Source organism: Miscanthus floridulus, chromosome 2 (assembly GCF_019320115.1).
Source record: "Miscanthus floridulus cultivar M001 chromosome 2, ASM1932011v1, whole genome shotgun sequence".
Lineage (NCBI taxonomy): Eukaryota > Viridiplantae > Streptophyta > Magnoliopsida > Poales > Poaceae > Miscanthus > Miscanthus floridulus.
In genome coordinates, this window is record NC_089581.1 from 11786322 (window position 1) to 11852167 (window position 65846).

The 65846-nt window shown below is 47.1% G+C and overlaps 2 protein-coding genes, 2 non-coding genes and 1 pseudogene across 4 annotated transcripts; 3 read left to right on the forward strand and 2 right to left on the reverse strand.

Annotated features, from left to right (window-relative positions):
• Positions 1 to 308: 308 nt before the first annotated feature.
• On the forward strand, positions 309 to 1090 carry LOC136517090 (protein PELPK2-like). Its single transcript, XM_066510614.1, has one exon. It carries the CDS (start codon positions 382 to 384, stop codon positions 667 to 669), a length of 288 nt encoding a protein of 95 aa, XP_066366711.1. The 5' UTR covers positions 309 to 381; the 3' UTR covers positions 670 to 1090.
• Positions 1091 to 18519: 17429 nt separating this feature from the next.
• Positions 18520 to 18592, reverse strand: TRNAA-AGC (transfer RNA alanine (anticodon AGC)). The gene has a single exon. It is a non-coding gene; the product is annotated as a tRNA-Ala (tRNA).
• Positions 18593 to 19739: 1147 nt separating this feature from the next.
• LOC136517083 (protein PELPK1-like) lies at positions 19740 to 20437 on the forward strand. The gene has a single exon (XM_066510603.1). The coding sequence runs from the start codon at positions 19800 to 19802 to the stop codon at positions 20238 to 20240; it is 441 nt and encodes a 146-aa protein (XP_066366700.1). The 5' UTR covers positions 19740 to 19799; the 3' UTR covers positions 20241 to 20437.
• A 5791-nt stretch (positions 20438 to 26228) lies between these two features.
• On the forward strand, positions 26229 to 29116 carry LOC136516981 (transcription factor PHYTOCHROME INTERACTING FACTOR-LIKE 13-like; annotated as a pseudogene).
• A 1722-nt stretch (positions 29117 to 30838) lies between these two features.
• On the reverse strand, positions 30839 to 30912 carry TRNAV-AAC (transfer RNA valine (anticodon AAC)). Its single transcript has one exon. It is a non-coding gene; the product is annotated as a tRNA-Val (tRNA).
• Positions 30913 to 65846: the final 34934 nt, after the last annotated feature.

Below are 65846 nucleotides of genomic sequence, written 5' to 3' on the forward strand. Positions count from 1 at the left end.
ATCGAAAAGAGACGGCCGGCCGGACAACGAAAACAAAAGGTGAGCGCTGCCTGAGAGTCGAAACTAGAAAGAGCTAGAGAGCACGGCCGAAAAAGACGCATTGTGAGCAGTGGCTGCAAATTGAAGCTCGCCGTACATATGTACATGCGGCTGTCTCTCGTTCACCAATCCATGGATCCCGTAACGACAAACCCGGCCCATGCCGGCGTCGGGTGGCTAGCAACCAACGCTGCTGCTGGGTGGTGCGTGGCGCGTCACACGGCCACGGCGTGCTGCTATAAATTGCCATGCACGGCTCCCTCCTTACAGCAGCGCAGACAAGCTAGCTAGTGGTTGTTCTTACAGCAGCGCAGCAGCCACCAGCAGAGCTCGCTCTCCGGCATGGCCTCCACCTCGAGCCGCTTCCTGGCCGTGGCGCTCGTCATGGCCGCCGTGCTCCTCAGCGGCGCCAACACGTGCCACGCGGCCCGCCGCCTCGACGAGCTGCCGCTGCCTCAAGTGCCAGATGTGCCGAAACTGCCGATGCCTGAAGTGCCGAATCTGCCAGTGCCGGAGCTGCCGATGCCTGAAGTGCCGAAGCTTCCGGTGCCGCCGGTGCCCGAAGCGCCGACGGTGCCCCAACTGCCGGGCGTGCCCGGCGTGCCGCTACCTTCCGCCGCGGTGCCATAGGTGCCGCTTCGGTTGATGCTGTCCCGTTCCGGGCGTGGACGAGCCCGTGCCGTACGTCCTCTCTCTTGCACCGCCGCGCGTCCACCGAGATCGACGTACAAGTACAAATGCATGTACCTGTGTTTATGTTGTTTGTGTGTGTGTGTGTGTCTCTCATTATATTCGTCGACCGAGAGGCCTTAGCATTCCTCCATATCCATACACATATAGTTCCGATCCCGTAAATATCATTATCTAAAAAAATGGGTCCCGTGAATATATATGTAGTACGTAGGATACGTATTTGTACACGGTGTTACACTGCTACGTGTATGTATATATATGTATGTATATGCCACTGTGCCAGTGTGATGATGTTAACGTTGCATGCGTATTATTCACTGATATTAATAATGAATGTGATGAGTATTTGTCTATTGTACTACCGTTGTATTTTGTAAGTTTAATATATATGCCCATGCATTACGGCAGCTTACACACAAATTATCTGATACATATATGTTGTAGTCACTACTACAGAAATCAATTTGCGCAGCGTGGCCAAAATGGGCTCCGTGGCGGGCACCTCTTTTGCCCGCCACGGTTAACCGGTGGCCGGCCACCGAGGCCGGCCACCGAGGCGCCCGCTGCGGGAAAATGGTTTACGGCGGCGGGCCACCTTATTTGCCCGCCGCAGGAAATCGTTATTTACCGCGGCGGGCAGTATGAATCACCCGCCGCGGTTAATACGATGTACCGTAGCGGGCTCTTTAAACTGCCCGCCACGGTAAAGAGTTCATTTCCTGCGGCGGGCGCTTTATATTGCCCGCCGCGGTAAAGCCTGTACAAATAATCACCGCCGCCCCTTCGTCTTCTCCACGGGTCTTCCTCTCTCTCAAACTCATGGGGGAGATTTTGCCCTAAAATTTGAAGAAACTTTTGATTTGAGTTGAAGGGCTTGGATTTGAGGGAGGAGGACATCATAAGAGGTTCATAAAGGCTCCCCCTCTCTCCTTCCATCCTCTCTCTCTATTTCCATCACCTAGAGTTCTCTCTAGATCTATATCTAGATCTAGATCAATTTTAATGGAAAAAATGATGTCATGTATTTCTTTAACCTTAGATTCATCATAGATGCATGCTTCATCTTTCACATCGTTATTTCCTCTCTTTTTCATGATTTTGGACGTAAAAATCATCAATTTCTCTTAATTCTTCTTTATTTGTTGATTGTGACGGATAATGTTCGCAGGTATGATGGATAGGTCGGAATGGATATACCGGATCGATAGAGTGAATGATCCGCGGTACCTTTTTGAATTAAGGAAGTTTATTGCTGCTGGTAAAGCTCACCGTGAGAGACTGAAGCGGATGACAACCATATGTCCATGTTCTCGTTGCAAGAACCTGAAAGCCCACCAAGACAGCGAGGTGCAAACTCATTTGATCATGTATGGTTTCATCGAGGGCTACACCGTCTGGACATTTCACGGCGAAAGAGTTGGTGCGAGTGGCGGTGCATCTGGAGTGAGCTCTTCGACGCCGACGACGACAGCACCATCGGTGAATAAAGATCCTTTAGGAGCACCCGGCTCCTCATCATCTTCAGCAGCAGCTGCGCCAGCCGACAGTGACAACAATTGTCGTGATTACATCATGGTGGATGATCTAATGCAAGACATGGCCGACGAAGCCGGCGACGGTGGAGATGGTCAGGATACTGTGAGCCAACCCGAGGATGTGCAGCTTGTTGAAGATCTAGTCAAACATTTCGATGAAAACGACGTTGTGTTGGGTTGCCCAAAGTGGTTGGAGAATTTCAGAGAGTTGAAGCAGGCGGCAGTTGATCCTCTCTATAAGGACGGCGGCGATTGTCCAAAGGAGTGCACAGCGCTCCGTTTTAACCTCCATATGTTGATGTTGAAAGCTCGTCATGGTTGGTCTGACACTAGCTTCAATGAGTTAAGCTACCTTGCCACCACGTACCCAACGGCTAACAAGGTGCCCGCCAATACTTATCGGGCCAAGAAGCTAATCCGGCCAGTGGCGATGAAGCTTAGAAAGTTTGATGCATGCCCTAACCACTGCATCCTGTATCGGGGCAATGAGTATGAGAATTTGACGAGTTGTCCGCACTGCGGCTTTAGTCGGTACAAGAAAAATGCTGGTTGTCGCGTGGATGTAGAAGACGAGGGAGGCTTGCGGGGTGGTCGGAAGAAGAACAAGAAGGGGGCAAAGAAGAGCAGTATGGCCAAACAGATCTCGGCTCAGCAGGACGATGAAGAAGAGGGTTACACGCACAGGAAAAGTCCAGCACTGTCGGTGTGGTACCTGCCCGTGACCGATCGCCTGTGTGCAATATTCGGGAACCCGGACGATGCCAAGCTCATGTCCTGGCATGCATCAGCTGACCGCCTGAACGACGATGGCAAGCTACGGCACCCATCTGATGGCAAGCAGTGAAAGGATTTCGACGAGGCCTACCCGGAGTTTGGCAAGGAGCCCAGGCATGTTAGGTTCGCGCTAAGTACCGACGGGATGAACCCATTCGGTGAGCTTAGCAGCTCGCACAGCACTTGGCCTGTCGTGCTCACCATGTACAACCTACCTCCCTATCTATGTTAGAAGCATAGGTACCTTATGCTGACCATGCTTATCTCCAGACCGAAGCAGCCCGGCAACGATATAGATGTGTTCCTGGAGCCGTTCATGGAGGAAATGAAGATACTATTTGATGTTGGGGTCCAGATGGTGGATGCATCCCGCAAGGAGAAGTTCACACTAAAAGCAATCATCTTTGTCACCATCACCGATTACCCCGGTCTCTTCTCACTGTCGGGGCAGATCAAAGGGAAGACCGGCTGCGTAATTTGCATCGACGGGACCTGCTACACTTACCTTAAGGGATCCAATAAGATGGTGTACACGAGGCATAGACGGTTCCTCACAAAAAAATCATAGGTATAGAAGAAGTATTATGAACAAATACTTTGACAATCAGGACGAGCCACAGCGTGATCAACCGACGCAGACTAGTTGGGGGACAAAGGTGTATGAGATGGTCAAGGACATGGATCAGGTGGAGTTTGGAAAGAAGAAGAAGCCGCCTGAAGAGGGGAGCAAGCAGACAAGGAAGCGAAAGCGGGACCAGACGGAGGAAGTCCCCGCACCATTCCTTTCAAGAAGAAGTCAATTTTCTTCAAGTACCTATCGTATTGGAAAACACTGAATACACCCCATGCCATCGACTGCATGCACCTAGAGAAAAATGTCTTCGAAAGCACGATCGGTGTCCTGCTGGACATCAAGGGCAAGACAAAGGATGGTATCAAGTCACGGACGGATCTTGTCAATCTGGGCATCAGGCCGGACCTTCGCCCGGGACCGCCTTAGAATGGTAAAGTCGATATCCCGGGTGCGGCCTGCAACCTAACGCAAGACGAGAGGATGACTTTTCTTAAGTTGCTTAGGGGTATCAAGGTGCCGATTGGTTTCTCTTCCAACATCAAGAGCCTGGTCTCCATGAAAGACCTCATAATGACCGGCTACAACTCACACAACTGCCACGTCATGCTGACGGTGTTCCTACCAATTGCGATTAGGGCTATCCGTCCAGAGTACATGAAGATGGTCATCACATGGATGTCATACTTCTTTAATCGCATCACCCAGAAGGTCATTGATAAGGCTGAGCTGCCTGCCCTGAAGGAGTTCATCGCGGAGACCCTTTGCCAGCTCGAGATGTGCTTTCCACCATCTTACTTTGATATTATGCCACACCTAATGATGCATATGGTCAATCAGATCCATCAACTATGCCCCATGTACCTACACCAGATGTGGACGTACGAGCGGTTCATGTCCACCCTCAACAGATACGTCCATAACCGCGCTTACCCGGAGGGCTCTATGATCGAGGCATACACAACGGAGGATGCCGTGAACTGGTGTATGAGGTACATAAGAGATGGGAGGGTGATTGGGCTGCCTGTCCATCACCACGAAGGCAAAACCTCAGGGATGGGGTGCACAGGCTGTAACACCCCGGTGTTATGCCTGTATTTAGGCATTGCTAATTATACATATCGTGCATCATCAAGCATCCTAATCATACATGCGTAATCTTGCATATAACAACTGAAACATTACTTCGAAACATACGAAACATGTTTGTGAAAAGTAAATGATGCATACACTTATTAGAGTTGTTTTGCTTTGATTCTTGCTTGCTAGTTGAGTAGAAACTGTTGGTTATGCTTGTAAATCATCTAGAATTGTTTAGCACAATTTTTGGAGCAAGGTTTGTATTCAAATTAATTCAAAATTTTGCTTCCAAAGTAATTTCCCAAAATTAGGGTTTTGAGTTAAAATTTAACTTTAATTCTATAATTTAAAATCTAGATAGAATTGGACTTTGGTCATAAAAGCAAAGTTGTAGGGAATTAAATTCTAAGCAACTTTCATTTTAGGTACATTTTCAAAAGAGGTCATTTTCTTGCTCAAAATAATGTTTGAAAGTTGGCATTTAAAAATATCTTGAAAATATAAATTGAAAATCTTCATTTCCTTTTTCCTGGGCCGCCGCCTCGTTTCTTGGCCCACGGCCGAAGCCGGCCCAGTGAAGCCCCGCGCTGCGCCAGCTCGCCTCGCCCCGGCCCAGCCCAGCGCGCTGGCCTGCCTCCGCGCACGCTCGCCCGCTGGCGCGCCGCGTCGTGTCCCGACCGCGTCAGGGCGCGCTCGCCGCGTGGCCGCCCTGCGCTGGCAACGCCCGCCGCACGGCAGCCACGGCCTGACTCCACCTCCACGCGCGCGCCTTCTTCTGCCCCGCAGCACTGCCTCCTCCTCATTCCTCCTCCTGCTCTCTCAGCCGCAGAGCAACAGCAGCAGCTCACGCCCGCGCGCACCACGAGCTCGCCACCGCCGCCGCCGCTGCCTCGATAGCAGCATACCCCTCCCACGCCTCCATTCCCCGATTCACGCCGCCAGCAGCTCCGCCTAGCCTCCCTGCTTCGCTTGCGTTTGCTTGCAGCCGCCGTCGTCGAGGTAAGAACCAAGCGCGGCCGCCTCCTTCCTCTCCGGCGAGCGCACTGCCGCGGCCAGGTGGCTCGTCACGCCGCCGGGCCACCTCCACCATCCCAGCCGTTGCGGCTCGGCATGGCGTACACGCTGGCACCACCCGCGCCACCGGGAGGGCTTGCCGCCGGTGAGCACCGGCCGGCGGAGCGCCTCCCCTGCTCTCGGTCGCTGACCAGCAGGGCCCAGCCGCAGTGGCGTGGCCTTTGCCCGGCCGAGCTGGGCCAGGCTGGCTTGGGCCGAGCCCCGAGCCAGGCCGTCGCTCGCCCCTTCGCTCGGACTGAGCAGGCCGATTGTGGCCGTGGGCCAGTTCATTTCCATGGGCCGGCCCAGCATTGTTTAAACGATTTGATTTCCATTTATTATTTGTTAATTGAAATCTGAAATGGTTTGAAAAATGTTTGGGTGATCAAACTTGCTCCAAATTTGTTGAAACAAAATTTGCTAGGTTCCTTATCACCAGATCTACTTGGGAAAATTATTGCATGTCATTTTCGGGATACTTTTCTGTAGGATTTTATTTAATCATGAATATCGCTGATAACTTGAAAAATATGTAGAAAAATCTATAGGCTTCAGAAAAATATGATTCCAAGTTTGTTAATCTTATTATGTAATGTACTTCCTAGGAAAAATATGTTTCATGCATGTGCTGTGGGAAAATTTTGAGGTGTAGTTCAAGTACCTTTAATGGCTGAATTTTGTTATTTTTGCTAGAGAGCAAAATTTGTATAAAACATGCATGTGGTAATTTTTGTACAGTTATTATTGACTGTTTAGAACTTAGGAAAAATACTAAATCTGTTGGTTGACACTTTTCATAGTACAAAGTAATTTCATGCTCATTTTTATGCTATAGCTTGTCATTTTTGTGTAGGATAGTTTACTTATCCAAATGCCATGAAATTTTTATGGTAGTCTGTTTAGGGTAGTATTATGCTACTGTAATTTTCTCAGATTTTTAGGAGCATCAGAAATATATGTTGCTATTCAAACCTATTATTAATTAGGGTTTAAGCAAGTGTTGCTTTAAGTGTGATTAAGAAATTAGTAAAGCTTTGGTGTATCTTTGAAGCATTTCATAAGATATGTTAACTTAACATATTAGTAGTAGAAGAGAATGCAGTAGATGACATGTGCTTGTAGTATAGTTTCTTGGATGATGTTGACTACCTTGCATTAAACATATCCATTGTATTCATCTCATTCGATGCACCGTTTGCATAATCACTTACGCGCATTGCATCATACAGGATCGCAAACCGAAAACCCAGTCGTCATACCCGAGGAGCCCGAGGAGCAGCTCGAGGTGCAGCAGCAGGAAGTGCCAGAAGCCGACGAGGAGGACGTTGAGGAACTTCCGGAGTGCCCCGATCATCGTCCGAGCTCCTTCGAGAGAGGCAAGCCCCGGAGCATTTTTCTCCCGGTTTGCAATGATTTAATTAAATGCTTTACTTTAATTGATGCATTACGTTCAGGAGTTGTTTGCAACCGTTGCTGCATTATACCTTGCTTACCTTTGTTATACTACATCCTTGTTACCCTGGTATCCGTAGTCGAGTCAATGCTTAGCTGGCTTAGACTGGTAGAAGTCGGGTGATTTCCTGTCACCTGCGAGCTATAGGTGGTTACCTGGATCTGCTTGGATGACTATGAAGTCATGGTATAACTAAGTGTTAAATGAAGTGGAGACCGGACGGAGACTTGCAGAGTTTTGGACTGTAGTGTTTCCGTCTGTGTCGATTAAGGACCGACCGTTATTGGGCCTCGAGTCATGTTGAACGTATGTCTTACATTTAGCTGGCCGGATAAAGTACCTTCCGACCGCGAAGCTGGGAGATTTTTCGGGCCGAGTGGATTGCCCGCAACGCACTGTGCCGGAGCAGGTGTGGTAGGACACGGGGGCGGGATGATAAGGCCAAAGTGCAGTCGGTCGGCCCCCGGGTACATGTGGTTCCTGGCAAACTCGAGATTCCTGGAAAGTTGACTCGGTGATCAATATCTCACTTTAGCGGGTGAGTGAGGTTTGTGTAAGGAATAAATCACCAGCTGGTTAGGAATCGATTCGAATCGCCATCGCTCCTGGATAGTGAGCACTTGACTTGAGTTACTTCATCGTAGTAATGATTATGGAACACTTGGACAGTTATAATGAATATGACAGTATGGAAGTTGCTTAATGATCATTGGTTATCATTATCTGCTTAATCACATGTTTACTCTAGTATAGGTGCAAATCTAGTCGACAGGATAATAACAATTAACTTGACAATAATGCTTTTGAAAAGGTTCTTGAAATGCTAAAATGCTTCTTTTTGCAAATGAGTCAGCTACCCTACTATAAAGCCCTTCATAATCCTTGGTGTCACTTTATTTTCATTTATGACGGGTAAGTCTGGCTGAGTACCTTCTCGTACTCAGGGTTTTATTCCCACTTGTTGCAGATGGGCAGATGTATTATGGCTACTGTATCAACTGCCTATATCCTGCGATGGGTGATGCTTAGGACCATGGGCATGGTCATTCCTTACGTCTCGTCTAATGCTTTTGTTGGAAATGATCATCAGCTGGCACTATATTTGAACTCTGTGTGAGTGTGTGTGGTTTTAAACAAACAAATTCCGCTACTTTTATTCGAACTGGTTTGTAATAACTATGTTTAAACTCTGATGTATCTGTGATGCGAACTTTTATGTAATTTGTGATGGTGACCGCTAAACTTATTATGATCATGGCTGGGACACGAGTTGGTTTGAAATCCTTCGTGATTTCACGGACTACCGGGTTATACGGGCTTAAGTTCGTTCAATCGTCTGCTCTGGTGGATGATTTTCTTACTTAATTTCATATAATTGGTCAGTTCTGTTACACAGGCCAAAAAGTGCACACCGATGTGGCAAACCGAATGGTGTAAGAAGCTCATTACAACATCCTTCATCAGTTAATGAGCATGGAGAAATATATTGAAAAGAACCTGGAAGAGATCCGCGCCGCTAATGATGGACAACGCACGGAGGCATGGGTCCAGAACCATCACAAGAGCAATTTCATAGAGTGGCTCAAAGAGCAACACATACCCCTTGAAGGATGCCCTGATGAAGATATGGAGACCGTTAAGAGGCTTGTGTTAGGCCTATCCAGCCAAATCACCACGTGGCAAGGGTATAACGTCCAGGGCTACAGGTTCCACACGAAAGACAAGGACAAGAAGAGCTCGGCACAGAACTGTGGTGTTCGATACGAGGGCGAAGAAGAGTACATGGGCCAAAGGAGGCAATACTATGGGCAAGTCGAAGAAATATGGGAACTTGACTACAGCCAGAACCTACGCATAACCATCTTCCATTGCCAGTGGGTCAAACCAAATGCGGTTGCAGTGGACAGTTATGGGCTAACCACCGTGGACCTCAAAAGTATCGGCTACAAAGATGACCCGTGGGTACTAGCAACCAATGTCGCACAAGTGGCCTACTATATATATGCAGAGGACCCAAAAAGGCATGTGGTTGTGTCCGGAAAGCAGCGGATTGTGGGAGCTGATGGGGTGCAGAGTCCCGAACAATACAACAACTACGCAGAGCTCGAGCTTTTTACCGATCATCCAAAGAAGATCAAGGCCGTCGAGGACCAATTCAACAAGTCCAGGATGATGCCGTGGGCCCGCCCTGATGGTGAGAAGAGGACAGTGAAAGCACCTGCACCAAAATGATTTATGTATCCCAGAGACACATATATATATGTAATAATGTAGTGGACTCTATATGTATCCCAGAGACATATATGTAATAATGTATCCCAGAGACTCTATATGTAACAATCCCAGATACTCTATATGCATGCATCAATCTACTACCACTACTCTACTACTACTAGTAGTACTACTACTTGCTCTACTACTACTACTACTCGCTCTACTACTACTACTACTCGCTCTACTACTCTAATACTACAACAATCTACTACTGAATCTACTACTACTACTCAATCTACTACTCTAACTGATGCTACTGAAATCCTGAAATATTGAACTACTACTCAATGCTACTGAACTGCTGCTACTAAAATCCTGAACTGATGCTACTCAATGTTGCTGACAATCTTTACCGCGGCGGGCATATAACAGAGCCCGCCGCGGTAAACATTTCCTGCGGCAGGCTGTTACGTTGCCCGCCGCGGTTAATCACAACCTATATAAGCCGTCCCCACCCTCAAAATTCTAAGTCTTTCGCGTGGTTCAGTTTGACCCTGAAGGGCTGCCAAAATCTCACGCCGCCGCCGCCATCTCCACCGCTGATTGAGCTCCTCCGCGCACCGACCCCCACCCCCGTTCTCCTCCCCGTGCCCGGTCCGCGCCCCCGTCCTCCTCTCCCTTGCCCGCACCCCGCCCCCATGCTCCTCCGGTGCCCCGTCACCGGAACCCTAGCGCCGGCCACTGAGAAGTCTCGCATCGCCGCCGAGCTCCTCCACGCTGGGCCCCGTCCTCGGAACCCTTGCTCTGGCCGTTGAGCTCCTCCGCGCTGGGCCCCGTCCCCGGAACCCTAGCACCAGCCGCCGACACCGAGGGCCGCCGTCGCCCCCGCTGACCTTGGTCGACCACACCGACGCATTTTGACCAAGGTGATAGTGTATTTTATCACAAGGATGATATTTTTCTTAGTGCAATTTTTGATAATAGATAATCCTGGTATGGAAGAAACGGAAGTATCTTTTCTCAATAGTTCATCAGGTAATTTTGTGCTTTTTTGAGTCCTGTTAAGCCCTGCCTCCAGTATGACCTAAGCAGCAGGCAAAGTTGCTATTACCCAATGGTCAAGACCCATGGAGTCATGGACCATGTTGGATTGGGTGATCTAGTCTCTATTTTGCCTTGGTTTGTGGGGAACCTTGATTTTCTGTGTGAGATCACAGGCACAGGCCATTTGCAGGACTGTCCTCTCCTCTGATAACACATGCATGGTATTGGTATGTATGGTCATGGAGTTGGAGTGGATAGGAGGAGAGTTGTTGAGGGAGGCAAAGCAATCAGTCCTACAGTACAATTTTTAGAGAGAAGGGAAGGGGAAGGAGGGACAAGGGCATGCATGAGCTTGCTGCTTTGCCTGCCTCTCTTGCTTGTCATTGGCAGTTTGGCATTGCCAATTGCCATGATGGCCGGGCTGGGGGCATATGAGCAGTCCTTTTACTCACAGCACAGGCCGTGCCATTTGATGTATGCCCCTCATCTGGGATCTCATCTGGGGTGAACTTTGCCATCCCCATCGACACTGTGGTATAGTCGGTACCGAGCCTAATAGTATATGGGACCTCTATGAGCAACAGGTTTTAACTCTACTGTACATTAATCCACTGCCTACACTCTACTACCTACACTCTACTGTCTACTGCCTACACTCTATAGCTTGATGCAAATTTTTTGATTTGTGAAAGTTTTTTGAGATGGCTAGCTACTACTTATCCCGTTACTAGTACTCTACTGCTTGATGCAAAATGGTACTTGTATTACCTATTTCTCTCTACCACTATTGTCTTACTACTACTGCTGCTACTCTGAATTCAACTGAACTGCTATACTACACTTGGTGAATTTTGAACTGCTATACTACTGATCTATGATGCTTTTGGTGAACCGTAGCATTTGAATTCAATTCTTTTTGCTGCCTATGATGCCAAAGAAATTTATGACAAAATTCTAAGCATATGCCACTGCCTATGATGCACCTTGCCTTTAAACTAATTCTGAGCTAAATTTGTGAGAATTTTGAGATGAATTGGTCACTCTGCTGCAATTTTGCCAAATTTGATATAATTTGTGAGAATTTTGAGATGAATTGGTCACTCCCTCCTATACTACTAGTATACTACTACTGCTGCCTACCTCTACTCCCTCCTATACTACTACTAGTATACTACTACTACTGCCTACTACTTTCTAGTAGTATACTACTACTAGTATACTACTACTACTCCCTCCTCCTCTACTCCTCTACTCCCTCCTATAATACTAGTATACTACTACTACTGCCTACTACTACTCCCTCCTCCTCTACTCCTCTACTCCCTCCTATACTACTAGTATACTACTACTATTGCCTACCTCTACTCCCTCCTATACTACTACTAGTATACTACTACTAGTATACTACTACTACTGTCTACTACTTTCTAGTAGTATACTACTACTAGTATACTACTACTACTCCCTCCTCCTCTACTCCTCTACTCCCTCCTATACTACTAGTATACTACTACTACTGCCTACTACTACTCCCTCCTCCTCTACTTCTCTACTCCCTCCTATACTACTATTCTACTACTGTTGCTCCTGTTTTTGATTTGTGAAAGGTTTTTGTTTAATGGGGCTGGTTCCTTTTTTGGCATATGCAATGATGAACTTTTAAACTTATTGCTGAGGCAGTGGCATATGCAATGATGTGAACCCTTTTATGCTGAGGCAGCGGCGATGATGATCGAGTGCCCCCGCTAAACTAGGATGGCTTGTATACCAGATACAAGCAACCAGTTTAAAAGCGATGTGATGACAATGGGGAAAATCTGAGCCAACTACTACTACTTTACTACTCTAGTACTACTCTACTTTACTACTCTAGTACTACTCTACTTTACTACTCTATAACTATGTCTATACAACAGAAATATGTATTCATTGTAGCTTTCCAATGGCGGAGGAACCGATAAGCGAATGGCGCGACCCTACCCCTAGTGCATCATCATCAACTAGCCTCGAGAGCCAAGTGTCCGTGACCCCGAGGCCAACAAAGAAACGTCGTACAAAGGACGAAGATGATCCGACCTACCAACCGAGGGACGACGAAGTTGAAAGTGCGCGGTCTTCAAACCCTGAACAGATGCCGGTGGTGCCTCGAGAATTGAATTTCGAGGAGGAACAAGTCAGTGACAAAGAACCCCCCGCTCCATCTCCAACCACTTCAGGCAAGTCTAGTGGTTAGAGGACAAAGCTAAGAAGGGGGAACACGGGAGGCACCGGAGGGAAATCCACGGCGAAGTCCATGTGATCCATGAGGTGGGACCAGAGGGAAACCCGTTGTCGCCACCCACGGTCCTTGCCAAGTTCAGCAACTAGGTGGCATGTATAGTTAAGGACAAGGTGGAGATCACTTGGGAGGAGTGGAACAATGTCCCGGTCGACTACAAGACACATATCTGGGGTGAGGTGACGAGGAGCTTCCATTATCCCGAGGACGCCGATCTGAACAAGTGCAGGGAGTGGGTCATGCACGTGGCAGGAAGAGCCTTTAGAAACTTCAAGTCCATGCTGACCAGGTACTACCTGAAGCTAGGCAAGTCACCCCGTGTCAAATACACTATGGTGAAGGAACATCAATGGGAAGAGTTCTGCAAACAAAGAACAACAGAAGAAGCAAAGGCAAAGAGCGCCAAGTTCAGCGCACTCACGAAGAAGAACCTGCACCCCCACCACTTGGGCATGACTGGGTTTGCTGGTAAGAGGCCCCAGTGGCAGGAGGAAGAAAGGGCTAGAGCTGCCACCGGGCTTCCCGATCCGTACGACGGTGTAGACTTGAGGGCTAAGGACTTCATCTATGCCCGCAAGCCGAAGAAGCTCAAGGAGGGCACAAGCAAGTTCAATGAGCCCAAGTTCGAGGAGGTGGAGAGGGCTCTTATCGAGGCCGCTAAATCCAAGGACAGCTTCGAGGTTTGCAGGGGCCAGGACTTGCTGACCCTGGCACTGGGAACCCCCGAGCATCGTGGCCGCATCCGTGGCATGTCGTCGAAGATGAGCTGGAACTCAGTGGAGTCATGGCAATCCGACGCTGCCACATACCGGTCAAGGCAGAGATACAAGGAGGGCATCTTTCAGAAGGGCTATGATCAAGGCGTGGCCGAAATGATCAGTCGGTCCATAAAAGAAGCCTTCACGAGCAATGACCCAGATATGGTGTCGATGAGGTCACAGATGCTTCGCCAGGCTGGCGTGGCCGTGCCTCAAGTTCCACAAGGGCAGACACAAGGGCAGCCACTGCCGATGATCGAGGATCGCCCAAGGCACCCCATCGACGACATCCGACAACCCATGCACATCCACCTCAACATCCCGTTCGTCAGGGCGAAAAAGTTGACCGTGGGTGAGGGTTACATGCACCCCAAAGAAGATATCAAAGATTTCAACCAAGACCAGATCCCTACCAACTATGCTGCCGTGATACTTACATGGTATGTGACCCAATACGAAGATTTGAAATGGAATATCCAACTGCACAAGGGGTAACGATCCTTGGAGCTGCCATTGGTTCCGAAGTCCTGTGGAACAAGGATGACATAGAGATCATTCTCTCGACGCCGACTTCTACGCTGATGGCGACACCAGCATCACAACCATCCGTTGCCGGATCTTGTCCCCCCGATGATCCGAATCACGGCGACGGCGATGACGAAGGCAATGGCGGGGATGACAAGGGAAGGAAGTCACCCCGAGGCACAAGCCCTCACCCTCGTTCTCCTCCTCCAACAACAAGTCCACCTCCACCTCCCGATAGTCCGTCTAAGGGCACAAGCAAAGGACCGGGAGGCATGGAGGAACCAGGGGCAAAGACACCGCCTGCTGCCATTGCGAGCACAAGCCACTGTCCTCCATCACCGGCGAAGACTAAAGGCGACCAAGGGCATCTCACATACTCACTTGAGTTCGAAAGGTATGGTAGCGGCGAGCATAATTTGCTAATAACTTTTCTTTGCCATAATATGGTACTAACATTTCTATCCTAGGCCGAGATCACCTCTATTTCCTGAATCGGATGACTGCCCCGGCCATTACGAGCATGGGAAGTTCATGATAACCAAGGCCTAGCTCATCGACGAGGAAAGGTGGGAGACAAGGAGGTTTCATCTCTGGTACATGGAAGCGGCAAAAGCTGGCCTACATGGTTTTCTAGTCAAGGTTGTGGCGGAGTACTTCCACTTGCCTGGCAACGATGTAGAACTCCCCGTGGACTTCCACGACATGTACAGACTACTACGGGAACAAGACCTTGACATCGCCCAAGTCACCTTGTTCTCTATGTAAGTGATGAATTGCGAGTTTCACATATCACCTACCTTTGAATCGGTCAAGACTACTTATATATGCCACGATGGCTTGTCCTTGCAGGTTGATGGCCTATATATCCAAGGAACTAAAACTTGATGTTATCTATCTATCTCCAATGCATATTGCTCAAAGAGTCATCATTGGTTACCACCTAGATGACAATCATCCAACCATGAAAGACTTGACCAAGCGACAGAGAGAGGCACACAGGAAGAAACTGATGGACAATGAGAAGTTGAACATTTCAAGGTACATACTAGGAGCAATGAAGAAGATCAGGAGAAATGGGTGTATCGTAGCTGCCTACCACTTTGGGTAAGTCGAAGACATGCCTGTAGAGATAAGTGGGTAGCTAGCTAGTATTATTATTTCTCATCGTAACCTGTATTTTGTTTCAATGGCGCAGCTAAGGCCTCGAGGGTCACTGGGTTGTATTTATCATCTACCCTCAGGATGGCAGGGCCTGCGTATTTGATTCGTTGAGAATGCCAAACTTAAAAGGGTACAAGGCCTTTGAAGATTGCCTCAGAGTGTAAGTGACTGAACTGTCTTCTCATATGCGTTCTAATGCCCTGCCTAATACTAGTACATTTCGTATAGCGCTTATAAGGAGTACGTGAAGGATCCTGAATACTATGATCAAAGAACAGAGAATTTTAAGGCTAAGCATAAGAACCACATCAAAATCAGACGCAACTTTCCGATAAGTATTTGAAAGGTTTAATTGTGCTTTCTGTTCATAAGCGTTCTAATGCCTGTATTCTAATGCTTGTGTATCGATCATGCAGTGTGCCAAACAACCGGTAGGATCACAAACCTGTGGCTTCTACGTCTGTGAGTACCTGAGGGAGTGCAAGCAGTACAGCAGCAGTTGGAGGGTGCTCAAGAATGGATTGAACTGGTGGAGAGACGTGCAGAGCACCCAACACTCCTTCAAGCAGACAAAGGCGGACATATGTAAGTTTGTCTTAGATAAATGCGTGCTCGAAGGGAGCACGTTCTTCAATGAGAACAGCCAGCTAGCGATTTTACCGGAGTACGAGAGGCCGAGGAAATGAGCCACGATGATGCGTCCGCAGGATTACTCCTTAGGGCATGTATAACGACTTTAATATGTAAATGTAATGAATTAACGATGACAAGAACGACTAAGTGAATGTATATATATATATATATATATGTATATTATCTCATGTGTAATGCCTGCATACTTTTTAAGTTTAATCTGTGAAATCTGGATGTGATTTGAATTTGAATTTGAATTTATATGCCTGCTGTATTTTTTTTTAATTCAGGAAATAATTTACCGAGGCGGGCAAATAATAATGCCCGCCACGGCTAATGAACATAACCGCGGTGGGCCACGAAAGGTGTCCGCCGCGGTAAAATAATTTACCGCGGCGGGCGGTGCAACGTGACCGCCGTGGTAAAAGTATATTTACCGCGGCGGGCACGTTACACCGTTCACCGCGGTAAATCGGTTAACCGCGGCGGGCAAAGCCGCCCGCCGCGGTTAAGCCACGATTTACCGTGGCCTCTAGGCCGCGGCGGACGGCTTTGCCCGCCGCAGAAAATAAAAAACGTCCGCCTCCAGTAAAGTTTGGGTAGCAGTGAGTAACGTACAATCAGGCTCGGCAGACTAACCACCAACCTAAGCTAAGCATACTGGTGGTCTACAGTTGGGCACACACGATATCTTTTATCTTCCATCCTATTTGTGCTCTCCTCTAAGTTAGTTACTGTTTGTTTCGGTGATTTTATCCGTGTAACCGTTTGTGGCACGATCAACTTCCATTACTGCGTATTTGTTTTAACTGGACCGAAGCCGTTCACAGAGGGATCCGATACAGACAGTCGAAAGGTCGTTACTCGCGGGTTGTCGCATGCGGCAAATCGTGTTTTTCAGTGCAGCAGCCAGCAGGTAGCAGTGACAGCTCTTTCCATTTATGTTACCACTCTCTGCATGGAACCAAACAACACCATGGCCTTGTTTAGATTGAGAAAAATTTCAACCCGATGAATAGTAGCACTTTCGTCTTATTTGGTAAATATTGTCCAATCGTGGACCAACTAAGTTCAAAAGATTCATCTCGTGATTTCCAACTAAACTGTGCAATTAGTTTTTTTTTTTACCTACATTTAATGCTCCATGCAAGTGGCTAAAAATTGATGTGATGGAGAGAGAGTGAAAAAACTTGGAATTTTGGGGTAATCTAAATAAGGCCCATAGCTGTGTACTGTATGGCCTGCATGCCGATGTATGGCCTCATAGGCAACTTCCACGGTTCCATCCCAGGCATATATCGTATCCCTAGGTGTCCAGAATCAAACACTTGGGATCCTTGCTACATGTGCAGACAAGGTTGCCTGGTGAAAAAAAAAATAGGCCATAGGTGCTACGGATTTTGAAATTTGGAATTCCTAGGCCCAGTTTAGTTGCCGAAAATTTTGGCAAAATGACACTGTAGCATTTTCGTTGTTATTTAGCAATTAGTGTCCAATCATAGTCTAATTAGGCTTAAAAGATTCGTCTCGTGAATTTTGTCTAAACTGTGTAATTAGTTTTATTTTTTATTTATATTTAATGCTTCATGCATGTGTCCAAAGATTCGATGTGACGGAGAATCTTGAAAAATTTGGCGTTTTGGAGGGTTGCATATGCCAAACAAGCTTGCTTGGAGAGACTAGATTGAGAAACTAATAAACAACCTCTATGTGCTATGGATCTTCTTGATCTTGAAATTTGAAGCACTAAAGCATTGCAACATAAGAAAACAAAATGGAGATGGAGTGCCCATGGACGGGTTGGGGTTGGCGGGGGGGGGGGGGGGGCCTTAAATCCCCTAGCACCGCTAATCCTTGAGCCCCCTAGAGCCCCTCTAAGAATTTTTGTCATGGTTGCTTTAAGGAGGGATAGGTTAAAGATGAGCTTTTAGCCCTCTGAACTTTCATCCTAGATCTATCACTGAGAGTGCCCTAATTGTTTCAACCACACCATTGGACTTCTATTCAGGAGTGTTTGGTTTGGCTCACCTTGTAGGTCTTTATTGTTAGGTCGTGCCTTCAGACCTCTATCCACGAGCCTGACAAAAGAGGAGAATTAAAGTGATACTTCGGCTATCTTCGGGATCAAAGACTAGTTCAATGGGTGAGCACTTCATCACATTTATAAGTTGGGCTACTCCACGCTCTCTACTACCTAGCTAGTAAGGTGAGACATTCTCAACAAATAGTTTGCACACGACAAATGACACCGTCTTTACCTATAAAATAGAGTAGCATGTTTGTAGTTTGTATTAAGACACTCTAATGTTTCCAAGTAATTTAACCATTAGTTCTGTCCAACCATCAAATGAAGATGAAAGAACCACATCTATCCCCACACATCTTCAAACTCTCGATGATTGTTCCCCTCCAAATGTAACCATCCAGCTTTGTTGTCGTGGTCTTGGTGTGGCTATAATAAGAAATTATAAGTTGGATCATCAACAAAAGGTATTCAATCATCATGATTTTGAGTCAGTTTGGCAGATTTTTATATTAAAAAAGTAACAAAATTGTCTTACGTCAAGCAGAGCACATGCACATGTGCCTAGTTAGCAACAAATGAGTCAGTTTGGCAGATATTAAAAAAAGTAACAAAAAGCTAAGCAACAAATGAGTCAGTTTGGCAGATTTTTATTAAAAAAAAAGTAACAAAAAGCTTTAAAACTTGGAGATGCGGGGTATCGATCCCCGTACCTCTCGCATGCTAAGCGAGCGCTCTACCATCTGAGCTACATCCCCCACGCATGAAAATTTCGTTATCTGTTTCTTATGTAAGAAATACACTGAAGGCAAATAATTTGAGGCGTGTAGCCACCGAGTGGACGCGCGGCAGGACGCGTAATCCAGCGACAAGATAAGCCGCAATCACAGTTGGGTCGACGTCCATGCACGGGCACGACCACCCAACAGTCGGAGGGCGCCGACTGGCCACCACCAGCAGCCACAAGATCCCAACCAACGTCTCAGCCTCTCAAGGCGGATGGGGTCCTCCTGCAGGCAGCAGCAGGCCTCGTAGCTGTGCTTGTAAATGTAAGTGTGCAATGCAATGCAATGCAATACAGTTGCTATTTTTCAATCCTTCGGTGTAGCTGCTTTTGTCAGTGCAATGCAATGATGTAAATGTGCTCTGCTCAATGCCTCATACAACAGACTATATACATAGCCTTGCTGCGCCCACTCTCTGTGTCCTCCTACAATGCAAATGGTGGCCATCCCTGCGACGTCGGCCACCCGAAGCAACGACCGGCGACCGCCACGCCAACCCCTGCTGCTTGCTGGCACTCAGGTCGGTGCTCCAGTCGACGTGGCAGCGTCAGTGTGTCCGTGTGGATTGAGCCTGCATGATTGGCAACAAAGCAAAGCCGTGGAGTGGAAGAACCTCAGGAGGTGGAGGGAGGCTATGGAGCTTCAGCCCAAGAAAACGAGGGGTTCCGCATCCCGATGGTCAGGAAATGGGACGGACCATGGATGGACCAAGGATTATTACGTCGGCAACCTCGATCGAGTTGAGCAACGCAACTCTAGAGTGCTCTGCTCTGGCTGGACGCCAGGTGGTGGACAATTTTTGCAGCCTTTTCCGCTTCTGTGATTCTAGTATAATACAGCAACTGCAGTCCGTTTGCAGCTGCAGCGCACGATCCCCTGGTCACCTAAACGCAGAAATTTTAGCCACACGGCGAGCAAGAATCCGCCTCCATCTATCTATCGCTGCAACTAATCTTCCTTGTCCTGTCCTGCCATTCTGATCACCAACTTGGGCTAATCATCAACTTGCGCTGCCACACCTATCCGGCCACCAGCCTATCTAATCGCACCTTCCCTAATTATACGGGCTATAAATCGCGACGCATTTGACCCCTGTTCTTCGCAACACAGCAACAAAGAACCCTGCCTCCTGAAGTACTATAAGCCATCTCGGGAGACGGTAGCAGCTACTACTAGCAGTATGCCTTCCGCTGCGAGCTTCCTGGCCACGGTCGTGGCGTGCGCACTCCTCCTGGGCAGCAACACCTGCCACGCGGCGCGCCACTTGGCCGACACGACCGCGGTGGCCGCGGCCCCTGCTGCTGCCGCCGTCCCTGGCCTCCCCGCCGTGCCGACCTTGCCAACGGTGCAGCCACTGCCCGCCGTGCCACAGGCGGTGCTGCCGCCCATGCCGGCAGTTCCCAAGGTGACCGTGCCGCAGGTGGCGCTGCCGCCAATGCCCGCCGTCCCGTCCGTGCCCAAGCTGACCCTGCCGCCAATCCCCGCCGTCTCCTCCGTGCCCAAGCTGACCCTGCCACCGATGCCCGCCGTCGTCGTCCCCAAGGTGGCCTCGCCGCCGATGCCGTCGGTCCCGGCCGTGAACGTGCCCACGGCGATCGCGGCGCCGCCTCCATCGGCGTAGATGCGCTCCAAGCCTCCAACAGTTTTGCGTTCGCCGTGTCCGGTCACCATGTCATTGTTTGTGCGTGCGTGCTGTTGTACCACCGTGTGTAGTGTGCACGTGCGTCGCGTGCTTTCTTTTCGTGCGTAGCGTTATACCATTCTGTACGTATGTATGTATATCCGTTGTATTTCTACCACATTCATTTACGCCGTATATGTCTGCTCAACACTCTCCTTTTTTCTTCTTCTGTTCAAATCTGAACTTCGAATCATCCACTACATATTTGAAAATTTGGCCTACTCTAAAATTTAGCTGCACCTCACATACAGTTCTTTTTATTTGCCTATAATCCTCAAAACCATCCAAATTTCTCCAGAACCATACCATCCGAACGGGGCCAAAAAGCTGATGCTGATCCATTTGTTTTCTAAAATAAACAATTTGTATACAAACTTATAATTATATACACCTCAGTACCGAATCATGTGAATCAGTTTTTATATATCGGTCACAAGTAAATTGACCTTTTTAAATTTGGTAAAAATGTAATCTTTTATTTTCTGAAAAATATGATTAAATAAGATAAACTTGGAGCTGAGGAGCCAGTAGGTTTGGTTCTTACAAGGCTCTATTGGTTGTGATCAGCAAGGATTAAATCTATATTTTCAGCTTGTTCGCTTATTGGTTTCAGTCAGAGCTTATCAGTCAGCCAACAGTGCTTTTCTATCACAACAAACCAGCACCAGCCGGGTTTATCAGTCCAGAAACTAACCAGCGAACATGTTGTTTGATTTTTATAATTCTCAAGATCGATTAGCTCAGTATTTTGAGTGTGTTTAAAGGAATATATTGTATCCACATGGATTCATAGAGCATGTGAGGCCTCCTTTGGATTGGAGTAATTTTCTCTACTTTCTGTGTTTTTTCTATGAAAAATCAACCGATTTTTGTAACCATGTGAAATTCCTGAGTTCCAAATAGGGCTTAAATGTGTGTACGTGTAACAATCATATGAGCTTCTATTGCTTTTTTTTGTTAGAAAAATAAAACTCGGGTGGGTGTGTTGGTATTATCATTTTTCAACCTAAAATTCCTTACCATGCTATCTCGCCCAAGCCTCTAGGCTAGTTGGCCCGGCCCGACCGGGTCAACACTTGGGCCAATAGCCCAACCTCCCAAACATTTACGTTTTTTCAGGCCTGCTTGCATAAATAAAGTGCCTACATGTATTTGGAAGAGAAGGTTGCCCGCTCTGTTTTTCCATTTCTTTTGCGGTAATGCTCAAGAGCTGCCGTCCGTTCCATCCGCTGTCTGGGCCTGCACATACGGGACCAACACGCTTACTTACTCTCTGCTCATCTCTTCTCTCAAAAATATCTTCCCATCGCTCTCGTCCATCGTGCGCTGCTTTGGATCGTGCGCTCACTGTTGCCGTCTTTCCTACCGCGCACCCTATCTCTCGCCGCGAGACTCCCCCATCCAGCGCTGCGCTCCATCCTACGCCACCCCCTCCATCGCCGCGCCGCGCCAGCTCCAACTCGTTGTGCGCTGCACCCCCGCTGCTATGCATTGTGCCCCGTCCCCTGCGCGTGTCGGGGTGCTGTCGAGGTGTTGCCGACACCGTCGTTCCCTACCAGAAGGTTGTGCCGCTGTCGATGCCTTGGCCATCGCGGTGCACGACGAGATATTGCGATAAAAACGCATGTTGCAAGCGTATGTTTTAAGTGTTTTCGATGTTTCAGAGGTACGTTGCAATTGTTTTATATGGATGTTGTAAAAAGTAGATTGGAGGGTGTTGCATATGTTATAAGTGTTTCAGAGACATGTTACAAGTGTTTCAGAGGTTTGTTCAAAATGTTTCATCTGTTCCAGAAATATGTTGCAAGCGTTCTAATCTAGATGTTGCATATGTTTCACGCATATGTTGCCACAATATGTTCCAAATGTCTTAGTTGTTACATACTTATGTTGTAGTAAGTGTTTTCATGTTGCAAGTTGCAAATATTTTATCTGGATATTGCATATGTTTCACACATATGTTGCAATTGTATGTTCCAGATGTTTCATCTGTTGCATACGTTTGTTGCATTCAAGTGTTTCATGTTGTTCGGAGAGTCAGGGACGCGGGGAACGATGGTGGCACGGCGCGGGCATAGGGGAATGGCGCGTGACGAGCTAGGGACCGGCGGATGGGACGCGATAGGGGCGGGGTACGATGCGGTGTGGGGCGAACGGCCTCGAATCGAGGTGGATAGGGCAGGTTGTGAGTGCGAGGTGAGTCCTCCAGACATGCGGGCGCTGCGATGGGGCGGGATGCACGTGTGGGCGTGAGAAAATCAACGGACGGGGCAAGCTGTGCGAACGTCCAAATGCTAGCATCTCTGTTTCTTTTCAGGTGAGGACGGAGGTGCTGATTGGTAAGGCTAGTCTCAATAGAGATTTATAGTCAGCCTTAAAACCTAAACACAGTTACCAAACTCTCTTGCCCGTCTGTGCAAAAACTGTGACGACGAACTCTATCCCTCTCTTTATAATTAACTTGCTAACTTAGCAAATTTGTTGATGTGTCACATTATTAAATGAGAATAAAATTTCTTTAAAACCCTCATTGAGACTGGCCTAACCATTTTGGAACATGGGGAGTCACGGTAAATTAGTAATTTTGCAATCATTTTGAGGAAGCAGGTAGTGATTGTTTATCACATCGAATAAAAAAAAACTTGACCCGAAGGGTTTAAGACTGCCCACATAGCATTCCAAATAAGAAGAATACCTTCTCACTAGGCCGAGAAAACCCTCGAACCCTCGCCCCACCCTTACACGGTGGCTTCTGTTACCCAAGTGAGAATTGGTTGGTGCCCCCCAATGCTTTGGATATGGGATGGACGAGGGGATTTTTTTAACCTCAGCCTTGAAATTCGCTCCCACAGGGGAGTCGAACTCAGGACCTGAAGAGTGCCACCAGGGTACTCTCACCAACTAGACTAGAGCCCCTTTGGCATTTATCACATCGAATATAAATTACAGAGTAGTTATATGTCTATTACTTTTGACAATAAGGACATGTTTGGAACACAGGAATTTATCGGAATCACGCAGAAGTTTCATAGGAATCAGTTCAATTTCACATGAAAAACGCTAGGAACAGAGGAAAAATTTCCCGCGTTTCAAACAAGCCCTAAACAAAGAGAGCAAAAATAAACAACTATTAGCTGTGGATCTTAATATTCTCCACAAACTTGTAATGCTCATGCGGTCTCTCAATTTAAAGCTTGTTTGGGAACACAAGTTGATGAACCAGTATAAACAAATACTACTGACCTAACACAGAAAGGTATAGAAACTTCGCCTGTTTCAATTTGCAAGTACTTTTAATTTTTTTAGGTACATGATTTCTGTTATGCATCCTAAATATATGTTATGCCTTGATATATAGCTGAAATATTACATAGTGAAGCCTATGTACTGTAGAAAATCAAAAGGAACTTAGAATTTAGAACAGAGAGAGTAGTATATTTTCTTATCGAAATATGCAGAGTAGAGTCGTGGATCTCTATACTAAAAAAAGGAAAAAAAAATGTTGTACATGTATCAAGCCGCTCCAACACAGACAGAGTGTGCTTATACAGCTTGAGAAACAACCAATCAACAAAACACCTTTCTCCAGCTGAACAATCAGAGAAGCACAGGGAACACGATAAACTGATTTTGATGCGTCAGCCCCTGGATTAGATACTGCTACATACATACATGGATCGTCGTTTGGGACATTGGGAGATAGATGGGTTTGCATTGTACAAGGCAGCAAGTTAGAACTTTTAGAAGAGAGTGGAGACAGCCTAAGGAGCTGTAGGCTGTAGCAGCCAGCGGCGCTTGCTGTCGGCAAGCTCTTGGTGTTGAGCGCCGCATGCAGATCACAGCAATCTTGTTTGAGGATGAGAATGGCCCGGGCCGTGCTGTACCCATCTGTAATCCAAATCCGGGCTCCCATTGGCGCAGCCGCACCTGGTTGGCACTGCCTCCATCAAGGCTAAGATCACTCACAGCTCGCTGCCCTGCAGAAAAAGAAACGTTTTCTTCTTCAATAGGAATATTAATTGCGAGATAGCGGCAGAAAGGAACGGGGTGAGGAAAACGGCCACAAGAGAATGATCGAGATGAACTGGATGGCGAGCTACTCTACCAAGCTGCTAGCTCTCGCCCAGGTTCTGCAGTCGGTTTCGGCAATATGGATGGAACATTTCCCTGTCAATTTATTCTCTCTCTCAGCGGGCGGCAACTAGCAGATATGCCATATTTATTTATCAGTTTTCAGAAGAAAGATTAGAAATACAGTAACTTTTTCAGGTACTCTCGAAAGAGATAGCAGCCCCGTTCATCTGGACTTGTTTCACTTATAAGCCATGGCTGAAAGTATTGTTGACTGATTTGGTGTGAAAGAAAAATACTGTTCGTTGACTGATATGCTATGTTCGTTGACTGATATGCTATGGCTTATAAGTCAAATAGCTAACCGTTGTCGTCCTGTGTAAGAGTAAAATTTGTTAACGCATGGAATGACTGAACGTCGCCTCGAACCTGGATGCTCACATGCTTTCTACTGAACGCAGGAGCTTCCGCCATGATCATGAAAAAGAAATAAAGACAAGCAGATCGAGATCGGATCCGTCGATGAAGACGCTATCCTTATATTCTCCAAGGCTATATATATCCTCGTTTTCTTTCAGCTGCAGACTCTAATTACTAAATATATGAGTACGAAAATTGGGTACTGTCTGATGTTACACGTATTTGACTACTTGTTCATTGAGGTAACGTTTAGTTCCCTTCCATTTTGCAAAATTTTTGAAGATTCTCTGTCACATTAAATCTTTGGACGCATGCGTGAAGCATTAAATATAAATAAAAAATAAAACTAATTACACAGTTTAGACGAAATTCACGAGACGAATCTTTTAAGCCTAATTAGACTATGATTGGACACTAATTGCCAAATAACAACGAACGTGCTACAATACTATTTCGCCAAAATTTTTGCAAACTAAACAAAGCGTGATCAACGCACTTATCAATCAGTCAGACTGTCACTGTTTATGATTGAGTTTAGAGTTATAAGCCATCATGAGTTGCAGATGGCAAGAATCAGCTCTGGTCATGAATGAATTCCCCTTCACCATGATATGCCGGAATGTTCTTGCAGCCTACTTAAAAAAGATGGGTACTACATCCCGTACCTTTTAAAAAAAAAACTGCTTTGACTCTTTTAAGATTTCGACGAATGATCCAAATCCAATCCCTTTGGAATTCTTAGGCCCCGTTTAGATCCAAATTTTTTTGGATTTTGGCTACTGTAGCATTTTCCGTTTGTATTTGGTAATTAGTGTCTAATTATGGACTAATTAGGTTCAAAAGTTTCGTCTCGCGATTTCTCACCCAACTGTGCAATTAGTTTTTTTTTGTTTCGTCTACCTTTAGTACTCCATGCATATACCGCAAGATTCGATGTGACGAGTACTACGTAAAATTTTTTAAATCTAAACAGGCCCTTATTGCAGCCTTGCAGGATCGCTCATGCGTACCACACTCATGAGCCGTCCAAAAGGATACTCTTTTATTTTTTTTAACAGATAACGGGAATCTTGTTCCTCCAAAACAAGAAGAAGATGGAGAGGAAATCACAGTGCCTTCAGTTGCAGAGGAGAAACCAACTCTCATTATTACAGTAGTTTATTTACGCAATCCGAAGCAGCTTGCAGCAATAGCAGGAGCAGAGCAATGGCAAACGATGCATCCGTTCCTTGCTCCAAGCTGCCAATTCCCAGGGCCGACATTTATCCCGCGCCAAGGGGATCCGACAACCGGCCTATTCACTGGTTTCTAACTGTGCCAGTTTGTTGCGAGAAAAAAATATTATTGGCTGATTGGTTTGGGTTGGCTGCAACCCATAAGCCAACAGGTGAACGATGCCAACGCTTGTCCTGCCTCCGCCATCGAAATCGCAGCTGCAAAAATCGCGTCCTTCTCATCCCAATCCCACTCCCCATTATTTCCTGGGAAAAATCCACGCGGAAATTCCCCAACCCGCCACCACACGGCCTCTCTTCTTTCTCGAGAGAGCGAAGTACAGTAAGAAAACACTTATTAACGGGGCAGCGGCGCAGCCACAGCCACCCGGTGTACGAGCACTCCGACTTGTGTGTGCTCATGCCGTGCTGCTACGGACCTGCCTCCTAAAAGCTCCTGTGCTTGCTCCTGTTTGCAGCTTGCACGGAGGCGGGGTAGAAGACGACTTGCGCAAGGTATCTCTGCTCGAGCGGAGCAGTACTCCGTTCAGATTCAGGTACTAGACTTGATAGAGGTATACGTCAGCTCACCGGCTCAGTCGTCAGTATTCATCAGCAGTACCAAGGCTTCTCTATCTTCTTTCTCTCTTCCGCAATCGAGAAGGGTAGCTAGCTTAGCTTCTCTTCTCCTCCCCTTTCTTGCCTATCTTTTTTTCTTTCTCCTTCTCCTTCTCCTTCACCTTCTCTTTGGGTTCTGCTTCGACGGAGAAGTTTCTTGTCTTGGTTAGTTCCCTGACGCCGGCTGTTCTTGCCACGGGGCTTCTCTCCTTCTGCAGGAGACGAGGCGTTCTTCTCTGGGTCCTAGAAATCCTGACGAGATGGACGGCAATGCGAGGTCGGCGGCGGTGAATCAGAAGAAGCCCATAGTGTAAGGATTTTGTTTTCGCCATTCGCTCCCCTCTCCTTTCGTGCCCATTGATTGATTGATGGTCCATGGACGGACGCTGATTTGCGCGTGCTCCCTCCAATGGCGCCCGCAGCGCGGACGACGACCTCATCGAGCTGCTGTGGCACAACGGGAGCGTCGTGGCGCAGCCCCAGGCGCACCTACCGGCCGGCGCCGTCGCCCTCCGACCGCGACCGCCCGGGCACCAGCGGCCTCACCGGCGAGGAGACGGCCGCGTGGTTCCCGGACACCCTCGACGACGCGCTGGAGAAGGACCTGTACACGCAGCTCTGGTACAGCACCATCGCCGACGCCGCCCCGCAACACGAGGGCACGCTCCCGGGCCCTACCTCGCAGCCTTCGCCGCTGCCGCCGGTTGGGAGCAGCGGCGTCGACTCGAGCTGGGCCGGCGACATCTGCTCAACCTTCTGCGGCAGCAACCAGGTGCCCAGGACGCCGGCAGGGACCAGCGGGAAGGACGCAGCATTGCAGTCGGAGGGGCCGAGCGGTGCCGGCGCGCACGATGGCACATCGTCGTCCGGTGGGTCTGGAAGCAACTTTGGGGGATCCGGGCTGCCCAGTGACAGCGTCCATGTCCACAAGAGGAAGGGGAGGTGTAGAGACAACTCAGATAGTCCGAGCGAGGTGTCTACTTTGTTCATCTTGTTTGGTTGGTTGTATAACCTGTATCCTGAACGAACTACTAGGAAATAGGGATGCTTGAGTGGAATACAATTGATGAGGAAATCGCAGGATGCCGAGTGTGAGGAGGCAACTGAGGAGACCAAACCGTCGCGGCGACATGGGCCGAAACGCCGGACTCGTGCAGCTGAAGTCCATAATCTCTCAGAGAGGGTGAGATCAGAATCAGATTGTGCTATCAAAGAAAAGCCTATTTTCAGAAAGGCAGGCAGCTTGTTGGTAAATTGTTCTTACAGCGTTCTTGACTGCTGCTGAATGCTGATGTAGAGAAGAAGGGACCGGATCAATGAAAAGATGCGTGCGTTGCAAGAGCTGATCCCGCACTGCAACAAGGTATATTAATACAGTATTATGCATCTTTTCTTGTCAGGTGTGCAAGTCCCTTGTATAATGAAACTCTGTTGGTGCAGTGGTAACATATGTCCTTGATCATTGTCAGCATGTTTAGTTTGCTTTTCAGCCATCTCATTTTAGTCTTACTTTATTTATCAACTCTAATTGTCAGACTGACAAAGCGTCAATACTAGACGAGACGATTGAGTATCTCAAGTCCCTCCAAATGCAAGTTCAGGTTAGCAGCTACTCCAACCTAAACTTACATGATCCCATACAAGATCATTTGCTGGTACCGAATGAAACTACGAAATAAACATGTTTTTCAGATCATGTGGATGACTTCTGGGATGGCGCCAATGATGTTTCCTGGTGCTCACCAATTCATGCCACCAATGGCTCTAGGCATGAATTCAGGTTGCATACCTGCAGCACAAGGCCTAAGTCAGATGCCAAGATTACCATACATGAGCCACCCCCTGTCCAAATCATATCCCTCTGAACTCATCTCCAGCTATGAATCCAATGAATCCACTGAACGCTGCTGAACCAGATGCAAAACGGTCACCTCAGGGAGGCAAGTAATCACTTCCTTCACCTAGATGGGCGAACAGCAGTGGTACCTCAGGTGAGATCACAATATGAGGACCCAGATGTCATGGATTTCAGGGACAATTTTTCAACCTTCTTTTGTCTGCTCATCACCTAGCTGATTAAGCTAAAGAAACCGTCAATTGTTGTGCAGGTACCAGGACCCCATGTTTATGGACATCATATAGCACAAGGCCGAAGAACCCAATAATATACTGGAAGTGGCTGCTAGTACTGTTGTGCCAACTTCTAGGGCAGGGCAACCACCTACTTTTGATGGAGTTTAGAGTGACCAAAATCTTGTAAGGTGTTGCAGCTGATAGACTGACAATACATAGCATAGGTACCTCGAGTTGTATATCTGTACAGAAGTGTCAGCAACATATTCTTTGACATCTAAGCTTAGTTTTAGAGTTATTATTAGGAGTCTAGTATAGGTAACAAGGCAACTGCCTGTCTACCACCATATTGTATCTGTGGAAGAACTCGAGCTGCATACTGTGTTCAAGAGAGAATGGAATGGATGAGTATTATATGAACTTATGAAGTACAACCTGTGAGTTTAAACGGCTGGATCCATTCCTTGAGATTGAATTGACAGTTTTGTACATATTAGGAAAGAGTTAGATAACGTCAAGACTAGTCGGTTTAACCATCCTTTTCTTGACACTTACAGGATCAAGAAAGGATCTTCTTTCTGGCAATCACTGAAAATACTGACATGATGAGGAGCAGGTGGACATCTCTATAGCTGCACTGTAGTATATCTACATCAATATGGCAATATACTTGTCTGGGACATGAATGCTACAATTACATGTAAATGCAGAGTTGCAGTTAGATAGCAACCTTTCTCCCCCTGAGATGTGCAGATGTACTGATCTTAACAACAGTATTCAATCAGCAGTCAATTCCTAGGATGTCATAAGGTACTGTGGAAACATTTTCCCTTCGATACTACTGTTATACTAAATCAATGAGATGTTTGCAGTTTGTTTGTTTTTTCTTAAAAAAAATTAATAAGGGAGTGTTGAATTTGTTGTCAACTGACCAAAATCCAACCAACAGGTCCTACCTACAAACAGATTGGATAACAAGCCTTATGAATCCAAAGTGCATATGCATATCATATATCAATCAATCCTGTCTTTCTGCCTGCTCTCCTATTACCGGGGAACCAACAGTCACAACATTGGTCTGCTGGATATGAGCTCGCCAGTCAGTCCATGCATCTTCACACGACGTGGACTGTGGGCATGCTCCAACGGCAACGGTTCAGCATCCTCCTGGCGAACTTGTGGCTCACAGCAGACGCGAGAATCTGTGTGGAGCCCTAGACTTGTTGGCTAGTTGGCTTGTTGCAAGATGCCAGGCTCTCATCTTCAGAGTTCAGACTGGAGGGGGTTCCTTCTCCAGACTTTTTCTATGATGTTACAGCATTCAAGTGCATGTTACACTCAGGGCCCTATCAGCACATGCTCACTGCAACCGGTGATGATAGGATCAGACGCTCATATCTCCTGAGCTCTTCTGTCTACCACATTTGGATTGGATTTGGATCCCTCCCCTGTACTATACTTCTCCTTGCTCCCCTGTTGCTTTCGACTCATGGTTATTCTTCAGATGCATATATATATGGCTTGGCGCTTTCTTCTTGCCTCGTTGGAATGTTGGGCTATATTACAATCAGAGCTATGGCTGTTTCTGGATCTGGACAGTGATTTTCGTGTTGCTACTGTTTTTTTAGCAGTTGTTTCACGGGAACATGTAGCGTGGTATTCTGTGTGTAGTAATAATAATTGATGCCTTTTCCTCCCTAACTTATAAACAAAGGGAAAAGGGAAGCGATGAGCACATGGCAAGCTTCTGGGAGGAGGCTTTGGATGTTGATGTCTGCATTGAGTTTATTAGGGTTCATCACTTGGGTCGCCATCCATGAGCAGAACAATACTCTGGGATCGATGCCGTGTTTTATAGCTAGAGACTAGAGTTTGGATGGAGTTCATGCCCAAAGTTGTCTGCATCTTCATCTCTCCTTTATTTTAGGACTTATCTAAGAGGTAAGTTCTTTGCGTGACAGAAGAAAACTATTTGCTTTGCTTTTTTACTTACGGGGAACTGTATAATGATTTTTATTTACGGGGAACTGTATAATGACAGATTGCTTTGCTTTTTTATTTACCGGGAACTGTATAATGATTTTTATTTACGGGGAACTGTATAATGACAGAAGAAAATTAGCTCAAAAAAAAAAGAGAAAATGGCTTCGCCCGGGTTCGAACCGGAGACCTTCAGTGTGTTAGACTGACGTGATAACCAACTACACCACGAAACCTTTGGTGTTAGATTTCAAATCAGAGTTTTAATAAAGAAATTCTGTCTTCGACAAAGCCTCGGCACCGTTAGACGGGCCAGCCTAACCCGCGGTGACGAGGAGACAGCCCACGGTCCCCTCTTACGCGAGTGCAGTGGTGGGCTCGTGTCGAGGCGCGAGCGGCCCACTGCGGCCTTGCCCCGGATTCAAGGTCCATGGGTTTTATAGCTTCCCCTCAAAAAAAAAAAAAAAAAGGTTAGCAATCCCGTATACGCTCAAAACTACACCACGAGGCGCAGGCGCCAGAGGATGAACTTTTCTTGTTCCTTTCCTGTTGCCTTGTTGAACTTGTTCTCCCTTTCTGCTTCTTATCCAAACCCTACGCTGCTCTGCTTGATTCCTCCCAATTCCTTGCAGGTTAATCGGTGACAGTCTCCTAGTCCCAGACCATATTTCAGTGTCGTGCACGCTCGACACAATGACAGCACGCATTGCATGCTTGTTGTACGTAAGTACTCGATCCGTTTCAGATAAGGATGTAAGTTTAGAATTGTACTATACTAAGCTAAATGATTTCAAATTCGACTAAATTTATATAAAAATATATAACAATATTTATTTTACTAGATAATTATCGTTAAATTCGTCATAAAAAATATGTTTTGATAATATGTAAGTCATAAAATGTTGATACTATTTTTTTTTACAAATTTAATCATTGTGCAAGCGTGTTAAATAGTAGTTTTTTCGTGCAAACGTCTTATAATTTGGGAGGAAGCGAGCACGTCCACTAAGGTCCTTATCCCCGTACCGGTCCCGGTCCCGGTCCCCGGTAGGTACCAAGTCACGCAGACAATACATGCATGTGAGGGTTGACGAATGCATGGCAGTGGCTTCTTCTTCGCTTACGTACGTAGCTCAAATCAGTCTGCCTAGCCAGCTGCGCGCTTGCGGCTCTTGTTCCGTCTGTGGATTTCAAGTTACACGGCGCACGGATCAATCAAATCAATAATATAGCATTACCCCCTCTGCCCTGTAAAGAAAATCGTTATGGAATGTGTGCAGGTCAAACTATACTCTTTTAGGACATGTCTAATAATTCAATCTGTTGCTGGCTGGATACAGTTGTCATGTCACTTGCAGCTAACAATGCAACCGGCACATATAATATGTTGACTAAGGGGTGTTTGGGACTGCTCTGCTCCCGTTTTTTCACCTCTGCTCTAGCTCCGCGTTGTCAAACATCCCTAGCTCTACGAACTCCGCTCCACAAAAAAAGGTGGAGTTGAAGGCTAACTCCACATTTTTGCTGGAGTACCTCAAGGGGTACTCTAGTTTTTAGAGTTTTGTACTTCCACATGAAGTTGTGAGGTAATTACGCACCTTGCCACTTATTAATCACGGGTACTTTCCCCTAATCCTTCCCCTCCCAAACGCCGCCCGTGAAAAAAGTTGCGACTCGACTCTTCCCCTGCGCGCCGCTGAAAGCTCTAATTTAGTTTTGGTAAATTGATGAAACCCTAAGTGCTAACCTAGTTTATCAAAGTAATCATGAGATATGTGGCACTACTCCAAGTGTTGTAGCAAATGAAGATCATGACATAATGATGGTGATGCCATGGTGATGATCAAGTGCTTCTACTTGAAAAGAAGAAAGAGAAAAATAAAAGGCTCAAGGCAAAGGTATAAATGGTAGGAGCCATTTTATTTTGGTGATCGAGACACTTAGTGAGTGTGATCACATTTAGGATCGATAGCCGTACTATTAAGAGGGATGAAACTCGTATCGAAATGCGGTTATCAAAGTGCCACTAGATGCTCTAACTCATTGCATATGCATTTAGGATCTAGTGGAGTGCTAATACCCTTGAAAATGTTTGTGAAAATATGCTAACACATGTGCACAAGGTGATACACTTGGTGGTTGGCACATTTGAGCAAGGGTTAGGAACTTCACCGGCGGAGTGTCCGCCCGTAGAGTGCGGACAGTCCGATGGTGCCACCGGCGCCCTATACAGAAAAGACGGATGTCACTGTAAGTGACCGGACGCTGGTCTCGGAAGGACCGGCGCGTCCGGTCAGTAGAAGCAGCGAAGACGCTGGCGTCGGTCTCTGACCGGATGCTGGGTCACTTAGTGACTGGACGCTGGAGGGCTGCATCCGGTCCTGCTGACGTGGCAGTGGATAGAGGAGTCGCCGAGTGACCGGACACTGGGTGTGTCCGGTCGAGCATGACCGGACGCGTCCGGTCGTGAAAAGTCGTCTCTGGATGCTTACTGGAAACGACCGGACGCTGGGGTTCAGTGTCCGGTCACTTTGAGCTACTGCGTCCGGTTGTCACTTGACCGTTGAAATCGGGCGATCAATATTTGAAGAGAGGGGACACGTGGCACATATCGCGTGACCGGACGCTAAGGTCTAGCATTCGGTCGATATGACCGGAGCGTCCGATCACCTCGTGTTGTGCCTAGTGAAGGGGTACAATGGCTCTATTTCGTGGGGGCTTCTATTTAAGCCCTATAGCCGGCTCAAGCTCACCTTCTTGGCCATTTGCATTGACATAGCAACCTTGTGAGCTTAGCCAAAGCCCTCCCACTCATCTCCATCATTGATCCATCATCTTTGTGAGATTGGCAGAGAATCCAAGTGCATTGCTTGAGTGATTGCATCTAGAGGCACTTGGTGTTCGTGTTTCGCTACGGGATTCGCTTGTTACTCTCGGTGGTTGCCACCACCTAGATGACTTGGAGTAGCGAGGATCGTCGAGCGGAGGGTGGTGATTGTCTCCGGCTCCGATCATGGTGATTGTGAGGGGTTCTTGACCTTTCTCCGGTGGAGAGCCAAAATATACTTTAGTGGATTGCTCGTGGCTTGTGTGATCCTCATCTTGTGTTGGTTGTGCAGCACCCTATTGACGGTTTGGCGTGTGATGTCAATTAGCTCGTGAACCTCCAAGTGAGTGAATCACCACAACGAGGACTAGCTTACCGGCAAGCAAGTGAACCTCGGTAAAAAATCATTGTGTCATCAGTTGATTCCGAGGTGATTGGTTTTCATTGTTATTCATTCTTGTGATTGATTGGATCCTTCCTCGACACGGCGGTATAACCTTCTTGCTCACTCTCTATACATTACCACAAACTAGTTGTCAAGCTCTTTAGTGTAGCTAGTTATGAGAGCTTGTTAGTTTGGTTAGTGTGGCTCTTTAGTTAGCTTTTGAGAGCACACTAACTTAGTGTAGTGTCATATCTATTGTGTGGATAGAAACTATATAAACTAGAATTGTGGTAGGTGGCTTGCTATTTTAGTAGGCTAGCGCAACACTTGCTTCGCCTCATAATTGTCTAACCGGTTTGTTAAGTGTTGTTGTAGATTTTTTAATAGGCTATTCACCCCCCTCTAGCTATTAGGACCTTTTAGCCGCCCCTCTCGTCTTCCCTGCACGCCGCCCCTCTCCTCTTCCCTAGCGCTGCCGGTGTCCTATTCTAGGGTTAGGCCGCCGGCGCCATGGATGGCTCGGATGCTCCAGACGACGGACATATTCCGGATGAGGTCGTGTTCGGCAGCACAATTTCTCTAACTCCGAGCGTCCTGCTCCTGCACCGGCGCCCAGAGTCGGCCTCCATCGTCCTCCTCCAGCCGTGACGCCGCCGGGTCTGCCCCTCTACGGTGCTCCCCCGAGTCCGCCCCTCTACGGCGCGCCCCTAGGGCCGTGCGTTGGCGGGCAAGCCACTGGCGGCGGCTAGGTTGCTGCTGTGAGCTGGCCAAGTGCCACCATGGCCACTGTCCGCCAGGGCGCCGGAGTCTAGGGTGCTACCGCAAGCCGGCAAAGCGCTCCAGTGGCCACTGGAAGGAAGCTGGCAGCATCTGCAAAGAAGAAGGATGAGCATGTATTGATTTACGTGTGTTGATTGTACTATCCTTTCATATACTTAGAAAATAGAAATCAGTGTCACAGTAGATTGTCTGCAATGCTTGAACGTATTATTGTAACATATATGGTCAGGGTGATAAAATGGAATGGACTGATTCAAATGTGACAATTGCTTGTTAGTTGATGGCTGAACAAGTTAGGAAGGGGAATCATCCAAACACGCATTTGAACGGTGTAGGTTATACCGAGGTATCCGATAGGTTCCTACAGCTTACTAAAATCAAGTTGTCGAAGATGCAAATAAAGAACAAGTGGGATAAGTTAAAGAATGATTTCACTGCTTGGCAAAAATTGAAGAGGAGGCAAACAGGTACATGTTGGAACTACGTGCGGGGAACAATTTCAATGGACAACGAGTGGTGGAAGAAGGCCAAAGCTGTGAGTGCTATATAATTTTTTCAATCCATCACATCTATTTTTTTTCCAAAGGTTGATGTACTGATGTATGTGGTATATATATGTGCAGGAAATTCCAGGGTGTGGAAAGTTTAGGAAAAAAGCTCTCCAAAATGAGGATTTGCTATCTGATATGTTTAAGGACATCACAAACGAGGACGTGGATCATTGGAATCCTATGAGTGATAATCCAATTATTCCCTGATTCACAAGAACAACCTTTTGATGTGGACAATGAAAATGGTGGTGGAGGGGGCGACTTCCATAGTGAACCTGTTGATGCACACAATGTTGGAGAGGAGGAGGACATCCAGGAGGTTGTCGATACGGGATATCCTAATCGTCCTGGCTATCTTTGTCCTTATAAGGGTGAGAGGTATCATATTCCCGAGTGGCATAGAGAAATGGAACCGAAGACTCCTAAGGAAAGGCTTCAATCGCATTCACTCTTCTATCCGTAATGTTATTGAGAGATCATTTGGACTTCTCAAAATGAAGTGGCAGATTCTCTAGAGATGCCTCCATACCCGATGTACAAGCAAAAAATGATTGTTGTGGCTACTATGGTGCTTCATAACTTCATTCGTGAGCATGATGGTGTCGACTTGGACTTTGCTCGGTTCGATCGCGATCCAAATTTTGTCCCAACAATCCCAGAAAGGTATCACAAATATGTAGCGCCATCAAATAGGTCTACTACTGAACCCAACGCTCCTACTATGGATGCATTCCGTGATGAGTTGGCCACCGCTCTTTCTCTTGCTTGGGGCTAGAATTCGTAGTCGTTGTGCTTACGTATGGACAATTATTTGTATTCGAATTATGGCCTTTGTTTGATTTTCTATCATTTATAATTTATGGGACAACTATTTGTATTTGAATTATGGCCTCTGCCAATGTTCTATCATTTGTTTTCTATTTTCTCGGAAAATATCAAGTGCAATTTCAATCAAGGGCATAATGGACCATTTGCATGAAAACAGCCCATTCCTAGAGCTGAAGCAGAGTTGTGTACCAAACAGTACCACCTGCTCCATATACTCCACGGTGGAGTTGCTCCATGGTGGAGTTCATGGAGCAGAGTTGGAAAAACGGAAGCATTCTTAGGCAAATCACCTGATACAAGGTTCATTACATACAAAGGCACATGGCTCATTAGCACATCTGAGCCAGACTCCAACACATAAGCTCCATGGACAGCTAAAGCATCTGCCACCTTATTACATGATCTATTACAAAAAGATACATCACAGAAAGAGAACTCTGTTTGCATAATGTCTCGTATCTGAACTATCAGAGCACCAATAATGCTTCGATCTAAATTTGGCGATTTGAGAGCATTAGCATGCACTATGGAATCCGTCTCCAAGATAATTCTTGGCATTCCTAGTTGAGCGGCAGCCTATCCCAACTTGTTTGGGACTTAAAGGCTTTGTTGTTGTTGTAGTTGAGCTGCATGGAGGACACTCTTGTAGGCCGCAATTGCTTCAGTATGCAAGGCCGATGAAGCGTAAGATATGTTCCCAGCCCCAGCCACGAGAACCTCTCCATTCATGTTCCTTACCACAAATCCATAGCCTCCAATTCTCTTATTCGGATCAAAAGAACCATAAGAATTGATCTTATATATATCATCTGGTGGAGGATTCCATGAACTTCCAGCAGCAGCAGGCATCACTTTCTTTTCAAGATTGTGTAACTTTTCAAATTCCATCAGCTAGAATGATACAGAACCACAAACCTCAGTTGCAATCGCCATTCTTCCACCATCATTTACCTTGTTCCTTGCTGACCACCATCTCCAAAGAAAGACAAAATTTTTATTTGAATGTTCTTCTCTAGTTCCCAAATCTTATTAATTACTTCTGCTACTAGGATTTACATTTATTCACACCAACAAAACTTCTGAGATTTTTTTCTCCATCCAGTGAAACAACAATCCTCCAACCAAGTCAATCACTTTCTGTGAGAGTCTAAACTCCGATTTGACTGACCAAAAGGCAAGCAAAAACAAAGATGTTTACCAGCTTCCCATACGAACCCAACCATGCCTGGTTGTCGTAGTCTGATGCGGAAGCAGGGCTCGCTGGATACGAACGCGGAATGGATGGCCGGCGGCTGGACGGGCCGAGCTGGCAGGACAAACCTCCTGAGCAGGCGCCGCCGCCGCAGATGTCCGGACGAACTGCAGACTCATCTGTGCCGTGCATCTAGGTTTCTTGACTTTGGCGATCAACGAAAAATTTGTGGCTATGATTTGATTTGTGCGGCTTCTATTTGGCGCACGGATCTTCGATTTGGTAGGGCCAGTAGGGCGATTTGACGTCGGGATGCGCGGTGGCGAGAGAGGCGAGCAGAATGGCGGGGCTGGAGCAGGGGATCGGGAGGAGGGAGGAGGGAGGAGACCTGTGGAAAACGCCGACTATTGCGCTCGCTGTGGGCTGGAAGCCGGCGATTAACTTTCTCGTTCTGTGCATTCAGCCCGGCGCTTCACCAACAGCCCGCTTGTTTCTCTCTCACCTCTTCTCTCACCTCCAGCTCAGATTTTGCTCACGTGGAGCACCTCTGGCCTGCTGACCGGACCTTATTATACTTGCTCTTATATTTAATTGGTTAAAGTTAAAAAAAATTATTTCTCAAAAAACGAGAACGACTTCTATTTTACGATAGAGAAAGTACCACTTACGGCTCACCCGTCTAAAAAAATGTAATTCTAGCCTTTTACTAAGTTAATCTATCTTGATTCTAACCAAATACATATGTATAGAACAATATTATTAATGGTACCAAATAATTATAATTAGATCCAACACTACTAAGTATATGTTTATAGTAGACATAAATGTTAATGATATTTTCTATTATAGACTTAGTTAAACCTAAGAAAGTTTGACTCGATCAAAATTTCAAAATCACATCTCGTTGAGATGGAGGTATATATATTAGTACGCACTACATCCACTAGCAGAACTTGACCTGTTTTGGTACAGATTTCCTAATAATAAGCTGTACAAATAAAGTGAAAATAAGAAATAACAGGGTCCCTAATGCAAATGCACAAGAGAGAAATTATAAAAATGACCGAGGTGATTTAGAAATAGTCTGAGATTTCTGATGAAAATTAAATTGCCTACTAGCTTTTAGGAGTGGGATATTGAAAATGGTTAGAGAAGGGAAACAAATATGCTTCCTACTTTTTTAACGACTTAGAAAACTTATTGATTTATTAATTGTTTTTTAGAAATTATTGGATATGCTCTAACTTTACTTTTGCATGCCTTTTAGTACAAAAATGCACACTGCAGCGAGCAGTTTCAACTTGTACGCGCTGTCTCCCTACGTCGTTGAACAAATCAATTAATAGAATTATCTTAAGTCATCACAAATTTTAAAGTCTGACCAAATTTAGAGAGAAGAGCACAAAGCTTTATAAAACCAATTAAATTAGTATCATTAGATACATCATAAAATATATTTTTATAATATGTTTATTTCGTGTCATTTTTCCAATAAACTTAGTTAAATATATAATTTGTTTGACTTAAGACAATTTCGAAAATGGATTTTATTCAGGGACGGGGAGGGAGTATAAGGCCCCGTTTGTTTCCGCTTATAAGCGGCTTGTCGGTGGAAATAAGCGAGAATCCCGCCAAACGCTTTGCTTATTTCTACCGATTCTCGCTTATGTAGTAAGCCGCTTCAGAGATTTGAACTACGAGAAGCGAAAAGCGAGAAGCGAGAAAATCTTCGCTTAGATTATAATCCAAGCATGGCTAGGAGAAGTGGAAACAAACGGGCCCTAAGTTATACAAACATCTCGGCTCATCACTCCAAAAATTAAACCGTACCAATAGGCAATAGCATTTGAGCTCATATCCCATCCATGCATCGTATTCGGAATTTAGTTTGGGGCTGACCTAGACTTGAATCGAAACAAGCTAAGGCACTGTAGCTGAGATCTGGCGCCTGCGGTCTAACCAGGCCAGTTGGTGGCTAGCTAGCTAAGCTTTGCAGATTAGGGCCGGGGACGGGAAGGCGATGCGACCTGTGGCCAACAGAGGCGCGCCCATCTGCTTGCATAGCTTGCTGGCCACTCTCCAGTCTAGCTAGTACTACTACTAGTAGTAGAGACCACCTGTCATGGGGAAGCTAGCACATTTCGTAGTAGTAGTACTAATAGCCTAGGTGGGATTAAGAATATATAAGAGCAGTTTCGGGGGTGTTTGATTCTTTAGTCGTTTCTAAAATTCATGTCATATCGAATGTTTAGATACTAATAAAGAGTATTAAATATAGATTAAATACAAAACCAATTACATAGATAGAGGCTAATTTATGAGATGATTTTTTTAAGCCTAATTAATCTATCATTAGCACATGTTTACTGTAGCACCACGTTGTCAAATCATGGACTAATTAGGCTTAAAAATTCGTCTAGTAAATTAGTCGCAAGTTATGTAATTAGCTTTGTAATTAGTCTATATTTAATACTCTATGCATATGTCTAAACATTCGATGTGACAGAAATTTTAGAATGGCACGTAGAAACCAAACATACCCTCAATTCAGAAATTAAGATGTTTCTATGTTCAGGGTGCTAACATTGTAAAAGGATGACGTGGTATTGGAATTACAGAAAGAGGGAAGGAATGATTTTTTAACAAGAAACTATGTCTTTACGGTAACCAAGAGCTAAAGAGATATTCGCTCTGTTTGCTGGGCTTGTTTGTCTTATAAACCGTACTTTTTTAGCTAACGAATAATATTTTTCTCTCACACCAAATCAGCCAACAATACTTTCAGTCATGGCTTATCAGCCAAACAAGCCCAAGCGAACAGGGCGATTATAGGTACACTGTAGATAACCAAGATATAAAGAGATATTATAGGTACACGGTAGACGAGAGAAGACACGTAATTGAAAAAATGTTTTAAAAAACTATCCATATTGAGAATAATTGGAAAAAAATGTTTTTTTAAAAAACTATCCATATTGAGAATATTATTTCTGCATTGTCTATATGTATGACTTGGCAAATATAAAAACTACCTCTTGCATGGACGTCGACGTTTATTATTATATATCATACTAGTCCATCAACGGATGATCTTGCATGGACTATCTTAAAAGATATAGGCATCACTTATGGTTAAATACCTTTGACTAATAAAAAATATTGAAAATAAATTGCATGTTTTTCTCTTTTGTTTATTTTCTAACATAATTGGTATATCCAGTTATCATAAACTTATCAAACTTACCATAAACTTATGAAATATCTCTCACAACTAAAAAGACTAAAGAGAAGATACCGTTTTGGTACGACAAAAACTTCGCCTCACCTCTGGCCTCCCACGTGCGATCGTCTCCTCGCTCTGCGCCCCGCTGCGATCCTGCTCCGCGCCGTTGATTCCACGATGCCGCTGCCCTCCTCCATGGCCCCTGCGATTGCCGCTCCGCACTGAACCAACGAAAGGGAAGAAACCGAAATCTCGGGCGCCCAATCTCCTCCCTAATCGCCACCCACCATCGGCGCCGCCAGCACCGCCCTCGCCCTGATCACGTTCTTTCCCTTCCTCCACGATCTCTGAGCACACGTCGAACACGGACGACGTCGGCCTCTTCCACGATCTCTGCGCAGACGTCATCATCGATCTCCTCGCAGAAGTCGAACTCTACCGCAATCTCTTTTGCACGGACGACGTCAGCCTCCTCGACAATAAACCCCAAATGCCCACCCTGGACTGTGTAAAAGACGAAGCCTACTGTTGAAACTGGCGGTCTCAGACAGTGTGGAGGAGGTAGAGGCCTCCGCCTCTCAGACAGTGTGGAGGAGGTAGAGGCCTCCGCCTACTATGCCGCACCCCCCGGCGGAGGCACGGGAAACAGGCACGATAGATGGGCGAGTAAGGGAATGACACGGAAAGCTATGGTTTCATTAATTCGTCCACCAACCCACCTCTTTACTGTTACAAGTGTTTCCTATTTATAGGGCTCAACTACCACATTCACAGAGTTTACAGTAGTATCCCTCAACTGCTACAGTACATTCTTGGGATATTCCTCTACTAGTCTTCCGTCTCGGGGGTAATCTTGCCATGCCGCCATCTGGTACTGGGCCTGCATGATCAACTGGCCCATCGGGCCTCAAGACTCGGCGATGGGCTTTAGGGCCTCCGCCGTGGGTCTCCGCTTTGTCCGGCCTCAGGATCCGACGACGAGCCTTCGGGCCTCTGCCTCTGGGAGTGCCGAAGCCGTAGTCCTCCGGCATCCCAGGATCGCCGATCTCCTGCTTGGGTGTTCGCCTTGACGGGCGGAGACCATGCTGGAGCACCCGCGCAGTCCACGAGCGCCCTCATCTGGTTACCTGCACATACCCAAACAATGTTGGCATTTAATTAGTCTCCTGGCGGAGCGGCCTCTGCTCCATCGGCCGGAGACGCCTGCGAGCCGGCCGGGCGGAGACCGCGTTAGGGCCGTCGCCCGCAACCTGCAAGCTCAATCTAACAAACCGTTCTCTTTCCCGGGTTTGGAGGCGTGGGAGCACAACCTCCGTTTTGGTAACAGGTCGGAGATGCCCTCGTAACCTACTAACTGCGTAGGTCTCCGCCACTCGCGGTGGCCATGTTACAACAGTTCCCCCCCCCCCCTTTTGAGACCGCGGTCCGCCTGAGCGTGCCGTGAGCTCAAAACGCCCTAAGCAAGGACGTCCGTGGGGGCAGAGACTGCGCATAGTCACGTCTCCGATCGATCTCCGCCGGTTCCCCCCTGGCCCACTCTGGCGCGGCCGTTGGTCTTGTCAAAATAGCCGTTTGGCTGCAAATCTAGCCGTTGTGCATCTTGCGACTTATCCGGAGATGACCGTTGTTCGGCGGGAGCCGAACCGCCCGCCCGTGGCCTATATAAGGGCTAGGTTGGTGGCGGGGTCCCCCCCGCATGTCTCATTCACTTTTTCTTGCAGCGCCAAAAATCGGTCTCTGCTTTCTTTGCTTTCGCCTGAGCTGCCTTCGCGCGTTCCTTCTTTCCGCTTGCGCCTTCCTCCCAGGTCGCCGCCGCGGTGGCTTTCCTTTCCACCTTCGTCCATACTCGCTGGCCCGCCTTCTTCGGACCCTATCGCCACCTTCTTGGTGTTAGGGCAGGCGGCTAGGGTGCTCGCTTTGAGGAGTGCATGCTTGCCTCCGCCTCCGCGTTGGAGTTTGAGAAGCTGCTGGAGGAGGATTTGGGGAGTGTCTCTGATGAGGACATGGCACCTTCGGATACGAATAATGATTATAAGGTGCGCTCGTTCCTACATTTGCATAGTGGCTTTGGTTATAATTCACTTGGTTCCACATGTACATGTCACTATTTGATTGTAGGTTCAAATGTGTTTCATAATGAAAGTTCATCAAAGTTGAACTTTTAGTTCGTCGGTAGCCCGATAGTGCCTCATTGGGAAGGCCATAACTCATCCATCCGGAGTGCGATCGAGGTCAATGAGCACTTGATGGAAAGCTTGTTTGATAAGCTTTCAAATAGATCTGGTCCCATCTCAATATCACGTCGGCAAGGCCTCCAAATCACCAATATATTCTGTCGCTATTTCTGGCGAGAGCTACACTGTCGTCATGGGCTTGTTAGACATCCTTGGGACCCAGGCCCAAGTTGGAGCACGCCCCAAGAAGATGGAGAATGCCTAAGAGATGGCCTTGGACGTCCTCCTCCTTGGCCACCACCTTAGGAGGCCAGTAAGGACGTCCAAGCCAAGCCAGAGGCCCAGTTCAATCCGAGTTCGAGTCTGCCTCGGCCGTCAGGACCAGTCTGCAATAAAATGGACGCCCAGGACGCATCCGAACTCCGTTTTTTATGATCCACATATGGATGGAAAGATAATTTCATAAGGAAACCAATGGAAGTGGTCCCACATCAAAATTCCATCAAAATCAATGGGAATCATCGAAACAAGTTGACATCCAGAATCTATCGTGGCGCTGCGTCGTCGTCTTTTGGGCCGTTGGGCCTTGTAGCGTGTTGGGACACCTTTAGGACGTGAAGAGGGATCCTTGGACGTCCCTTAGGCTATATAATCAGTAGCCACCACCTACATTAGGTTTTGGGTTTTGTTTAGATCAATTTGTCATTGAACAGTCGCCGTTATCGGTTTGCAAGACCCCAACTTCGAGTGCTTAATCATTCATCTGCAATTGTCACTTTAATTGGGTTGCTTTTTATCTTGTTCTTGCTTATGTTTTTCGATTCGCAGCAGGGATTAGCCTTCTTGGCAAGGTCAACCGGATTGTGACATGGTTGATAACCAGAGGAGACGTGGTGCTAAGGTTGCAGGGTTTGGGTCTTTGTGATCTGAAGCCGGATCGGTGTGTCGCTCTCCGAACAAATCGTTGTTTATCTTGAACCTGACGGAAGATCGGGACCCTCGTCCCCATTAGTCTCCGCGTCCGTCGGAGACCTGATCGCTATGGATTCCGGAGTCATGGCGATAAAGTCATGGGATTTCGGCCCCTCCTCCATTACTGAGGAGGCGGTCGCGAAGATGTTGAAGGAATCGTATTTTTCTTCTACGAGGGTAAAAATCCCTCCGCCCAGGCAGACCATTCTGGAGCCAGAGGAGGGATATGCGGTGGTGTTCCGGGACTTCTTCACCTGCGGCCTCCGCCTTCCTTACGTCCCCTTCCTCCACCGGGTGTTGGAGACTTTCAACGTCCAGCTCCATCATCTGACTCCTACGGCCTTCCTTACGCTCAGCAAATTCTGCTGGGCGTGTGTCTCTTATGGCGCCGAGCCAGATGTGGACACCTTCTGCGCTTACTACGAGATGCAGAAGTAGCCAAAGAAGAAGAAGGAGATACGGGAAGGCAAAGAGGTGGAGGTGATCTACCAGTATGGTAGTTGCACCTTCATGTCGAAGAGGAACCAAGGCGTAGATCGCCTAGAGATTTCATTCTGCCAGAAAGGCAAATGGGACCGTGGCTAGCTTGAGCAGTGGTTCTACGTGAAGACCTACGGGGTGTGTGGCACCACCGAGGATGGTGCGGAGGTCCAGGAATATCCACTGACCTCAAGGATGGAGGTGATGGCGCCGCATGCGCGCATGGAGCCGCCGGAGGCGGTGTCTCCGGTGAGGGAAGCCTGTGAACGGGCCTTTGCGCTGGCGTGCCGTTACTCCAGGGGCCGCGATCTGGTGGAGGAGATAATGGCCTCCAACTATTGGCCCCTGAGCAAAGACAATCCACCCTTTCAGCTGGAAACGGTGCAGGTTCCCATTTTTGGGTCGGAGGCCGGGATTCCGTTCCCCCGCTTTGGCCAGTCTTTGGGGGAGGGGGTGACGGAGGATGGCTTTGTCTCCGAGGTTGAAGAAGCCACCATTGGGTTGGTCGGCAAAATTTCTGAGCGTGAGTACACATCTCGGAGAGCTATGGCAGGCACCATGCCATGGCTCAATCGAGTTTTTGAGGAGCTCGGGATCATCTACCGGGAGCGCGAGGTTCCAGCGGAGGTCCTGGCTTCGATTGACAAGAAGAAGAAGACCTCCGCGAAGAACGTTACGGCGGAGGCCGAGTCCAAGAAGAGGAAGGGCACCGCTGTTGCACGGGCGCCTCCAAAAAAGAAGAAGAAGTTCGGCACTCTGGTGATTGCGCCGGCCGTGTCTTCGTCCGGTAGTGTGGGCGTTGCCTCCGTGGGTAGTGAAGACGGCCAGAGCTCTTCCGTCCCGTCAAGGGACGTGCGGGTCATGGGCGGCGGAGATAGCGGCTCTCCTGGTGCTTCGGTGCGCCCTTTGCGCGGCGCTGTGAGCGGTGCGGGGCGGCCAGAGGCCAGCTCCGCTCCGACGCGATCCTTGCACGGTGCCACGAGTGGCGCCGAACAGCCAGAGGCCAGCGCCGTGAATCCTATGCCCGACATTTTTAGCGGGACGTCCTCAAGTTCTGAAGAGGACGCAGAGGTCGACCTGCGGCATGCTCCTCCTGCTCCCGCCATTGCTTTGCCTCCCCCCACGCCAGAGGCCGTCGATGAGCAGCCGGAGGCCATGCTTGCAGAGCAGGCCCCGGTGGCTCGGTCGCTGCATGATAGGGCGGAGACTTCTGTTCAGGGGGCTCAGCAGGCGGCCCACCCTAGGCTTTTTATGAGTGAGTTTGGTTTGGCGCACACTTTTGTTTTTACTGTCTTCGCCCGGTTTATTTGTTTATGTATTCTATGTTGCTTTTGCAGGTGATGTCATGGCCGGACTCCTCACTCCGGAGGAACAAGCGGCTGCTGCCAGTGCCAGGTTTGGTCCGGGGCAGCCGGGGCCGATGGCGCCGGGTCCAAGTGAGTGTGGAGTGTTTTTATCTTACTCGTCTCTTGGTCTTCCGTTATTGCCTATGTCTGATCGGCCCTCTGACCTGAGTTGTTGTTATTTTTTTACGTAGGCTCCTCCGGCACTTCTATCTCAGGTTGGGAAGAGTGCTATCTTGGGGTTCTTGGAGACGTCGGAGGTGGTCTTCGGCAGTTTGTGTATTCATTGTGAGATTTGTTTTTCTTACCTTATGGTTTTGTATTTGTTTGTTCTTTGAACAGATCGCTTCAAACGGCGTCTGAGGGACATGAATTTCTTCCAGCTTCTCCGTGTTCATCTAGAACACCAGAGCTTGGTTCGTCTTCGGCAGTTTACGTTTTTTGGTGTATGCTCGCCTTTATATTTGTTTTGTTTTATTTCTATTACTGATCGCCTTGGTCTTCTTCTTCTTTCTGATCGTAGGGGTATCACACGGGCGTTGTTATGGAAGAGCGCTGCACTCGCGAGGTCTTCGACCGAGATTCTATGATTGAAGCGCTCAAAGCGGAGAACGAGCACCTGGAGGGTGACAAGGGGCATTTGACCAACTCCCTTGCAGCTCTTCGTCTTTCACTGGTAGAGAAGGAAAAAGAAACGGAGGTGGTGAGGGCCGATCTCACCAAGGCTGCCGAGCAGGCCCATAAGGCGAATGAGTTGGCCGAGGGTCTCCGACGAGAACTGGCCTCTGAGAAGGAATCCGCAACTGCGATGGAGGGGCAGCTGACTTTGACGACGAGGCGTTTGGACTCGGTCAAGGTGGTCCTTGCTGCAACCGTTAGCCAGTACTGGGCCACCGTCGCTGAGTTCGGTGGTGAAACCTCCACTCCTCTGGAGGAAGACAGCGTCTATGCCCTCGCTTCCTGGCTAAAGCGTCACCTTGTGAAGCTCCCCGATCTGGTGAATGGCTGCACGGACTACGAGGCGCCGGCAGGGGTGACGAACTACGCCAAGCTTCTAGTGCGCGGCGGGTGTACGCATACTGAGAGTATTCCGGGGGGGGTGCTGCCGGGTCCAGAGGTGCTTGGTGAGACTTCTCCTGGTTTGCGAAAAAGCTTGAGGAATTTCATTGGGTACTTTTGGGCTCCGTTTGGGAGGCTTGCCGCCCGGAAGCTAGCGGAGGAGAAGAGGGCGAAGGTATTTGTAGTCTTTGTTGTCGCTGTTTTTCCCTTTCCTTGTTTCTTGCGAAGCTGTGGAGGCTTTTATTGCTCTATGAAGCTGATATTGTGGTCTGTGCTTTAACAGGAGGCGCAGAAGGGTCTGGCGAGCAGGCCTCCGCTGATTCCTAGATCGGTGACTGCGGGTGATGCCTCCGCCTCTGCTAACGCACCAAAGAGCGCTATGATCGGTGGTGGTGACACCCGGAAGCCGCAGGCACCGTCTCCGTCCGTGTTTGGTGCGGGCTTCGCTCCTGGGACTTCTACAGCGTCCGGGACTCCAGAGGTCTAGGCTCTTTGTAGGATTTAGTTCTTTTAACTTGTATTTCGCAGTCCGGTTGGACTCTTGTGAATAAAGTTTCTTTTGTTCTAAATGATTTTGTGGAAAAATTTAAACTTGCGCAGGTTCCGAATCTAGAGCCTGCGCAAGATGTTGCGCCTTTGAATCTCTACAATGACGGTATTTACGTGAGCGGAGAGCTTTGGGAGTACTGGCGTTCGGCTTTTCCACGCAGCGTTGCGAGCGACTTGTTTGAGTCAGTTAAGTTAGACATAGACGACGAGCGCGCTGGGTTTACTCACGTGCTTGCTTGGCGCGGGCCTCCGCCACAATAGTTAGGGTTTTATTGTAAGTTTGCGTCCTGTAAGAATGCTACTTGATGTTATATGGAATACAAAACAGGTTCACTTTCTTGATTATTTGTGCGGGGGCTTAGGTCTGTTGTGCTAGTTTACATATCTCGTCTAGTCCTGAGCTTGCACACCGTGGGCCTTTTCTTGGGCGAACATGTGCGATACAGAGGTGGTGGCCAGGACCTCTGCCCCATGTTCTTTCCTTCTCTATGCTTGCTTGATGGCCGGGGTAGAAGTGTTGGCAGTTTCTTGACCGGCGGAGGCGTACTTGAAGTCCGCTTGGCGGGGCTTGCTGAATTGGTGTTTGACCCGATAGGAGGTTTGGTGCAGCTTGTGCAGACAGCGGAGACTTTTGATATTTCTTTAGCTGGGTGTTTTAGCTGTCTGGTGGTATGGGCCTCCGACGCTGCACACCCGTGGAACATGCTTTATTTGTGGCAATGGCAGGTTAGGTCTCCAGCGTCAGGGGGATGTTACGAGATTTCATGCGATATCCCCCTTCTTCCGTAAGCCTGCGCTATTCATCACCGTGCCGTAGTTCCTGTCTCTTTTCCCACTGCCTCCGACCGTCTACTGGTGCCTTCGACTTTATGAGTTTTCGTACAATATCTATGACCGACTTAGATATCTAAGGAGACCCCTGCCTCCATGGCCGTTGCTGTGGCTTGTGTTTGTGCTATGCCTTCTTCCCCCCTTGCGCCTTATGCTGACTGAGGTTTTAAGGGCGTTGGGGAAACCTGTTTTATAGTGGGGTGGCGGCTTTTGGTTGTTAAATTTTTGGTACATTGTTTGTTGGAACGTATCTTGGCTTTAATGGTCTATATCTTGGTTGTATTATTCGTGTCTTTTGAGATCTTTTGAAGTAAATAGGCCTAGTGCCTAAGTGACAGGGTTTTGTCAGACCTTGTCCTCGTTTTGATGTTTTCGATGGCGGAGACCTTCTTCCTGGTTCTGGCGCCATAATGGTGTTGCCTCTGATGCTTGGGTTGGTTTTTTGTTAATTTCGGAGGCCTGTTTTGGCCGAGGTTGTTTTTGCCTTGCTGCCTGAATTTGTTCAGGTCTTCGTCAAGTTCGGAGGCCTGTTTGGCCAAGGTTATTTTTGCCTTGATGCCTGAATTTGGTCAGGTCTTTGTCAAGGGCCGGAGGCCTGTTTGGCCAAGGTTGTTTTCTTCCTTGATGCCTGAATTTGGACAGGTCTTCGTCAAGGGTCGTAGGCCTGTTTGGCCAAGTTGATTTCTGCCTTGATGCCTGAATTTGGACAGGTCTTCGTCAAGGTCGGAGGCCTGTTTGGCCAAGGTTGTTTTCTTCCTTGATGCCTGAATTTGGATAGGTCTTTGTCAAAGGTCAGAGGCCTGTTTGGCCATAGAGGTCATTTCAAATTGCCAATGCCTGTGGCCGGCGCTTTGAAAGGACCTGTGCTTATTATTGTTCACCGAATATTGCGGCGCCAGAGCTGGCCGCTTTCGGTTTCGGACTTTTCGAGCGTTCTTTTGGGGGATTACCTCTTTATACTTGTAGAGGATTTTTATATTGAGCCTGCCTCATTAAAAACCTCACCTCCGCTTGGAGTTCCCCTGTGAGGAAAAGAGTACAGGCTCTTTTACATTTTTTTTGGTTGGAGAAAAGAAAAAAAAACTAAAAGGTAAATAAACGGAGGGGCCTCCGCTTATTATTTGCGGAGGTTGCCCTTCGGTACACTGCCTAGATGTAATATCTGCGGAGGCTGTCGATATTCTAGGTGTGGGTTGTCGTGACACCTTCACTGTCGGTCAAGTAGAAAGAGCCAGGGCGGCCTGCTGCCGTTGCTGTGTATGGGCCTTCCCATTTCGGTTGCAGTTTACCAACAAGTTGTGCGTTGGGTTTTCTTCTGAGCACGAGGTCTCTGTGTTTTATGTCTTTCCTTACCACCTGATAGTCTCTCCACTTCTTGGTTTGGGACTGATATTTTGCAATGCTTTCTACCGCTTCCAGTCTTATGGCTTCTATTGTTTCTTTTGCATATTCTTCATCTTGCAACATTAGCTGTCTCGTTGTGTGGAGGCTTTTGTGCTTGATTTCTTCCGACATCATGGCCTCTTCTCCATAAAGCAGTTTGAATAGTGTGAATGCTGTTGTTCTTGAGATAGATGTATTGTGTGACCAAATCACTCTGGGTAACTCATCTACCCATTTTCCTTTATGTAGGCCCAGCAATGTTTATTATATTGCTGAGAACACTATTCTGTTTGCTCTTTCCACAGCACCATTGGACTCTGGGTGGTATACTGAGGTGAAGGCTAGTTTTGTCCCAATGCTTTTGCAGAATTCTTTGAAGTTTTCTGAATCGAATTGTTTTCCATTGTCTACTGTCAAAAATCCTCGGTACACCGAATCTGCAAATGATGTTTTGCCAGAAGAATTTTCTGACAGTTTCTGAGGTTATCTTCGCCAGCGGCTTTGTCTCTATCCATCTTGTAAAATATTCTACTGCCACTACTGCAAATCTGTTTCCTCCTTGGGATGGTGGTAATAGGCCGACTAGGTCCATACCCCATCTTTGTAGCGGCCATGTCGGAGGTATAAGCTAGGTCTCCGACGATGGTTTTGACTGCTCTGGAGAGAATGTTTGGCATGCTTTGCATGTTCTGACTGTCTACTCTGCGTCTTGTATGTGTGTTGGCCAATAAAAGCCTTGCCTTATTGCCTTTGCTGATAAAGCTCTAGAGCCAATGTGCGACCCGCAAATTCCTGAGTGTATTTCTTGAAGCAACTCTATGCCTTCGCTCTGCGATATGCATTTGAGGAGAGGCTGGACTACTCCTTTCTTGTATAGTACACCATCTATGATTGTGTAATTTCTTGCCCTGGCCTATATTCTTGCTGCTTTTGCTTCATCTTCTTCGGTGGTTTTGCCTTCTAGGAATTTTGTTATCGCCTTTCTCCAATCTTCATTTTGCAGGTGTAGTATGGGCTTTAGTGCCTTAGATGTCTCTGTAGTTGCCGAAGACTTCAAGATCTGGTAAAAAGTGTTTGGTGGCAGTGGCAGGTTGTTTGCCGCAGCCTTTGCTAATTCATCTGCCTCTGCATTTTCTGATCTTGGGATGTGCTTCAGGGTGAAACCCTCGAATCTCTGCTCCAAATTTCTGACAACGGATAGGTATTTGATGAGTTCTGGCTCTCTTGCTGTGTATTCTTTCTCTACTTAGCCAGTGACCACTTGAGAATCTATTTTGACTATCAATGTTTTTGCCCCTAGGGCCTTTGCTTTGCTCAGCGCTAAGATCAGGCCTTCATATTCTGCTATGTTGTTTGTTGATTTGAACTCTAGCCTTGCTGCGTATTTTAGTCTAACCCCGGAGGGTGCCATTAGGACGGCGGAGGCTCCTACTCCAGCTTGGCCCAGGCTCCATCCGTGAATGCTATCCAACCTTGAGTTGTTGGTTGTACCTTGGGCTCTGTCGGAGGTTTCCAATCTGCTACAAAATCGGCTAATGCTTGTGATTTGATTGCTGTTCTAGGGACATACGAGATACCAAACTGTGATAGCTCTGTAGCCCATTTGCCTATTCTGCCGGAGGCTTCTTTGTTTCTGAGCAAGTCTTGTAGTGGCAGCGATGTTGGAACTAAGATTTCGTGGGCTTGGAATAATGCTTTAGTTTTCTTGATGCCATCAGCACTGCGTAGGCAACTTTCTCTACCTCTGTGTAGTTTAGCTTGGCTCTAGACTGCGCTGACTGCATGGTCGGAGGCCGCCACATACAGCAATAGGTGGCTGTTCGATTCTGGGATAGAGACCATCAGTGAGTTTGCCAGATACTCTTTCAAGTTATGAAATGCCTCCGACTGCTTGGACCCCCATTTGAAGTTGCCTCCGCCCCTCAGGGCTTGGAAGAAGGGTATGCCGCGTTCTGTTGATTTTGAGATGAATCTGTTGAGTGCTGCTATTCTTCCCGTTAGCTTTTGCACTTCTTTCTTGTTTTTGGGCTCTGCCATTGTCATTATTGCTCTGGTTTTGTCCAGGTTCGCTTTGATGCCTTCGCTGCTTATGATGTATCCGAGCATCTTCCCTTTTGTGACTCTAAATATACATTTTTCTGGGTTGAGGCGGAGGCCAGCTGTCCTGAGGTTGGCGAAGGTCTCCTATAAGTCGGAGACATGATCATTCTTGTTCTTGCTCATGACCACTATGTCGTCGATGTAGGCTATGATGTTTCTATCTAGTTGTGAGCCCAAAACTTCCTTTGTCATTCTAGCAAAGGTTGCTCCGGCATTTTTGAGGCCCTCTGGCATTCTGGTGTAGCAATATGTCCCGAATGGGGTGGTGAAACTTGTCTTGTCTTCGTCTTCTTTTTTCATCCAGATTTGGTGATACCCAGAGAAACAGTCGAGGAGAGAGAACCTCTGGCATCTGGCTGCCTTGTCGACGGAGGCATCTATTCTTGGCAATGGGAAAGGGTCTTTTTTGCAAGCTTTATTTAGATCTGTGAAATCTATGCACATTCTCATTTTGCCATTTTTCTTTGGTACCAGTACTACGTTTGCAAGCCATTCTGAATACTTGACTTCCCTGATCACTTTTGCATCTAGCAATCTTTGCACCTCCGCCTTTGCTGCCAGGATTCTATCCTCCGACATTTTTCTCTATTTTTGCTTTCTTGGTCTCATGTTTTTATTGATATCCAGTTCGTGCTGTGTCCCTGCTGACTCCCTGGAGGTCGGAGGCTGACCAGGCGAAGATGTCCTTGTTTTTTACTAGAGTTTCCATGAGCTCTTCCTCTTCTGCCTTGCTCAATTGTGAGTTGATTGTTACTTTTCTATCTGGTAACTCCTTTTCTAGAGGGATCAGCTTTGTCTCTTCTTGACCTGCCATATCTGTTTTTCCTCTGGGCATATCCGGAGGCTCTAGTTCTTTGTCTGCCGACTCGACTGCATTGATGTTTCTTTGGGCTTTGTAGATAGCTTTTTCTATGTTTCTTGCTTCTTTTTGGCTGCCTCGGACTGTGATAATACCATGGAGTGCTGGCATTTTCATGCACAGGTAGGCCATATGCAGGGCTGCATTGAATTTGGTTGTGAATCCTCTGCCCAAGATGGCATTGTATGGGTAATACAGATCGATGACGTCGAAGGTTATGTACTCAGTTCTGGCATTCGCTTGGGTTCCGAACGACACTGGGAGTGAGATTTTTCCTAATGCTTGTATCTGCTTGCCTCCGAATCCTATTAAAGGGGATTCGGAGGGCTGTAGTTGATTTCTACTGAGCTTCATTTGGTCGAAGGTATTTGCGAAGATGATATTTGCTGAACTGCCAGTGTCGATCAGTACTCTGCTTATCTCCCATGCTGCTATGTTGGTCTTGATCACCATTGCATCTGTGTGAGGGTAGCTCTCTAGCTAGAGATCTTCTTCTATGAAGGTGATTAGGACTCTGGACCAATCTGTGTGTTTCACCAGGCCTTGGACTGCTACATTGTTTACCAGGCGGAGGTGATCCTTTTCTGCTTTTTCGTTTGAAACTCTATTGATGATCCTCCGGCGATTGGCAATATCATGCCTATTGTTGATAGTGCTCCATGAGGGTTGACTTGGTTTTCTAGGTTTGGCTCATTTTTTGGTGTTGGGGGTTGGTTGTGAGGTGGTGGCGGAGGCAGTTGCTGCATGTGGTGCTGTGGCGGCGGAGGCTCGAACCTTATTCGGTTTTGTTCCGGTGGGTTTGTTTCGAGGTAGGTTATATGGGGAGATTTTGGGTTTATGTAGGTCAGGCTTGCCTCCGACCTGTAGTTGCTCACCGGAGGCTGCTGCGAAGGCAATGACCGCCATGCTGGTAGGAAGTTTGGGTAATAGGTAGAGGCCAGTGTGGAGGGATGTATTTGGGTTGCGTTTAGCGCTGGGTACATTGGGCAGTACTGCTGGTGGCCAGTTGTGTAGGTGGTGTTGACCTCTCTTGCGCTCTACTATGTTGGAGGTTGGGCAGTCTGCTTGTTCTTCATCCTTTCCTGTGTTTCTTTTGTCTCCGGACAATCTTTGGTGTTGTGCCCTGCGTTTTCGCCGTGAAAAACGCAATATGGCCTGCGTTGTTTCTGGCTTTGGTTTCTGTTCTAGTTTTTACCTTGGTAACCTTGCCGACCTTAGTTCCTTGTCTGGGTCTCCGGCCGTGTTGGCGTTGCCTGTTGCTCTTGCTCGGGGTGAGGTTGACCCTCGATACTGAGCACTTGCCCCTGGCCTGGTTTCTGATTTGATACATTCTGGTTCGTATAGGTTTTCTGGGAATTTTTGCTGCTGTTTTGTTGTCTGTTTTGACCTTGCTCCTCCAGCCTTTTGCGGAGGTCATTGTCTGATCTGCAGTACTTCTCGAACTCGTCATACAACTGCTGTATGGAAGTTGGTTTCTTTCTTGCTAGGTGTGCTGCAAACGGCCCGATTCGGAGGCCTTTGATCGCTGCTTCAATGGCGATCTCGTCTGGGACATCTGGTGCCTTCGCCTTTAGTTGCACGAATTTCCGGAAGTAGTCGTGTAGTGTCTCTCCCTGCATTTGCTTGCACTGGAACAGATCTATGGAAGTCAGCGACTGTGCTGTTAGCCCTTTGAAGTTTGCCAATATCTTGTCCTGGAGGTTCTCCCACGAATAGACTGTGCTTGGTTTGAGCATAGAATACCAAGCCAGCGCGTTGCCTTCGGCTGCAATGACAAATGACTTTGCCAAGACGGCGTCATCTCCGCCGGCGGAGGCTACTGCTGCCTCGTAACTCATAATGAACTGATGGGGGTCTGTCTTTCCGTTGAACTTTGGTAGTGTGATTGGCTTGTACGCTGTTGGCCATGGCGACTGTTGTATGCCTTCAGATAGTGGGGACTTGGGATCGATAGGCCTCCGCATCACCTGAGATGGCATCGTCGGCTGGCTGATCACTGGCGTAGGGCCTTGTAACATGGTTGCAGTTGGTGTTGCTGCGGAGGCTGGGATTACGGAGGTTGACGCTGGTACTGCATGCTGCATACTTAGCATCTCAGCATGTAGAACTGCCAATTGCTGCCTTATTTCTGCTGCTTGTGCTGACGCTTGAATAGCTTGCTGATTAGCTACGAATGCTGCTCCCATTCTGTCCCTCTCTTGTTGCGCTCTTTGCAACTGTGCTTGCAGCTGTTGCAGTTCTTGCTCGGGTGTTGTGGCTGAGTTTGGTTGGGCCTCCGGATCTTGAATCTCTGGATCTTGGGGTTCCGGTGATTGACCCTGGGCATCTGCTCTGGTGTCATCCTCCACTGGCGAGGTTGCGTAGGTGCTACGAATGTTGCGCCTAGGCCTTCCTCGCTGACCCATGGTCACTGCTGCTCTGGTGGTGGTTTTTCTTTTCCTTGCCATCATTGGTTTGCCTTGGCCAAACCACGGTGGGCGCCAATGTTGAAACTGGCGGTCTCAGACAGTGTGGAGGAGGTAGAGGCCTCCGCCTCTCAGACAGTGTGGAGGAGGTAGAGGCCTCCGCCTGCTACGCCGCACCCCCGGCGGAGGCACGGGAAACAGGCGCGATAGATGGGCGAGTAAGGGAATGGCACGGAAAGCTATGGTTTCATTAATTCGTCCACCAACCCACCTCTTTACTGTTACAAGTGTTCCATATTTATAGGGCTCAACTACTACATTCACAGAGTTTACAGTAGTATCCCTCAACTGCTACAGTATATTCTTGGGATATTCCTCTACTCGCCTTCCGTCTCGGGGGTAATCTTGCCATGCCGCCATCTGGTACTGGGCCTGCATGATCAACTGGCCCATCGGGCCTCAGGACTCGGCGATGGGCTTTAGGGCCTCCGCCGTGGGTCTCCGCTCTGTTCGGCCTTAGGATCCGACGACGAGCCTTCGAGCCTCCGCCTCTGGGAGTGCCGAAGCCATAGGCCTCCGGCATCCCAGGATCGTCGATCTCCTGCTTGGGTCTTCGCCCCGACGGGCGGAGACCATGCTGGAGCACCCGCGCAGTCCACGAGCGCCCTCATCTGGTTACCTGCACATACCCAAACAATGTTGGCATTTAATTAGTCTCCTAGCGGAGCGGCCTCCGCCCCATCGGCCAGAGACGCTTGCGAGCCGGCCGGGCGGAGACCTCGTCAGGGCCGTCGCCCGCAACCTGCAAGCTCAATCTAACAAACTGTTTTCTTTCCCGGGTTTGGAGGCGTGGGAGCACAACCTCCGTTTTGGTAACAGGTCGGAGATGCCCTCGTAACCTGCTGACTGCGTAGGTCTCCGCCACTCGCGGTGGCCATGTTACAACACCTACCACAATCTCCTCGCACGCGCGTAGTTCCCCCGCCCTAGCCGGCGCAACCGCGTCGCTGCCATCCTTGCCGTGAGGCAGGCAAGCAGTAGGATCTGCGTGCAACACGGCCGGGATCCACTGCTGGTCACCGCGCCCAATCTGGGCCGAGGTGAGCCCCTCCCTCACTTTCCTCCTCTCCCTCTCCCTGTCCTGCCCTTTCCCTCTCCCTCACGCAATCACAGATGTGCGTCAAGGAGTCCGACGTCCGTGAGGTTCTACTGTGGCCTCTTTCGGATGGTATGGTTCTCAAGGAATTTGGATGGTTTGGAGGAATTCTGAAGGAATTTGTGAGAAGAAAATAATGTTCCGAATAAAAAAAAGAAACGGATCGAGTCGACTTAAGGGCACGTGAACGGAGCCTGTACCGGCCGGGGCTGGTGACAGTAGCGACATCCTTCATGACCACGGCCTCCGCAGTGTTCATGCTGGAGGGCAACGCCGTCAGGCAGGTCGCCGACCTACGCCGTCAGCGCCGCGAGGCTAGGCCTGTCGGCTGTCGCGGCTCTTTATCCACATCTACGTCACCCAGATCAAGCGCTTCCTCCAGGCGCATTGGGCGGCCGGCCACTGGACGAGGGCCTGGTTTGTCGGTCCCACGTTTGCTGCACTCACAGCGGAAGGTATATACAAATGTTCCGTGTGTTTCTAATATCAGAATATGAGTGGTGTGAATGCAGTAACAGTGGCCATGCTCATGGTAATCCAGTTTGCTAAAACCTTGCATTGCATTATTGTCCAATTTGTCAATAATGTTGATAGTAATACATCCATAATTAAGCCTTTGTTATTTCATTTCAGCCTCCAATTCAGTGGCTGGACATCCTAAATTTTTGCAATCCAACTTTCTGGTGTCATTGTTGCAGTGCAGAACATGAGGCTTTGGAGATGATTCCAATGTGAGTTTACTGAAAAACCGTATATTTAGTTCCTTGTAATTTATTTTCTTTTATAGGCATGATGCAGTAGTGTAATTTAGAGCAACAATTTAGATAGCAAGTGATGATGCAATAGTATGGTTGCAAATTAATTAACCCTGGTTCTTTTTCATCGTGATGTACTTGAGTGCTTTGAGAAAAGAAAACCAGTGACTTTGAGAAAAAGTCCTATTACTGCTTTGAGAAAAGAAAACCAGGAAAAAGTTCTTTCAGTTGTTATTTCACCAAACAACACTATAATATTCTTTGAGATAACTAAAGAGCTAGACAACATGAAAGAGTTCAAGGGAGGTGCGGCACCCTCCCCTTCGGGGCTCCTGCTCCTGACCGGCGGCGCTCGGGTTCGTGGGGGTGGTGCCTTGATCTGTCAGGAAGGGGTGGCTCCAACATGGCTGTGGCCACTCGACAACGAGGCCGCATCGGGCCTTCACTCTTTCTCTCTCTCTCGTTATCCTCACATGTTCGGGGCACCAACACAGAGGATCTTCGTTCGAGCAGTGAGGAGCACCACTGCAGTATCAGTTATTCAGAATCATACACCATGTTCGCTTGGCTTATAAGCTGTACCTTTTTAGCCAACGAACAATATTTTTCTCTCACAACAAATCAGCCAACAGTACTTTCAGCCATCGCTTATTAGCCAAGCGAACATGGCAATAGTTTATGAGTAAATCCAATGTAACTATGATCTAAGCTGTATTTTTGTGTGTAATGCAGTTCTTTCCGCAGCAGGTGGAATAAGAGTTCAGAATCATAACATGAGTACAATTTTTTTCCTTTTTTTGTATGAGATTATATCTTTGTTTATTGTTGACTCTGGTGGGCTATTTCCTTGATCTGGTGAGGAGCATAACTTCCTTTACCTATGCTGCTTTTAATATCTTCAGTGTTCATATTAATTTGCTTATTCTGCATGCAACACTGTGGAAGATATAGTTGGGTAGACATACGATAGATTTATGTTATTGTAAAAATTCCTAAGGTTTTCATGTTGTTCTACTAAGAATTATTGTTCCTTTCCTAACAACTGATTTGTAAATTGTAGCTGGGCCCATCATAGATCTATGTTATTGTATACAACATGTTCGCTGGTTGGTTTCTGGGCTGATAAGCCCGACTGGTGCTGATTTGTTATGAGAAAAAACACTGTTGGCTGGCTGATAAGTCCTGGCTGAAACTAACAAACGAATAGGCTGATAAACCGATGGTAGGTACTATTATTATTTTATATGATTTGTCCATGGACTTCAAAGCCATGCCCATGCCCTCATTAACATGACAGCATGGTTCACGCCAGCAAGTGCACTGTAGTGAGTTATGAATTGGAATATTCTCAGTTTATTAGTTTGTTCAGGGAAGAGTCTGGATTTGCAGCACTGATCTGTCGCACATTACATGCATTATGCCATTACGTGTTTTCCTTCTAGCCCTATGCAAACCTATGGTGAGCTTCAAAACAAATTTTGGCTCTCTATTCCAATTTCTTTTGTGCTGATACATGTATTCCTAAGCAAACTAATTTGGGTGAATATATACATGGAGTTTGTCTCCACTGTGCATTTTCTAACACTGTTGGTTCATATATATTTCTTGTGTTTTCTTCTAAGGTTGTTGGGCTCCAGTGAGCGACACCTTGAGAAACTGGCATCACCAGCATGTAAGGTTATGGTCCAAATCACTTGCAAATGAGATAGTAGGGCTGGATCAGGTATGTCATTCAGCCCCTTACCGTTTTTCTTTTCCATTCAGATTGCTCATGGCTAATTAACGTGGATTGTGTTTCTGAATTTCTACTTCCTAATTGGTATTCAGGTGCCAGGTACGAGTGCATGCTCTGCGCCTCAAGGACTGGTGAGGGCCACAGACCAGGTACATGCATGCCTGTTGAATTGTTTTCTGTTAGAACGCATGGACAATTTTTATTACGATAAACCTGTGTATACATGATGTTACGAAGATGCGGTGAAACTTATTTGTGGATTTATTGACGTACGAAAGAAATGAATATCGGAGATTTATTTCTATCGATATAAAATATTATCTTAGTCGCATCATACAAAGGTCTATACGGTAGAGTTTGTGAGCCTGTGACGCCGCGCTCTCCGTAACTATATTAATTTTACGAACTTTGTCTTTTAGATTAAATATCACTTTAATATTAGTATTTAATTTCACAATATTGTTATGTTATCGTGCGATCCATGTGTTTTTAGTACAAAATTTAGTTTTTCCGTAGTAACGCACGGGCACGAACATAGTAGTATATATGAAAGCTAAACTTACCTCATTCGCTTAGGAGTAAAATTGCCATTTCGTTTCCCACCTAACTCCATTAATGGTTAAATCTGACGAAAGGACCATATAATTAAGGAAGGGAAGTTGGATTTCATGCCAAACAGGTAAATTCGAATCTAAAAGGGCCCAAGAACGAGACGTTGGACCTTTTACAGGGTCAAGGAATGAATTTTCTCTAAGGCCTCGTTTAGTTGACGAAATTTTCGGCGAAATGGTACTGTAGCACTTTCGTTGTTATTTGGCAATTAGTGTCCAATCATAATCTAAATAGGTTTAAAAGATTCGTCTCGTGAATTTCGTCTAAACTGTGTAATTAGTTTTATTTTTTTATTTATATTTAATGCTTCATGCATGCGTTCAAAGATTCGATGTGACGGAAAATCTTGAAAATTTTTGCAAAATTTTGGAAACTAAACAGGCACTAAGACCCCGTTTGGATGTCAAGAAATGTCCAGAATCAGAGTCATAGCCTATTCGAGTCTGTTTAGAACTACAATACAATTCTAATCAATTCTAGTGAAGCCCACTTAGAGCTGTATAAGATTCCTAGACTGAGAAACGGAAATGAGATTCCACGTCTCTATAGATCGACATTATGGCACTTTGCCTCACTCCCATACGATCCTGTCTGCTGCTGTGCAGGCAATCATGACACCATCACCAAGATGGACATAACACTGTTGAGCTAGTCTATTGTCTGCACCAGGAATATAAGGGGTGTTTGGATTCGGTGACTAGGTGTCTTGTGAGGGTGTCGCATGGGGTGTTCAGATGCTAACAAACAAACAAATTACAGAATCTGTCAGTACTCCACGAGACGAATTTATTAAGCCTAATTAATCCGTCATTAGCACATGCTTACTGTAGCACCACATTGTCAAATCATGGACTAATTAGCCTTAAAAGGTTCGTCTCGTCAATTAGTCGCAAGCTGTGCAATTAGTTTCGTAATTAGTCTATATTTAATACTCCATACATGTGTCAAACATCCGATGGGACAACGACTAAATTTAGGAGGAGAAACCAAACACTCCCTGGTTCCGGAGAACCAAATGGGCCGTAACATTTAATTAAATATTTCTAATTATTATGAGAATTTCTAGAATATTCTAGCTCATTTGATGTGAATTAACGTGATGTCTTTTTTTTTGGAGCCTCCAAACACAGCCGTTGCGGACTCAATCATCGTGAATGCATGCGCAGACGCCAGCTTCACGGGGCCGCCGCGGAATAATTTGTGTCCATCGCCGCGGGCTGTCAGGTGGCTACTACAGCTATATATATATAGCTTCGTTGGTACGTACAGTACGATGCATCATGCATGGTCCCTGAGTACCGGAAGGCTCGATCGGTCTGTGTCACTGTACAGTGTGCCAGCCAGCGCGGGGCGGACGTCCACGCGTACGCAGGCATCATGATCAGCATGATTCATTCATGCGCGCGCGACGTCGTCGTCGTCGACCCCGCGCGGGCTGCGGCGGCACGGCGCCCCGCCCCGCCGCGGGAGCCCACAAGAGCAAAACGCCCGCCGCGGCCGCAGCCCCCATATCTCGCTAGCTCCGACCGCGCCGGCGCGGCGCTGATCGATTCGAATGGAATGCGCGTACGGATCGGACTGGTCGGGCGTACCGTACGTGATGGCCTGCACGACGTACTGACATCTGCATGCCGGTTTCCGTTTCTCACGTGGTGCGCGTATAGTGCTGCCCATCCATCGACTAGCCGCGCGCTGTTGAACGTAGGTTGCGGCATTTGGTTCTCGGTTCTTGAAAGCAATCTGGTTCCTAAAAAATGGGAACTTAGGCCTCGTTTAGTTGGGCGAAATTTGAGAATTTGGCTATTATAACACTTTCGTTTTTATTTGGTAATTAGTATTTAATCATGGACTAATTAGGCTCAAAACGTTCGTCTCGCGATTTCCAACCAAATTGTGCAATTAGTTTTTTTCGTCTACATTTAATGCTCCATGCACGTATCGCAAGATTCGATGTGATGGATACTGTAGCACTTTTTAGGAAAACTATTTGGAACTAAACAAGGCCTTAGCATTTCGGTTTTCGGTATTTCAGTTCGGTTCGGTGCTGATTCTAGCGAACAAACCCATTTTTTCAGTAGATGCGGAGATAACAAAAACATATAACAAATTTAGACAACACTACCTCTATTTTAGACAACAATAATTGATAAAAGATCAATAGCACTCTAGTAACACAAATACATAGCAATTCAAACATGCGACATAACAAATAACCCAAACATAGTCTTACAAAGTGCAAGCAATACGTGAAGTACAATTTATATATATTATTTATTTCAGCTAATTCAGTTATATGAGAGTAGGAACCGAAAAATCTTCTCAGTTATTTTGATTCCATTCCTACCTGGAACCGAACAACAAACCATTTTTTTTTGTTTCGGTTCGGTCTTTCGGTTTATGTTAATTAAGCCCACCCCTATGAACGCTGGTAGAGGGAAGCATTGTAGCAACATTTTTTATTTGAGCTGTTTCTCTCTTTCCATGCAAAATACAATTTAGGGCTTCACTGGCTCCAGCTCCAAGGAGCCGTGTCAAACCAACAAGCCCTTAATTTTTTTTCTCAAGTCAAACTTCTCTGAACTTTGTTCAAAGTAATTATAAAGCAATTTCCAAACGTTTCATCTGCTATATTCAACTAATTATATCCAAATTCAAGGTTTATAACACATAAAGGAAAAGCATCCTCCAACAATCCTCCTAAATCAACCCAATATATAATTAATGGAATCCTAAATCTCCTTCCCTCCTTCGCCCCTTAAAATTTAGGGTATCTGGGCATCCATGCCTTATATGTGTTTACATGAGACTTTTTACTCTGGCGCGTCTCCTTCCCTATCAAACCCCATTGTTCTTCCATTAACGATTGCCAACCGTGCCATGTCTGAGGCTTAGAGCCGTCCATTGGTCGGTGCTCTAGATCAGAATAGACCACAAATTTGTGTAGGTTAACAACATAAGATTTATGTTCTTAATTAATTAGATTCACTATGAGAAATACTTTCATCATATATGAAACTACATAGATTTTTTTTCTAAAAAGAAATTGATTGTCAAATAAGTTAAGAATGTTTGACTTAGATTTTGTTTTCAACATAGTTTCTGCGCTCGCGCGTGTGTACATCCAATGCTCGTTGCATTAACCTTTGCCAAAATGTGAATGTCGTGTCCTTACCATGACCAAGTTGCAGGCTTGCTACTAGCTAGTACTGCTAGTAAACATAGACTACTACAAGATCCAGACATGATGCATGATACTGTATGTCCTTGACAAGAGAAATCACAATGCAAGCTCTAGTACGTCTGTACTCTGTAGTAAATCACATACGACTGTAGTGGCCTGTTGTACCGTCACAACTAGCTGGAACACATCTATCTTAGTTACTATATACTATAGGCAAACATGTACTTCTTCTTCTCGGTTAAGTGCAACTAAAATTAATCCAACGCAAGATAGCTAGTACGTGCACAAAATGTGCACAGCTCGGTTCCTCCTTTTTGGCCATCATCCCAGTCGCATCGCATCAGCTTTTTTTTGCGGCCAAGGGCAGCCCAACGATGGAAAGGCAAAAGGCCGATTGCAGCTGCACGCAGGGTCACGGGGCATGCGGAGTAGACAGCGTGACACACGGCCTTGGTTGGTCCAGACTCGAGCGCGCATTCGGATCGGACATCTGGCTCCCGTCCAAACGCTGCGAGACCCCAGGGTTCAGAAAGTTTGCAAATTAAGCATCACAAGCACACACAGACACAGGCAAGAAGAAAAATAATGTTGTCAAGAAGAATGAGAGCATACGGAGATTCGATTCGTTTCGTTCGTTCGTTCTTGTGTGCTGCATTGCATGCATCTGCCGGCGCCCATGCATCATGTATTCATGCATGTGGCTCGTGGCCACAACCACAAGCACAAAGGTGCTGGGCTGGCTGGGGTTGTGTGCGCTTGCCAAGCTAGCAAGCCATGCCAGTTGCCAGGGACAGAAATAAAGCTGGCCGGCCGGCCGGCGTGCAGGTAGGCAGCAGGGCTAGGTGTAGCCACCACCCTGACATGTGACATGCACTATGGCAGCTAGAGCGTCGTCTAGGGTTTTCACTTGGGCCATATTTAGATTGCAAAAAATTTAAACCCGATGAATAGTAGCACTTTCGTCTTATTTGATAAATATTATTCAATCGTGGACCAACTAAGCTCAAAAGATTCATCTCGTGATTTCCAACTAAACTGTGCAATTAGTTATTTTTTTACCTACATTTAATGCTCCATGCAAGCGGCTAAAAGTTGATGTGATGGAGAAAGAGTGAAAAAACTTAAAATTTGGAGGTAATCTAAACAAGGCCTTGGTGCGTAGCAAATGCCCCGGCCGCTTTATTCCTATTCTTGGATGCGACCTTTTAATTTGTAGGCATGCGCGTGTGCTCGTGTGTGTATATGTATGTGTGTCTATATATATATATATATATATATATATATATATATATATAGACACACATACATATACACACACGAGCACACGCGCATGCCTACAAATTAAAAGGTCGCATCCAAGAATAGGAATAAAGCGGCCGGGGCATTTGCTACGCACCAAGGCCTTGTTTAGATTACCTCCAAATTTTAAGTTTTTTCATCTCTTCTGTTGCATACGGCCGTGATGTGCTGATGAAGTGATGAGCTGAGCTGCTGCTGCTTGGAGGAGCGTGCAACGTGTGGCCTTGTGTGTGTGTGCCTGTGTGCTATGTGGGACTAGGACGAGTGGACGACAACCGGACGATGGATAGATGACGGGATGGGATGGGGGCAGAGCGAGAAGCTAGCGCTAGGGCAAGCTAGAGCGAGGGAGAGCTGCATGCGCTGGGCGGCTGGGGTTTGGACTTTGGAATGAGCCAGCTATTTTATACAGGGGCTCATAGAATACACACACAGAGTCCGCCAAATCCTCTACTCCACTGGCCGCTCTCATAGTCATCATAGCTCTCCTGCTACCTCCTCGTTCCTCCCGGAGTCCCCAGTCGTCCCAGGTCATCTCAATTCTCAACAAGCAAAGCAATGCAAGCATCCGTTCTTCTCTTCCTTCTCGATCTGTGTCGTCCGTGCTAGCTGTGCGCCTGTGCATCTCTCACCGCCCCCCCCCCCCCCCCCCCCCCCAACCCCTGATCTCTCTCTTCTTTCTCTACTGCGCATCTCTCTACCTAGCTCCCTTGTCCTGTGTTCGATCTCGCTCGGCCTGGCTGTAGTCGTCTGCTAGCTAGCCGCAAGCCTGCAACTATGAGAGAAAGAAGAGAAATGCTGGGTTAATTTGTCTATTGGGGTTTTGTGTGTGTAATAGGAGTTACTTCTCTTCGTCTTTCCAAACTAGGCATATGCTGCAGTGCCACACACAGCTAGCACAACGGGATACTGTGTAGTTACCGAGTGTGAGTAACACTCGGCAAATAGTGCTACACACTCGGTAAACTCCACACTCGGTAAAGTGGACTCAGCAAACAACGACTCGGTGAAGTTATTTTACCGAGTGTCTAATATCGGCGCACTCGGAGCCTGGATTTACCGAGTGCCTCAATGCCACTCGGTAAACAATTATGACTTGACGGTCGTCAGCCTCCAAACTGACCGTTAACGGCGACTTTTACCGAGTGGCACTAGAAGCACTCGGTAAATAAATTACCATTTCTTGATTAAAACAATTCTGCAAATAAATTTTTTGAATAATGTTTACCGAGTGTATCTCCTAACACTCGGTAAAAGAATAACCATTTTTGTGATTAAAACAATTCCGCAAATAAACTTCGGGAAATAATGTTTACCGAGTGTTCCCACTGGGTAAAAAGTAGTCAAATATTTCCGAGTGGGGTTGCGGCACTCGGTAAAAAATGGGACACTCGGCAAAATTCACAGAATCAGAACCAATTTGGTTCTGTTCTCTATTTTACCGAGTGCTACACTCGGTAAAACTGACAGAATCTCTGTTTTACCGAGTGCTACACTCGGTAAAATATGTCCACAGAATTTTTTTTTGTTTGTTTCAGTGCATATCCGGTCACAATAAACAACAAAATCACAGGAAATTATAATAACATGATAGATAGGCAATATATATCACATATATGTCCACAAATGTTACATCCACTCACAATAACCAACATATGTCGACAAGCACCATGCAAAGTCCACAAACACCATCAACATGTGTCCAATGTCCACAAAGTTCAACCAAGTCCACAGTTCAACATACAAACCCATCAAACAAGGTCGGATGGCCTGTCACATGGTCGGAGGCCTGCGGAGAAACGGAGTCAAGTCCAGGTCTTGATCACCCTGCATATCGTTGTTCGATCCAGCTGTAGAAGGTCCCTAGAATGAGATTGCACATGTGAGTTATCTGGATCAAAGCAAATTCTAAGGTCTAAGCTATGGTAGGTCAAACTAAGGTATAAGTCGAAGGTAGCTCTATATGACACGAAAGTGAAGAGTGCATCTAAGTGACTCATAGGAGTGCCGTCGCGCGGAGGTGGAGGCACCAACGGTATCATCGGCGGCGGCGGAGGCGGTGGAGGCTGGCCCATGCTCTGAGAAAAACGGGCCATGTACTCGTACCAGTTCTTGTGCGCCTGCTGGAAGGCCTCAAGCTGGGCCTGCACTCGCGCCCTCTCCTGTGCCAACTCGGCCTGGTGCGACAGCTCGAGGGCCTGAAGCTGGCTCTGTGAGACCTGCTGTGACTCATGTAGGGCTTCAATCTGGGCCTACAATTATTTATCACATAGTTAGAATGCAAATAAAGAACGAGTAGAAAATGAATGGACAACGAATGCAACAGAACTAACCTGGAGTGCTACCACCTGGGGCTGTGAGCGTGGGCGTATGGCCAGACTCGAACTCGTGCTCCGGGCTCTAATCTGGGCGAGTGTCTGAGTGTTGGCCGTGTCTATGGTGCTGTTGCCCATATAGTACCGCCCGTGTGGCTTACCTGGTCCCAACCTCA

Bases quoted from the DNA above. Each gene is read 5' to 3' on its own strand.
- LOC136517090 (XM_066510614.1), top strand. From the start codon at position 382: ATGGCCTCCACCTCGAGCCGCTTCCTGGCCGTGGCGCTCGTCATGGCC.
- LOC136517083 (XM_066510603.1), top strand. From the start codon at position 19,800: ATGCCTTCCGCTGCGAGCTTCCTGGCCACGGTCGTGGCGTGCGCACTC.